Genomic DNA, 72,089 nt, shown 5'->3' with positions numbered 1-72,089 from the left:
ATGAATTGTGGTCTTCCACAATGCGTATTACAAGCCACTTTCTTTTACATACAACCATGCTTTGGAATCAACTTTCAGCTGCAGTATTCGCAAACCAAGATGACATCATAGCCTTCAAAAGAACATATTCGTTTTTTTTTGGCGGAAAAGGCCGCTAGTTTGTCTCTCGTATTTTATACACACGTGTAATTTCTCCTAGTTTTGCAAGGTTGATATAATTATCACTTCTCTTAATTAGTAAATACATCAAATTTCAAAGCAAGAGATTGCGCTGATCTAATGGAAAGAAGTAAGGAGTTTCAGAAACGGATAATTTGAATGATGAAGAAGTAGGAATAAGAAGAATGAATAAAGTTACTAAATTTAGGATTCTTGTTTTATGCAGTGTCCGTCCCTGAGAATCGACATGAAACTCAAGCACATCTCGAGGTAAACTGAAGGATGGAAAAGAATAGTGTAAAGAAGTTAGAGGATATACTAGTTTCTGCGAAGGTGAATTAGAAGCCACTAGAATTGATTACAGAAATCAGAGATATGTTTATTATGACCGTCTAAACAATTTTCTAATGCATTCATTATAATATATAGCATACAGTTTTCCATAACGCCATTCATACTATTACAATAGTACTTTTTGAAAAAAGTAATCAAGTGATACAAAAATACTCATCAAATTAAACTAGCAATAAATTGAAATAATCAATCAATTAATTTTTTTTTACTTCTTGTACTTCTACTGAAACAGACTATATCTTTTTTTTTTTTATTTTGAAACATATATGTATGTAAAGGAATTTTATAAACTTACGATATTTATTGTGTGTTTTAGACTATAATGCACACACACACACGCACGCACGCACTTACTCACGCAATCACGCACGCATGCACGCACGCACGTACGCGTGCACGCACGCAGACACGCACGGACGTATACACACACACAGACAGAGACTAATTACGATTTGCTACTTTAAAAAAATTAAACCTAAAAATGTATTGTGAGTATTAAAATAATTTATGAATACTTAAACTTAAACAAACCATTAATTATATTTAAACAAAAGAAAAACGACGACAATGAACATTACTGTCTAAAATTAAAACCAACTTAGAAAGTGTTTTGTGAATCTAATCTAATTTAGGCTAATTATTAATTTACACTCACAATAACATTCTCTAGTATTGAGATAGTTATGAAAATACAATTCTTTGAATTACAAGTTCAAAATGATATTTTTATGTAAACTAATATTATAAAGAGGAATGACTGTTTGTTTGTACTTAATGGACAAACTTAAAAAATAATTGACCAATTTTAAAAATTCTTTTTATATTTAAAAAGCTATTTTATCAAAAATCGAAGTTAAATTATTAAAATAGTCTATTATCTTATTAAAAACAAAACCGTTCGTAGTAAAGACGGGTAACTTGTTAACAAATAAAGTAAAAAAACAAATAAATAATTATTCATTCGTAATATATCTAGGAGGTTATATGTTTATTTTTACAAACTTGTTTTACTTAGCTTCCAATACTATAACTCAGGCTTGCATTCTACAAAAAAGAAAAAAAAAACGAATTTCAATTGTAGAAAACCAGTTATTTGATTTTAAAATTGTAGTACTTAACTGACTTTGATAAAATTTCGATGAAACCTATTTGTAAGTATATACTTTCAGATAAAAAAAGAACTTTTCAAATCTGATTATAACTGACGGAGTTGAGGCAACAAACATTAAAAAAATCAATAGATTTGAGTACCTCTTTTTTTAAGTCGGTTAAAAGAACCGAAGTGATGTCTTGTACTACAAAGCTTTATTATCTTGTAGACTAGGTCTCACCATCTAATCAATTCATCAATTGAATTGATTAGATTAACGCCATTGACAGACGGGCAGATAAATGAACCACAAAGCAATTTACTATACTACCAATAATAATATCTACCTACCTTTTGAGATACGGAATCTCAGAAATAGCTAGCGCCCTTTAAGAATGTCGGCATGGCAATGTCTAATATAGACAATTAGGTAATCCTATCTGTCATTTATTAAAAGTTATTAAACAATTATGATTATTAAATTAATAATGATAAAATTATGAATAATAATAAATTGTCAATCATGCACGGACCTGTTCATGTTATTTTTGAAATAGTACATTAAATAAATACGCATAATTTTGACAGAGATTTAAAATAGTAACTTTTGAATTTTCTGCCGGGTTTTTTAATAGATATTGGGGGGAGGGGAGGGGTTGCCAATAGTTGCTACGCTTGGCAGACAAATTGGCAACCGCAGTTAGGCTATGGTGATGTTTTAAAAGGGATGCTGCTGCCCACCCCTCGACCGTTAAGTTCCCTTAGTCGCCTGTTACGATATCCAAGGGAAAGGAAGGAGTGGCCCATTCATTGCCGGGACCACACGGCAATGTATATCTTAGTTTTTAGAAACGGCATCACATGAGAAGTACCATGGGCATAATAGTGTATTTTCTAACGATCGTTATACTGTTCATGACCGCCAGTTTGTTTGCCATTCTAAGTATCATAAAAAAAATCTTGTTAATATTATATCTTACATTATGTTTTTAATTTTTTTTAATATTATATATAATATTAAAAAATATATATATATATATATATATATATATATATATATATATATATATATATATATATATATATATATATATATATATATATATATATATATATATATATATATATATAATGTAAATCAATTACACGTATTATATATATAGTTACACTTTTAATGCGCTAATACAAACAAACCTCCAAGAAAAGTGCATATTCCTTTTTAAAAGCTCGGCAATGGCTTTGCTGTTGCGAGTAATCACAGGTGGCGGTAATCACTTACCATCAAGTGAGCCGCATACTCGTTTACTCCCTGTGTTATAAAAAAAAATACACACATTTTCATATTCATTATATTATATTTAAACGTTGCCACACTTTCGAAAAATTGATTTCCGCTCTGTATTAGTAGTGCTGATTATCTTAGGTACAAGGAATCTGCTAATACCAAGTATTTTGAGACTGGAATCTTTTATTGGACCCTCGCGGACCTTCATAAATACGACCCTCGTTTATTAAGTTTTAGATAAAATCATCATCCCTACCTTTTTCTCAACTTTGACGTTATCTTTCAATGCTGATGATAGGGGAAAAGATAATTCATATTTCTAATATCATATCAGAGAATGTTTTCTGCATCGTAATAAAATTAATTTACTTTGAAGTAAGTTTTAATACTATTTTTTTTTGTGTATCTTGCTTATTCTAAACCATAATTTATAATTATTTTTGATATTGATAGCGCCTAATTGTGATCCGAGATTTTTTATGCTACTTAGAAAGACAAACAAGCTGACGGCCCACCTGATCGAAAGTGGTAACCGTCGCCTACAGACCTTATCATCACAGAATATACTGTATGCCTATAGCATTTTCAATACGTTATCATTACTGAAGACTGGTGTTTTTTTTTTTATTTTAACGGATGATAATGGAGTGGCTGCCCCCAATTGTATGAAATGGCGGAGCATCAATGAGGAATGACAGGTGAGAATAAAAAGGCAGGTCAGTTAGCTCATCATGATGAATACTCTAGGGATTCAGACCAATGGTTTCTAGGGGGACCACGTGAAAGTTGACCATACAGGGTATATTGCCAGCAATGGGACTAGTAGTTCGCATTACTAACAATCCGTTTCTACCCGAAGACTTGTGTTAGGCCTCCGTACTCTGTAATTTCATTGACATACCTCGCACTTCAAACTGAACCACAGCCATGCAAGCACAGTTGTTTCACAACGGAAATACAAGTACGATAGAGGTACATATGTGGACGAATTTTGTACAGTCTCCCTCTGGTAAAGTATATTTACATATGACTGTGTTAGTTTGGCAATGTATTCTGGATTTCCAGTACTTTTTATGTAAATAGGCGACGGTTACCTCTATCCAGCAGTCAGCATTTTTTCCAAATTCAAATTTATTTAATATCAGATAACAATATATTTTTTGTTAATAATAGATTTAAAATTATGTTAATAAAGAGGATTAGGATTTAGTAGACTCGAGAAGCATTCGGTTAGGACGGCAACGAATCAGGGAATGATTATCGTGTGTTTTAGTCAGCGTCCTGACGAACTGACCTATCACGGGTGCATAGATATCTTCGTTTGCTATATAATTTACCAAAGGGAGACTTTGTACAAAAGTCGATTGCTTGAGTACCTCTGTCTCATTCGTATTTCAACCGTCAAGCAGTTGTATTTGCATGACTGTGTTTCGGTTTGAAGGATGGGATATGGCGTGAATTTACTGGGTACAGAGGAATAACACCTGAGTCCTCAGGAATGGCAACGCATGGGGGGTATCATGGGCGAAACAGTATATTCTGTTATGTCCATGGTACTGCTCATGTCTATAGGCGACGGTTACCATTTTCATCAGGTGGGCCGTCAGCTTGTTTGCCATTTTAAGTTGTATAAAAAAAAATGTTATCCGAAATATTATAAAAAAATCATATATCTGTCTATTGATTTTTAAATATATAAATAAAAGTAACCTTAATGTGCATATTCAAGCATGAGGGATCAATGGGGATAAAATGCACAAGTTCAATGTTCAACCGATACCTCGAGATCCTGGTTAGGTGAGACGGCAACGTTAAAATCGCACGCCTGAATGTATTCCGTGACATCGGTGCTTAGTATAGTCATATAGTCTAAGTTATATAGTTACTGGAAGTGATTTTATTTTCATGAACGATAAATGAATGGTAATTCTGTCTATGATTTATACTACTGGAATACTAGTAAGGGAAGTTTATTGATGTCTACATATATATGTATAACATAAATTTTATGAATCCTTTATAGTTAACTACAACGATACTAAACAGAACCACTAACTTCAAACACTACTATTGTCTTTGGCCACCTCTGTCTCCGCCTCCACTCTCACTCGCACCATCGTTTACACGAGATATCTGAGCTGCATCCTGCAGTACAAGACGAGTCACTGTAACGCAAAGCACCGTAGTCCCCCTGAAGAAGACTTCCGGATGAAGTCATAACTATTGTCTAAAACGATAATATTAGAATATTAGATTAGTAAGTTTATATAATTCTTGTCATATATATATATACGTCGTTAAAAAATGGAATATTAGTTTTAAAAATAATAACGGTTGTTGAAAATAAAATCGAATTGGGTAATTATTATTACAACAATAGGGTGACTAATTCCAATTACTAACAATTTCTTTTTACTCGTTAAGTATAATTTAGAATTTAGTTCATTACTCAACTACCTATAATATTTACAACCTAATTAGTTAGGAAAGAAGGAATTGTTAGTAATGTGGATTCATGATCGTATTGCTAGAAACATATCCAAGAGATCCTCTCTGGAAAACATCGTAGTTAATTTCTGGAGAATTGATCATGATAAGCTGACTGGCATGCTTTTATCCCCATATCAACCTTCACTGGTGCCCCGGTGGGGTTACCATACCATTTTAATTAAAAAAATACCCAATTCTTTAAAGATACAAGAACTATACGATATCTTATTCGAATTACCATTACTTATATCGGTTGTAGACGATAGTTCAATTTGGAGTTTAGTATTATTTGATTAAAAAGAACATTGCTCAAAGGTATAACGTGTAATACGTTTACGTAATAGAATATGCTCAGTCTTAAATTTTATAAAAAGATACAGATTATTTCGTAATACGATATAAATCGTTGAAATAAAGAGAAGAATTAGGTTTTTGTAAATGAAACTACAATACCCAAAATGAATTGGAAATGGGCAACTCGCATTATGCCAAGAGGATGACAATAGATTTAGAATAAATTGCAAAAATATGGGCATGAGTAGGCAACCGTGAAGAATAATTATTGACCTGTTAAATTGATAGATGGGTTCTATAATAATATGCCAAGAGTCCAAGATGAATATCGTATTGTAAGAGCTGATATGTAATAAGATAAAATCTGACGGTAATACAAAATCTAGTAAATTATAATTCTCTATTTGAATAGTAAGGCGGTTTTGTTTTCAAAATCATACAAGTATTATCTTGACATATTATGAGTTTTAATATTTATTTTACTTTTAATAATTAAAATACGTTGAAGATTGGCAATTCATTAAACCGCGATATTGTTGTGTAGTTGTAATTGGGGTAAGATATGAAGATAACAAAAATAGGCAATTCATTATTAATAACATGTTTGATACAAATTTCGAAATAATTGCTGTGTGGTCCCGACATAGAAAAGGCTACCCCTTCCTTTCCTTTAGGTGTGGCGCTTAAAGGAGCTTAATAGTCGAGAGATGGGCAGCAGTGTTCTTCTTAAAAACATCACAAAAGGCTAAATGCGGTTGATGATAATGTGTGTATTAGTATAAGGTATTTACAATAAAATTTCTTTAAAGAAAACTAATAAGAGTCAGCCAAAGCCAAAACTAAAAACACAATATTCAAAACGCAATCAGTTGAAATCAAGGAATCCCCAACAAAGGATTTTATAACTCAGTTCATATCTCGAATTGTAAAAAAAAAATTAATTAAAAAAATGGAAATTTCTAGTGTCAATGACATCTGTGTCTAGAGCATTTCATATCGGAGCGAAGCACGCGTTGGCATTTCCCGAACCTCCAGGGAGGTGGGCCTCCTACGTGACGAGCTTTCACTTCTGAAATATTTGTACTATTCATCGCCGGCAGCCGTATTAAAATGCGAGTAATGTGACCTCTTTTTATCACATTTTATATTTTTACGATAGCAAGTTGGTACCGGCTCGTAACGTCTTGGGCAATCATGGCTTGAGATAAGAAATTGTTTTGTTTATGTAGGTAAACACTCGAAAAATTTTATTGCGAGCTTTATTTGTTTCATAAATCAGAAATGCGCGGCCGCTGAAGTGTTCGGTTAGTTAAAATATTTATTTTTATACGCTTCTTATTTTCCGCGTAGTTTATGGAAAAAAGGGTACAGAATTCTTCTTTATAATAATAACATCATTTTCTATTATACACTCTGATTCAGTTATTTGATTACGGTATAAAATTATTGAAGAACTATTATTTAAATCACACTGTTAAACTATACGGAAAAAAGAACATCTGCGATTGAATTTTCGAAAATTAAAAAGGGGAGAATACAATAAATTTAAGGTATTTTCCTCGATGAACTATTGACACTTTATTCATACTTCTTCACAATTTATTTATATAATTACTCATGTAACATTTTTATTTATACAACTTAGAATGGCAAACAAGCTGACGGCCCACCTGATGGAAAGTGGTAACCCGTCGCCTATAGACAAGAGCAGTACCGTGAATATAACAGAGTATACTGTTTCGCCCATGATACCCCCTATGCGTTGCCATTCTTGAGGACTCAGGTGTTATTCCTCCGTACCCAGTAAATTCACGCCATATCCCATCCTTTAAACCGAAACACAGCCATGCAAACACAACTGTTTCACGGTTGAAACACGAATGGGTTGAAACATGAATAATTTGAATTAATTTATAAAATGAGAAAAATAGCATTATTTTTATATCTGTGACTACCTTGATACATTAAGGTGGGACCTATCACAAAAATTAATATCAAAGTTATGTATATAATTGTATTGTATTGTATTATATGTATATATAATACATAAATTATAAAGGCTAGATTATCTAGAAATAGAGTAGCTGTCCTTTATTAATATTAGTCAACGTTAACATAACAAGTGAAATGAAAATAACAAATTGTGTTAATAACCAGATGATAACAAACCCTCCCCCAAAGGAAGGAACAAACTACTGAATTATACAGTAATCTGGAGCGAGTGAACCTGAAATTTAATTTTGCTGTACAGACTTTATGCTAATTTTCTGGTCGATTATAAGATTAAGTTAAGTGTGAATTACTAGCGTCCATTATTAGGGGGGAGAATTCGTCTCGGTTGCGTAGCTTGTTGTTTATGATATTAGAACGTCCTTTTACTTATGCGAATGGCCAGATAATGTTAATGCTAGCTAATTAATCTTTTATATTTACGAAAATGATAAATTGTATGAATCTTGGTATATCGGTTAATATAGCATGTTTACGAATATATCAGATTTACTTAAACAAACATAAAACGAAAACATATTACGCCAACCCCAAATGATAGTTGGGATAAGGGTATAAAACTGTTACGCACATTAAAATAGGATATTAAACAAAAATAGTCTATTACAAATATTAATGTGAGCAATATTACTAAATCTAAATATTAAAATTTGGTAAAATTGCCCAGAAATCGTTTAATCTTAATTATTTCGTATCTATAAAAAGTATGTTGTGTGTTTTTTAATTAGAACTAAATTATATTTTTTTTATGGGTGAAAATGGCCTGGTAACCCCTGCCTGCGTATCGGTATACACTGGCGGGGCACCAGTGAAAGATGATAGGTGAGAATGAAAAAGCAGGTCAGTTAGGCCATCGTGACGAATTCAACGATTAATAAGTCACGATAGTTTCCAGGGGAAACCGCGTGGAGGTCGACCTGATACGGTATATTGATAATAATGAGGACTAACCTCCCTATTACTAACAATCCCTTCCCCCCACTAAATTATATTAAGAATCCAATGATTCATTAAATAATTATTTTGTTTGAATCCACTGTCTCTTCTCATGTATGTGTGTAGACAGAATAACGGTCAGAGATTGGTAACTAATTGGGAACTTACACTAGCAATAAAAGTTAATCCTCAAATGTTGGCAGTCGCACGCATATAAATGGTAGAATTAAACAAAATAATACTAACCAACTAACCAGTGATATGGATTTCCACAAAATTACATCTAAAATATACTTTATATACAAAAATATTGTATATATTAGTATTAAAGCCTCAAGCCATTAAGCTATAGTTTGTAGATGTAGTAAGCTTGTAATAGAGAATTATCTTTAAAGGGTAGGCGTAAATTATAGTAAGGCGCATTTGTTTTGCTCATCTATGCTTATTACTTCCGGTTCAACTATTTTTTTATATATCGTATCATAAATTTCATTTACGTCATCATTCAATACCTGTCTGTCAGTCTGTCAAAATCATCATTAGTCATTATGACAACTCGTAATTCATTATTTAATAGAATAATAAATAAAGAATATAATTTAAATAGTAAAATATATCTATTATCAATTTGGATATATCGGGTTTTGTCATGAATTTTCTTACGAGACATTTCATAAACTATAGGGTACGGAGGCATAAAATTATAACCCTTAGTGTATTGTAGTAACGTATGAAGGGTATCCTAAGTAACACAATGTACTCTATAACATCTATAGTACGGTATATATACAAGCGTTACTAATTTTTATTAGATAGGTTTTTAGTTTGTTTGTTGTTCTGTTACATAAAAATAATAGGTAGATAAAAGATTCTCTATTATTACATATTCTCTATTATTACATATTGTCTGTTTTTATTAGAATTAATTAAAAATGTAAAAATGCTACCCAACTGTAGATTGCTGTTGTCTAATATTAGGATAAATCAAAAACCAAATAATTTATTAAATGTTTTAACAATTTTCAATTTTTTGACGGCTGATTTTCTGATTTACCAAAAGTTGACTGGAAGAGAATACTATAAAGCACTGAGTCCCCTTTTGTATCAAACATTTTTTATAATGTGGTCAATAAAGAATAAATAAATGTGTAAATGTTTTTATTTATTATTAATTTCATTTAGAGAGCATTTCTATGATAATTTCAGCAAAACTTGTTTATCTTTCCATTAGGTTTTATTAACATAGATTAAAAATATTTTTCTTAAAATTTTTTCATCCAAATTTATGTGATTTCACATTTGAACACTAGTTTAGAAGACTCTCGAGTCAGATCATTTCATTTGTATTTTCTCCCTACATACAACCTTCAAACGATGGAGAAAGCAATTGTTAATAAGGGTCTTACTATCCATATTCATCAGGTCGACCTCCACGTAATTCCTCTTGGAAACCGTCGTAGTTAACAATTGTTGAACTCATGTCGAGGGACCAACTGATCTGCTTTATTCTCATCTTGTCCTTCAGCAAATGTATACCGATAGCGCAGACGGGTACATTTTATTTGTATCCATTAAAAAAAAACTTTCAAACGAACTTTCAAATCAAGACGATCTCATACTACAGTGTCAAGAATGTGGTTTGCCTGCTTTACTCTGCAATCCTCGAATTTTTATCGCATTTATTCTGCTTCTATCCTCTTACTTACATTATACACGCTTACCGTACTAGTCTTGTACTGCGACCTATGATACTTAGCAATGTTATATATGAATAATATATAGCCAGTTGCACTATTATTTGTTACTTACATATTTTACACTAGGTGTCTTTTGTTTATGTGGAATAAAATTAATAGAAAGTGAACAATGTTGCATATTTACTCTTTTTTATTTACTGTTTGAATTCATTCTTATTTTTAGAATTTCAAATGGACGCAGGTTCTAGGAGTTTACTGTGAAATCTAATTTAACGACGAAGAACATTCATTACTTGTCTTATTATCAATATCATCTCAGTCATTATTTGTCCACTGCTGGACATAGGGATTCCCCGTAGATTGCAATAAGGAACAATCCTAAGCCACCTGCATCCACTGACTCGCTGCAATGTATTTGAGGTCGTCCTACACTGAGTTTACCCATACGGTGTCGCTACTCAAGATCCTCTCTTCGCCATCGGTTGAAGATTCTTCGAACTATGTGACCCGTCCATTACCATTTTAGCTTATTTATCCTTCAGGATATGTCGGTTACTATGGTTTTTTTGTGGATATCCTTAGTTTCGAATTCTGTCACGCAAAGAAACTTCGAGTATAGCCTTCTCCATAGCCCGCTGAGTAATTTAAATCATTTGCATGCGGACTATCGTGTAGAACTATGTTTTGATAAGTCATTACTGGTAACTCTACTATATTCATTTCCTAAATTTAATTTCTTTTGTTATTAAAAAAACCGTTTAATCACTTTATTTCTATTGAATTCAAAAATTCATAAATTTCATTGCAGGCAATTTAGAATATACGCGTTTCTCTAATATTGTATCGTTTACCCCCAAATATTTACTAACAACTAATTTCCACTAGTTTATGTTAATTGCTAGGTCGATAATAAGATTAGGTTTGGCGAGAATTTCTACGTTCTTTATTAGGGTGAGAAAAAAGGCCGTCTCGTTATCCGGGCTTGTTGTTTGGGTGATTACATCGGCGGATCCCTTGGCGCGTTTTTCGTGCCTCCAACGGTTGGCGATCCGCAATTTGGGTTTGAAGCACACATCCCACGCCTTACATCACTATTAGGTGTAGATTAAAAACAGAAGATTGGTGGTTAGTACGGTTTTTTAAAGTTTTCTCCGTATTTCTGTACTATATAGCGTTTGATCTAATGTAGTTATAATTTTTATTTATATTTAACAGATTAAATGGATGATTTATAACAAGTACGACTATAAATCCTTTCAATTGTGCTTTCAACTTCTCTTAAAATCTTATAATAAATAATAAATAATCTTATAAATATTCTCCGGAGACATCAACTTTTCTGAAGACTTGAAACAAAAATATTTATCTGAATTTGAAAGAAAGAAAGAAATCTAACTTGTTGAAAATTACAAACAGAAAACCATAACATATACATATATATATACACACATATATATATATATACATATATATATATATATATATATATATATATATATATATATATATATATATATATATATATATATATCTATATCATTTCGGTATTGTTGTGTGGTCCCAGCATAGAATAGGCTACTTCTTTCCTGTGGGTATCATAAGAGGCGCCTAAGAGAATTTAATGGTCAAGGGATAGGCAGCAGCGCCTCTGTTAAAACATTTGCAAAGCTTAATTGCAGTTGCTAACTAGCCTACCAAGTGTGACAACTACTGGCAAAACCCCTCAAAGGGGAGGCTTATGTTTAGTAGTGGACAGTTAACGGCTTATATGATGGTGATGATGATGATGATGATGATATATACATATATTATGTAAATTTATTAAATATTTTATTATAATATATTTATAATATAAAATAAATTTGTAGAGAATATATGGCACTAAGCTCGCCACTTGTACAAAGTTTTATTGTTCAATATAGAATAAATAAATAAAATAAAAATCCCTAGAATCTGTTTCACTGTAATGAAAATCTTTGAACGTGTCGTGATGGAAAAACTCACAATGCAAATGTCTGCCGCTTGACATAACGTATTCAAGGAGTGAAAGTAGTGAATGAAAATAACGACAAGCACTAGACAAGATCGGCCGACTATTTTATCTGTTCATGCGCGTCCAGACTTGCAGAATTAAGCAGTTGTAGCGCTTGCGCGCAGCGCGACGCGGCCGCGGCGGGAGGCGCCGGGCGCCCGTTCCCCGCAGTCGACCGCGCTTGTCCCCGCGATTAGCCGCGCCACCGCGTCCCGGCACCCTCCCCGCGACCCACACGTCAAAATAACAAATTGATTTATACCCAAACACAAACGAACTTAACCGAAAACTTACATGATGTTCAGTGCCTCAACGAACTTCCCGTTCAAGTATCAAGATTAACGAGACGGAGTTTCAACAGTTTATGCATAAGTTGTTTACAACTTTTTAGTGATGTGAATAGATAGGTAGGTATTGTAATTAATTTTTTTTTTCTTTTAGTTAAATAAGTTTGTAAAGAAAAGGAAGACAAGAGGGAAATCTATAATAATTATATACATGTATACATACTAATAGTTTTGAACTTCATTACTTGGAGATGAGAATCTTGGTTCAGTGTGAATAGGATTTGAACGCAAATCTCCCGTTAATTACCACAAGAAATGATCATAAATAATATACTATACGTCATTGTATATCCCATTATAAAGAAAATGCCGAGGGCCATTTAATTCAGGCCAATATATGTGTGGTCTATTTAGGTACTTAGTCATTCCAATGTTTCCAACAAGGCTGTAATCTGTCATGGTAAAGTGACACAGGGATGAATGATCGCAAATATTTCCAGGCCTTTGTGCTAGTTCGGTGTAATTTGCTGAATCACCGTGACAAAAGTGAGTTAATGGATTTCCCTCTTATATCAGCGTAAATAAAATATGAATTTGGGGCTTGAAACAGATATACGACTAAGATGTACAAAATTATATGGTTCCATAAAAGTGAATATCACTACATTAACTATAATAATACAAAAGAAAACTTGACAAATTATTATTATTACTTATATATTCTGTCAAATTTTATAATAAAAAATTTTGCTTCAGAAAGAAAAATGAAAAACACCACAGCTCCATTACTTTGCCTGCCATTATCAATGGGGCTAATTATGAATTGTCGTCCTTCTCTTATTTTGAAGAAAGAATAGAATGACAATTACAGCTGTAACTTAATGATGGATTCCTTCGTTCTCTTATATTATTTCTAAAAAGGATTTCGCGAAACAATAGAGATTTATATTTTAAAATTACGAAAAAGTAATAAATATATATAATAGTTCATCACGATTCACCGTCAATTATATTTTCTGTTATCCTTGTCTACGGTCGACTGGTAGATAACACCATATGGTGTTAAGTTCATCATTTACACTTCCTAGATATATAAAAGTTTAATAACTAATTAAAAAAAATCGTAACTAATTTAGTGTGTATATATCTAGGTGTTACGACTACTTTAATGCGAATGTAATATAATTGGAGGATATGTGGATGATTTCGTTTAAGTAACTCAATGACACTTAAACACCTGAATTGATTTGATTAGAGTTATATTTGATTCTTTCTCCTTTGCCAAGATAAATACAACAGACACCTATATACCCAATTTTTTATCCCTCACCTTGAGTTAACTTCACCTTGACCAAGACTAATCACTTGAGATAATTTATAATCTCGCGCTAAGTATAATGACTTCATTTATCATTATTATCATAAAGTTTTGCGATTATTCAATAATTTTTGTAATGCAGTATTTCATTATGTGTTCAAAATTATCATTGTTATAACCATTACAAATATAACGTTTATTTTTAAAGCATCTACTCAAAACATTTGATATATCTACATACATTATATATATGTATGTAGAGGTAAATGAAAATAATATTAATGAAAAATAACAATGACAGGAAATTTTAAATTATGCGATAATTAAAAAGGTAGGTTTATAAGTTGTTTTTCAATTATAACATAATATTTATCTTGGTATTACTATCTCTGTATATATATATATGGATAGTAATACCAACAAATGCTACTACATAGATTCTTCGTAATAATTTTATTTCGCACCGTACCTTTTGTAGGGGCAATGGAATCTAATTACACTACCTTAACCGAACCGTCACCACTTTCTTCCATTACACAAATTAATTTACACTTGCTAAATATTAAACTCATTTGGGGTAGGTCTTAATTTGTCATTCTGTCTTCATTATAAACTTTACGCCAGTGCTGTGTTAAATTAATTACAATTTAATTAAACTGGTGGTTTTGATCAATGTTCGTTCTCGTGTGTTGTTTTAACTTTAGTTTCCTTTCCTTTAAAATACTCGTCAATACCTTAAAACGTTACACTTTATATTTATCTATGAATAATTCTTGTTTGTACAAGTTCAAAACTTAGTGATGTTTACTCTTATTTGTTGGAAACATCGAAGATAACAAAAAAGTACAATATTATTACATTCTGATATATTTTTCTTCGTATTCATCCGCGGGCTATTCTTTAAGAGAATTTTATATATTTTTATTCACAAAGAGCCGATTTTGATAAACCAACGCATCAATCAAATAATTCTTTGCGGTATAAAGTTATAAGGACGTAGGTATAAGCCGCGTGCTTATCTAAATTCAGAGGCGCGATGTTTGACTCAGAGTCTGCGATAAACATGTCAGCGTAGTCAGCGGTAATTGTGTTTCTATCTCTTTTATCTATAATCACACCAGGTTCTTTGGAGGGTAAGTAGAGGAAATCGAGTATCGAAGGTCTGTATCTATCTTTAACATACAGATCTTGCTTCATCCACTTTAACAACTTATCCCATGCATACATACTGGTTCCAGATACTCTTGACTATTCCAACAGATGGCTTATAAATCAGTTTAATCGCAAAAAGTTAGTATATAGCTTACAGTATACAAACATCCATTTACTTTTACATTAACTAATACGTCTGTTTCGTCAATATTTCTCTGTGAATCTTATTTCCGTAAACGCAAACCAATGTAGCATGCCCCTTCTCATTTTTATACGGACACTTTTGTTCTCGTATTTTGAATGCAATTTTCCTTACCTACTCCGCAAATTTTGCGCAATGTTTTTATTATGACCGCATTTATCCTACTTTAACATACTCAATTTTCGCTACCTTACAAAAATTTGGAGACAACTAAGGAATTGTATATATTACTATTTGCGCTTTCAGATTAAATTGTGGCTGCTAAACAGCTTCGCCATAATACTACTCATTCTATTTCCGTCATATATGTATATTTAGTTAAAAGTAGGTTAAGTACTTTATTAAATTTCCAATACTCTAATTAACACAATATGTCGCTAATTAAATCAATGTAGTATATTTATCAAAGAAATTTCCGACAATTTCAATATAATGAACTTTATAGTTCATATTGTTGATAAAATGTATTTACATTTCTATACGAGTTGTATGTACTTTATAAATTATAATTATTATGTAAGTATTATGATGGATTATATACAGATGTTACTCAGTATTTTAAATAATTTATATATATATATAAATTATGAGAAAGGGATGTAGTCTAAAATTATTTCTGTAGTACTCATTTCATAAGACCAAATATTTGTGTTTAGTTTAGATTTGTGTCACAGGAGTTGCACGAAAGTATTAATCCAAAATATTATCAATTCTTGAATAAAGTAGATATATAATATAGTTAAAAGGAACATGATTTAGGGATAGCAAAAGTTTGATGGATGTACAATCCTCATCCTAAAGTTTGTTTGATAGCGTACTAAGAAATTACTAGAATAATGCTAAATAAAAAGAAAAAAATATATTATAGACATGCAAGTAATAACATCTGCATGATAGGCAGTCAAATAAGAATATTCGAGAATAATAAGAAAAAAAAGATCCAAGCAATTAGCAAGTAGTATTCGTAAAACGCAGTGTTGGACAATCAACCATTATTGGAGCAACAACGTCAATTATGTCATAAGGAGTCCATGAAAGCAAGTAGCTCAGTAGTAGTACAAATGAGATATGCTTGCCATGCTTGCTATGTTTGCTAATGATCCATGTTTAGAACAATAATTTTACTGGTTATTTGATTACTGCCAACTCTCAAACATTTGTCACCATTATTACTATACATTACATTATCGGTAGTCACACACATATTTATTGTAACGGAATTAAATAAAATAATTCTAATCAAATAACCAGTCATATGGACTTTCGCAATGTAATACCCACTTCAGTAAGATATTTACAATATTTTTACCTATAGAGTTGTTTCATTCGACACCCGTCTTGAAATATCAAATTGTCAATATCGAAAAGCAGACAATACTAAGGCTTATTCATAGCTTATGTGATAAAACCCATAATCCATTATGGTACCACTATCAAAGCGTCGAAGTATAATACGAGTAAGATGATCGATGTCACCATTATAGGCCAAATGTTTGCCGGCACCAAACATGTGAGAGAAAAAGCGTCCTATAGGGTAATGAGTTATATGGGGGTACATGTCGAGATAATGATTTAGAGCAAATGGGATTTGTTACAGTTGTAAAAAGGATTCGATTTAGGATTTTGTTGCACAAATAAGATCTGTTTCAATCCGGACAAATATATATCGACAAAGTGAACGTTGATAAAAAAGATAAATATCAAAATTGGTGCAAAACTAGCGAAGATATCATGTAACAACTACTGGGTTCGTTGTCATAGCTACGCTAAGGTGAAACCTAATACTAGTCATATTCACCATCATCATATCAGCTTTTAATTGTCCACTGCCTCGCCCTTGAGGGGTTTTGTCAGTAGTTTCCACGCTTGGCAGGCGGGTTGGTAACCGCAGTTTAAGCTTTACAGATGTTTTAAGAGCGATGCTGCTGCCTATCTCTCGTCCTCGCTTCTTAAATATAAAACATTTAAATAAATGAAAAAAATACTATCAAAATAACTTCATATAAAGAAAATATTATATTACATAAAAAAATAGTGTAACAAAAAGGCGGTAGAATTTATTCAGAAGTTTCTATATAAAATGATAACGAACTAACCGTAAGCTGTTTACATTTTACCTTAATTTTAAATAATCACAGCAGTGGAATTTCGTTTATGAAAAACAGCTTAAAATTCAAGCAAAACCTACACTATAGAATAAACCAATAACAAAATTGCTGCGAGGTTTTATGAAACCTGAAACGAATATGAATTATAAATCTCCTTGGCGTACCCACTCTGTTATATTTTTCACTGTAGCTAAAACGTCTAGTTAAAGCAAACGCTTATGAAAAATATTACCTTTGGTTGATTTAGTTTTCAGTTATTTTTCTCTCTTTTGTTATTCTACGCAAGTTTACATTCTGTTATTTACGCATTACGCACTGGCGGTGCCTGCTAATAGCTATTTTATTAGGACAACAAGTAGTAAATTAAACATAAGAATATAACACAGAATACATTGTATATTTAGTATTAAAGTATTTAATAATTTGAATAATGGGGAAATTTTAACTATTGCTGAAAATTTATATGTTTTTTATTTTTTAATAGACGATACTAACTGTAGAGTACCAGTAAGGGCTAATAAGTGAGAACAGCAGGTGAATTAATTTTTATGCAGACTATGTACTAATTACTAAGTTACTATTACTACTGGCAAAACTCCCCTTATGGAGAAGGCTTACGTCTAGCAGCGAACAGTTAACGGCTGAAATAATAAAAATAATAAAAGTTACTATTCGCTGTTACGAAAAATCTTCATCTTCCAAAACTAAGCCAGGGTAGTTAGACTAAGTTAATGCTGATATAATAGAGTACGTAGTTCAGTGTAGTAAAATGACGGGTAATTTCACTGCCATTTTATATGGCCTTCAAATTGAAACAGTTATACAAGCACAGCTGCTTGGCAACAAAAACATAAGTGAGTTAGAGATATCTATTACTTTTATACATCCTTTGGTATGATTGATGAAATCATAATCTTTCTAATGTGAAATTCATAACTTTATCGATATTTAACAAAATATAATATAAAAAACTAAACTACATCAAAAAATGCGCTTAAAGTATTTTTCAGTGGAAAAGCAACCAACCACAAAATATCAAATCAGAATTTTTGCTGGTTTATTTACTGTAATGGTTTTCGGTTCTTTGAGTATGTATGCGCCCGTTTTATTGCTGTTTCAAATGATGAAAACTTTTGAGTTATCGGTTTGGTTTTTATTCTTTTTCTCTGCACTTTGTGGAACACTGTTATCTAATTCTGTTTCATGCTGGAGATTTTTGATACTTGCTAGAATTTGAAATTGGAATTTATCTATATTAGTATTTTTATTCAATTTCTATTAAAAAGGAGATTTCAATGTCATTTTTTCCCTAATGACACAATTCCATTAACGTGATATATCTACTTCATCAATAAGTTTTTTTTTATTATTGCCTTAATATAGATAAATTACAATCTTTAAAAATCGTAAAGACTAACGATACATATGATATAATAAGCTTTTGAGGGTATCTTCTATAGTGTCTCTCCATAGCACTTATAATTTCTATTAGTTGTTTTCTTTCTTCGTCTTCTAGTAGTAGTTTGGTGATGTAGATAGATAGATAAATAGATAGATGTTCTTTATTGTTTCCTCCAAAAGATTAAAGTAATAAGCTTATTATAAATAGATACAAATAATTTCAAGAAATGTTCACACTGAGAAAACAATGGCCGTTTTTATCGCTAAAAGCGATCTCTTCCAGACAACCTTTGGATGGAGAGGAGTAGTTTATAAACAGTTTGATCGGAATTTTTTTTTTATTTTAAATTTTATGTAATGTAAACACAAAATTTGTATAATATAAACTATTAAACTAAAACTATTTCTTTCTGTCATTAAATTAGTGTGAAAGGCAGGCAGTAAGGTATAAGAAAAAGAGAGGAATATTTAAAAAAAGTGTAAATATTTCAACAAAAAGCTTTAAATATTTTTTATTTATTTCACAATAAGAATCAACTACATTCTTAATCTTATAATCAACGTTGTTTGATTGATATTAGTGATAATACTTTTTAACGAAAAAGAAAATTGTGCTGCTGTCAAGTGTATGGTTATAAGTAGCAATTTAAGACGCTCTATATTGCGTGACAACATAATATTTTCCACTTTATTCAAGTTATGATGAACTAACAAAGTGTACTAATCAAACAACTGTGCGAAGAAAACAATATTTCTCCTATTAATTTTTGAAGTAAATGGCTTCGGCATTTTATAATTTTTTTTTGCATCACTGGGGGAAAACGAGGATGCGGGTTACCTGATGGTGAATGAATATCGCTGCCCATGATCACCCATAACACCAAAGGCATTGCAGGTATGCTACCGGCCTTTTACAAAGGAATATGATCTTTTCTTGAAGGTTATGTTATTTTATGTTATATTATATGTTATTTTTTTATTGTTATTATATTATATGGTAATTATGCCACGAAAATATTCTTTAGAATTTAAATTTGCGATTTTTTTTTATTTTTTTTATTTGTTTATTTTTATGCCTTGTAAGCATACCATTGCATCATGGAGATCGATAGTAATATAAATGTTATCTAAAGTATCAATTATTTTATGGTAAACTGCCATATTAAGTAACAACTGAATTAATTTATACCCTCCGTTATTTTCACATAGGAATTTTATTAGAGATAATCCTGTGATTATTGTAGCTGTGAACCATTTTTTCGTCTAACTTTCCCTATTACTACCAACATTCAACATTGATACATTTGAAGCTTCATTTCTCTACTTCACATAATGTTATTTGCATTTAGGTAGTTTTGATCGAAATTCTGTTAAGTTTAAAAAAGGTATTCCAAAGATATGAGAGACTATTTCAACTTAAAGCTTTGTACAGCATTTGCCTTAATTTTCCTTTAGTTTATTTGTTTATTAAAATAAAGTTTATTATTTCTAATAATTTCACCTTGTTAGTCTAAAGTCCTTTGTTAAGTATAAAATAACTTGTAGTAGAAGTACCCAAATTTGCTTCTTTGAAAACGTTATTCCAGTAACAAACTTACTGCGTTTCAATGTCTAAGATTCTAGTTAATAATATAAAAATCTTAAGTAAAATATATAACTAGGGGACTGAATTTTGGAAATACTGTATTTTTTTATTTGAAAATAAACAAAATGACATTAATAAAAATAACTAATATTCTTCCAAATCACGAGGCTTTCACACAATGGTAATGGTATAGTATAATACGTTATAGCAGGCTTCACAATAATCATGCTCTCTTTCTCAATTGGCTATTATCCAGATACACTCGTGCCAAGGGCCACCCATTGAAGACAATTCATCGCATGTCAAACCATCCCACAGAAGGGTGAATCTTATACGATAAAATACGGGAAATCTTATACTATAGAATTCTATGAAACCATTGATTTGAAAGTTATTTAAGAGTTTGCATAGGAATTAATAGACTTTACATAATATTATTTACACTGTAATTAAAAATTTTAACTTATTTTGTATCTTAGAATGACAAAATAGGCAAACAGCATAACAGATGGAAAGTGGTAATTGTTGCCTGTAGACATAAACTATACCATAGATATCGTAATATATATTGTGACAGCCATGGTAGCTTCCATGCGTTGCTATTTCTGAAGATTATAATGTATCTTATTTTTTGAAGTGAAACAGTTATGCAAAATCAGTTAGTTCACGACAGACACACGAGCAAGACTGGAGTGCTCAAAAGCCAAGTTTTGAATTCTGGTCACAAAATTTAATAATGCCTTTATAAACTGCCTTGTACATTTCAGTGCTATCAGACACCACATCACAATATTGTACCTGACTCAAAACTTCCCAAACAAAGTTGTTAACCTCTTGATCGCTGCAATATCGTAAACCCGTACATCGCCGAGACATGTAACTCTACATATGTCATTTTGCGATCTCGTCATTCTTGGAACGTCTTTTTTACGACCTTGCATCTTAACGTCACAAAAGGTAACAGAATGAGGCGATCAACAGAATGACAGGCCCCATTGTATTATTATTTCCCGTGTACCAAATTGAATAAAGGAGCAACTGTCGGACATTGGTTGTTAACCCGAACTCATCCTACAAATGACTGACAATGGCTTGGATTGCTACTGAGTGAGCCGATTTTATTGGGTGATTTATATGTCTTACATTGTCTTATTTAAAAGTCACGTAAATATTCTATTATGATTAGAACTTTTATATACGAATAGGTATTATTTGTAAAAACAATATTGACGAATACAGGAGTTTTATAGAATTCAATAAAATATAATTATTATAAGTGAAAGTTGAAATTAGCAAATGTTATTAGCAAATGTCAGGATACTTACTAGTTACTTGTTATTGTAAATCTCTATCTATATATTAGAAAAGAAGTAATGTGCAACAATGAGCCCAATCGTTGTTTCCTAACAAATTACAAATAATGCGAGGACTATAGCAGAAATAGAACAAAAGTATTTTAATTTGAATACATTTTAAGTTTTATAATAAATTTGGATATTTTTACGTTTGTTACAAATATTTGTACCTGTAACATACACTTATTATGTAATAAAGTCAACAATGAAACAAGTTTCTGATTCTGATCCTAATTTTATTTCTTTATACTTCTCATATAAGTTGTAAAGGAACTACAAAGTAAGAAGATACCTTTAAATTTGCTCAAAGCGTGAAACTTAATACTAAATGAAAACAACGTATACGAGAAATGTTTGACAGCTATTTGACGATCTTCATGTGTTATTATACCGACTAATGTAATGAAAATTACATTGCTGTTTCACTGTATTCAGCCTTGGTGATAATTAGAGGTTTTTCTAAGACACTACAACGTGTGATTCTTAAAAAAAGGATTAAAGATGAGCGTGTGATACTCCTGGTATTGGAGGCGGTATAGGCTACGGTTATCGCTTACTGTCAGACGGACTGCATGACTGTTTGCCACCTCAGTAGTATAAAAAAAATAGAATTCTGAATTTGGTCCAGAAAAAAATAGTTACAAATCTACTAATCAATAAAATTATACTCATTAAGTATATACATACATACATATATATATATATATATATATATATATATATATATATATATATATATATATATATATATATATATATATATATTAGCTTTTTTATAAATACGTAATGTAAAAAATATTTATAAAATTAACATTTAAAGCGTAGTACTATATGGGCGTAAAACATGGACAATGACGCAAAAGGAAATAAAGACGCTTAAGGCGTTTGAAATATGGACATGGAGGAGAATGGAATTGATAAACCGGACAGAAAAAGCAACGGATGAGGAAGTTTTGAAAAGGGTGAACAAGAAAAGAACAATAATAAAAACAATAAAGAATAGAAAAGGCAAAATGCTACGCCACCTTATTAAAACAGAGGGTAAAAGAGGAAGGGGAAGATTGAGAAATAACTATATGGACAGATAAAGAAAAAACTTTATGTCTGAAAAACTTCCTTTATCTAGCAATCGAGCTAGCTGGAGGGAAAAAAAGATATATATGTAATATGTCTGGGCAATTCATATACCTATTCCCAAAATATCACTTTAATCAAATATCAAAATAATTTAAATTTAAACAATTTAAATTAAAAAAAAAAATATTTAGACAATATTTAAATAGTTGATTGCTTTAACAGATTAAACTTAAAAGATTGCGACAGATGTGAAATAATAGATTGAAATTATATTTAAAGTAACTAATTCAAAATGTAGCGTTAATAATTTATAGTGTCCAAAAACAAAGCTTATTATATAACTGAAAAGGCTTTAAGTTCCATTGTTGGAAGATAGTATTGATGAATTACATTGAAAATTAAAATGTAACCAAGCGAAACAGTAGCTCCCGACAAGAAGTAATTAGAAGCAGATTAAGAAAAGCGTTCTATTCTAAAAGGCTTTACTCTAAAAGGCGGTGAGATCGTGGAATTAAGAAATATACCTGAATTCGTTAAGAACCTTTCTGCTTTTCAATTTATCGGATATTTTTTTAACATAAAATAATGTAATGTTTATCCATATAAAATTATTAACGTTAGGAAGCTTATTATGCAATAGTTCTTTTAATAGAAGCTATTTAGGAATAGAATGTAAATGAAACTTATATATTAAAAATTACGTAAATTCAAATAATATTTGATAATGACCAAAAACGAAAATAAAAACACGAGAAACTGTATTCGTTAAAGCAAAATTAAAATTGTGTTGCACAAAATAATCAGTTCTAAATTTTTATATGTAATTATTTGTATGTACAGACCTCTTTCTATGTCAGTGTATTATTTCAATATTGTGCATAATTGATACAAATACTATATTTCGTTTATTTATTTTATACTTTATTGTACACACTAGTGATACATAAAAAACATGATTGAAGTAAGTATATGTACGAAGGCGAGCTTAACTCTAAAGAGTTATCTGCCATTAAATCTTTTTAATGTATGTTGTCAATGTATGTATTTGTATTGTTAATACAAAAATATAAATAAATATACAAAGAAACAAACAAAAAAAAAACAAAATAAACTTTATTATGTTTTTTATTTAAAAATTAAACTCTGTTGAAATTTTGATGTAATTTCAATTTCAATATGTAAATATATACGTTCAAATATAAAAAGAACTTTCCAAATCTCTTTATAACTGACAAAGTTATAAAGTTACTTATTTTCTTAAAAAAATATAACGCTTGCAAAAGTATTTTTTTACAAAAAAATACAACCGATTTCAGAACCTCCTTTTTTAAGTTTGTTGAAAAGCTCGTCGATTCAAATAACTGAGAGGCGATCTAGTAGTGAATATCCTGACATCTGCATATTACCGTTCAACTAGAAGGGAATCAGATTGCAACTATCCACCGTCGAGACAGACAGGCCAAACTATAAAATGAAATAGAGATTTGCATCGAAATTCTTGTTACTTTCCATTATATAACGATAGCTATACAGACTTGCTTGGATAGTCAGTCGTATTTATGTAACATCTATTCATTTTCATAATATTGAATACAAAGGGTATCGAGTGAAGATTTAGTTCATATGCCTGGAAGTTGTATACAAACTGATGATGTATTTGATGGAAAATATATTGGCATTAATCAGTAGAGATATTACAGAAAATAAAGTATTGCCTTTAGCACTCCACTTGAGTCGATACTTCTTAGGACTATATATATATATATATAGTCCTAAGAAGTATCTCCACATATATCTCCACTACTGAATACAAGCTGGGAGATTTTGCCAGTAGTTGCCACATTTGACAGGCGGATTGGTAACCGCAATTAGGGTTTGGAGATGTTTTAAGAGGGACGCTGCTGCCCATCCCTCACCCTCCTTTAGTCATATCTTACAACATCTACGGGAAAGGAAGTGATGGTCTATTCTATACCGGGACAACACGGCAAGTACTTATAGATCTTAGGACAATATATGGAGAATGCATCGTATACTTTTATTTATTATTTAAAATAAAACAATAACACTAATGCATTTAAATTAGATAGGCAACTATATGCTATGTTAAATATTGGCTGAAAAGAGACTTTAAAAACATTTAGAGATATCATTATTTATAATTAAAATTGTTTTAAAAAATTACATGCATTAGTGTTGGCGTTTATTTAATTAAATTAAATTACATTTGTAATAACAGTTATCTGTATATAATATATCAGTTATCTGTAGATAATATTATATTATTGATATACATAGTTTCTTTATTAACTGAGATACTCTCATTGACAATTTTTATCAATGTCTATATTTGCATCGCAACTACATGGAGGAAATAGAGTTATAAATAATCACAGCATTCACGCTAGATATGTGATTTAAAGCTGGCCATGTTTTAAGGTTTTAACTTTGTTCTTTATATTTTTAGTGACTTTCAAAAGAGAAAGGTTTAGAATTGGTTTTTAGGATTATGTTACAAATCTGAACAAATTTCCACTATTTTTGTTAGTTTTTATGTAAGTACCAGCAGCCACAGCAATGGTCTGATCCTTGAGCTAGGATATCTTATATTATGAGAAATCAGGTAATAAATATTAAGACGCACAACTTAGAATATCCAGATGTCCAAATGAAGAAAATTTCGTATCCTAAATTGTGAAACGAATCTGGGACCTTATTATCGCACAGTGGTTTATTCCCACATTGGTTTTATGTTTATTTTTTTGCAGATCAACTATAGTTTTTTTTTATTTGTTACACATTAAAATTAAATTGTAGATCCGTTCCTTGCAATCTTCGAAACATTTCATCTTTATAAATAACTGCTTTGTATAAACTTATAGGTAAAGAGATATGTGTACTACTAGAAAACCTATTTTAATTTCTGTAAGCATGTATTTAGCAATACGATTCCCGTTCCCTACAGAACAGTTTCAGCCTAGTGTAGGAATCAATGCTAAACTTTATGCTTATAAAAAACATACTTTAATAATAAATACGTTTGTACTTTTAAATACATTTTTACCTTTTATTCAGCAATTTGTGTGTATTTCAGCAATGAAAATACATGGATCCTATTATCCCTTTATACGTAATCAACTTGTCTATCATTTTAATAATTAATTAGAGTTATTTAATAATAGAACAGTTGAATTACGTTTTGTTCAACCAAAATTCGAAGTATTGGTAATATTTGCAATTCCATAACATGTCACGATTGACATGTTATCGAGTTTATTTCCATACGTGCGTACGTGCTTTATTGAAGGTGAAAAGTAAAGGGTACTTATTTGTAGTGCGTGCAGTTCGTGCTGGTATTCGATTATGTACCGCGTTTTGAGGGTGAAAAATGAACCAATTTTTTTGTTTAAAAGTGTCATATATTATTTTTGTTTTCGCCTCCAAAAAACATTGCTGATTTTAATCATTTATTTGTTTAAGCAGTGTTTTAATCAAGCTATTTTAACTACATGATTCAATTTGATTTTTTTAAATATTTTATTATTAAAACTCATACATATAACAATTTACAAGTATGTATGTATATATAACTACAATATTTTTATTTACTTGATTTTAATAATATATAAAATAATAAATTCAAAACATTCGTACAACGATTACTTTTGTATTCGTTTTATATTATTATCAGAAACTTTTACATATGTATACATCACGCCTATCTTTCATTGACAGGTAAGCAGAAAAATACAACGCTTATTAAAACAAACTTTTTTATAAAATATTTGTTAACTCCTTATTTGAGAACAGTAGTAACAAGATCTAAAGTAAATAACATACAAACAAGACCTAAGACAGTTAACTACCAAATTACTTTAATAATTTTCAACACTTCGCAGAACAAAACCCCGCGTCGTACCTAACTAAGATCAACTCGGCAAATTGCAAATTTTGCAAAGTTCGTGATTGCTCATGCTCCTAATGTAATCAAATTAGGTATATACAGTTCAAGACATTGAACTCGTCGACTAGAAAAAACAAAAAGGGAAAGATTTCTTTTCTTCTTCACAAAGGAAAAAATATATTTAATAATCATCATCATCATCTTCATACCAGTCCTTTATTGACCACTGCTGAACATAAGCCTTCCCCGGAAGGGCAGTTTTGCCAGTAGTTGCCACGCTTGGCAGGCGGGTTGGCAACCGCAGGGATGCTGCTGCCTATCCCTCTAGTCGCCTTGTACGAAACCCATGGGATTATCTTTTTCGTAAAATATATTCCAATAAGGGTGCAGGTATGGGGGGTATCGTGGGCGAAACAATATACTGTGTTATGTCCATGGTACTGCTTATGTCTATAGGCGACGATTACCACTTTCCATCAGGTGGGCCGTCAGCTTACTTGCCATTCAAAGTTGTATAAAAAAAAAATTTAAAAAATGACGTCGTTGAATCGTTATTACATACTTTTTTGATTAAATTTTTACGAACATATATGTATATTTTCTTCATCCTGTAACCTCGGATACTTCAAACGTAACGTTAAAAACCACTTAGTGAGCCAACACAGTGCAGTCAATCGTTGATAGTAAATCATTCTCTTTTCAGTTGACAGTATTCATGGACTATGTTGTTTTGTTGGATGGATGGATCAGGCAGGTTGTTGATTACATCACATCATAAGCACCTCTATGCTTGCTCAGGACGGTGTGATCACATGTCGTGCTATAGTAAAAAAAAAGCAATTTTTAAACTCATTCTCATTCATTAGAACTCCTCACAACGTGTGGCACTTAAACCTTTTTTTTGTTACTATTTGATCAATTAGTAGTATTTTTATTCAATATCTAAGATTATTTACTAAATATAATAAAAATACCAAAGATAAATATTGACTTTAATATCTATCTAATCGAGTCTCTATTCATTCTTATATTTATTTATTTTTTCATCAAACGTACATATAATATCACTATAAATATTGTAATGATTTCCGATCGCTCCTGGAACCTTTATTTACTAATATATCATAATAATAAATATCACAAATTATGTTGATATCGAGTAACTGTTTCGGTAACAAAAATAAAGGTCATCGGCCCATTTTATGAGGATAAAACAATAATGGGGCATCATAAGCAATTATTGTGATATTACGCGTAAATACCTTTTAGGGTTATGTAGTTTATATTTTTTTTTTACTAAGATTTATCTGTTTTGTAATGAACGCATTTGTCTTTTACAAGTTTATTGGTAATTTACTTTATATGTTATGCATGTTTATCTCATATTTGTGAGTGTATTAGAGAAGTAAACCTATTCTTTTCGAGTTATTTCTTTTCATGCAATCGCTGTCAAATTTTGTACATTTTGTCTATTAATGAAAATCTGTAAGTGGATCTATTATTGTCATCTTGTTGTTATTTTTATGTAAACGAACTCCGGTTTTTCTATTAAAATAAATAAATAATTTATATATATATATATATATAGTCTTTGCTAGCATATGACTAATTTTTATTATCTACGAGAACATAATTGGTTAATCATAAGTAAAGATTATATCCTTCATGCTATCAAAATGTAATCATCATCATCATCATCATCATCATATCAGCCTTTAACAGCCAGCTGCTGAACATAAGCTTCTCCCTTGAGGGCTTTTATCAGTAATTACCATGCTTGGCAGGCGGATTGGCAGCCGCAATTAGGCTTTGGAAGGCTTCGCCCTTAGTTGCCTCTTACGACACTCACGAGAAAGGATAGGGTGGCCTATTCTATGCTGAAACCACACGGAAAATATATTTGATTTATAATATTTTTTTCGTTATAGGTAGATTGGTTTTCATATTTAAATTTTACAATGGATACGGTTTTTTTCTATATTGATCTCATATTAATGTTGTCACGATTAACTGTTTTTTTTTTTACAAAGCGAGCATTATATTGTTATTTAACTGTGCTTTTGATCTGTTACGAATCAAATTTAATTTAGAGTAAATTACTAGTTCTATATAGTAAACATAATTTATAATTTCTTTATTAGTAGTAAATTAAATATTATTTATAATTGAATATCAGATAAATATGTCTGTACCTATGTATAAATAAGAAAATAAATAAATACCGGAAATTCAGAAATCGGAAACAGAATGCCGATTAAATAGTCATAACTCTGCGCAGAGGATCATAAATATTGAGCGAAATAGTTCAAATATGACTGATTGGTAACAGTTTTCATTGTTATGGAAGTGACCTGAATCTATTCAATCATTTGTGAATGTTAAACATGACTATTATTTGATATTATAATTGAACTTGTAAAATGTTACGAAAATAGTTTTATATATATATATAATATATATATATATAAAACTATTTTCGTAATATATATATATATATATATATATATATATATATATATATATATATATATATATATATAAACATAAAAATAAATATTCGATACAAAAACTATTCCGTGATATTACAATTGAACAATTTTTGAACTAGTATCATACAAATATAAGGATATGAATGATTCGAACTACCGACTCTTTATGACATTGTGATAGTTTTTATTGGTAGAATCGATTTACTGGAAATTTATCGCTCATCCGCTCTCTATTTACGGAACTCCCAGTTCTCGACAGTGGTCGAAGTATGACGGCCTAAACCAAGGAGTCACTAGTGAATCCCATAAGTTAACTTCGTAGTAGTACTATCTATTAGGCAGAAATTAGTCTTAAGTCCCTCTATTTTCCACAAATTTCTTAGATCATTTGCAGGTTTATAATTATCTTCATACTCCTCCCTACACACCTTCAATAAACATATAAAAGCCATCTGCGACCAATAATGATTAAGGAAAGAAGAAGAAAAGTCCAAAAAGGTGTCTGAGTTAATTTGCTATTTTTCCTCCATATACACTTATATTAAACAATAATTTTTGTAACTAACAACAAAAAAGTTTAGCTGTCGTTTCTTATTTGCACTAAATTTGAAGAGTAGAAAATGGAGTGTCATCAAAACATTTTATTTCCTATTGGAGTGAATGCGTAAAATTATGTATTTCATTGAGTAAACAACATTTCTGACAGTTCATGTTATACGACCGTATTATAGTGTTTTTCTCATTGGAAAAACTTTTATTAAATACGTAAACATAGTAGAGACATGATTTTTTTTAATGAATATAGATAGAATGTGTTTTCATTCAAGAATTCAATAAGTGTTAACTATGGTAGTGTCCAGGAAAGGGCTGTAAAGAAGTCAACTTGACAAAATATAGCCTCTTTTCTCTAAATATTTAAATTAGGAATTATCAAAAGTATAGTAATAGTAAAGAAGTAGTTATAATATAATTTAAGAGAAGTAAGCACTAAATAATTATGCTGAAACTTTGTCATTTGGGAAGAAAATTTGATAGAATAATTAGGAGAGATACATCGAGCGAGAATGAGTAAAGATGTCGGTAAGAGATGCAGTAAACAATGTATGTCGAGTAGATAGGTAACTTACTAAAAAAGAACTTAAGAGAAGTAAAAGAGATTTGTGTGAATTGAAGTATTTGGGCTTTATTTTTGTTATTTTAATAGTAGATTGTAACATGCCATGCTTTTCTTAGGGGGTAAATTTATTTATTTATTAAAACTTTAACGCACATTAAAACTCTATGTACATTTGGTGAACTTAACACCGGACGGTGTTCCCTACCAGTCAACCATTGGGCAAACTGAGAAATACGTAGGCGGTAACATTTTTGAACAGAGAAAAAAAAAAGCTATATTTAAATTCTCAAAAATATATTAATAAAATGTTATAATTCCTCTATTCCTGGTCACTTAAATTTTTCATGCCCTCAGTTTCCTTCGACCCTAATAATATTTTTTGATGATTCAAGTTATTCTCTCTTCAACGATTTCCGTCAGCAATGTTTACTCGATTTTTTTTTTAATGACCTGGGAATATAAAAAAAAAATAATAATAAAAACTAAATCACCATCATTATTGTTATTTTAACAATTTTTGTCAACGGTTCAATATTGGGTCCTAGGTCTGGGCAAGTCGTAAAGTGGTCCTTTATTGGTATTCAATGTCCCACCTATTTGGTTATTATGTTATACTTTTATTACGCTTTTAATAATAAATTTAATATATTTAATATTTCTTGTGGAATTACTATTATAAAAAAAAAGTATATTTTACAAACAACGTGGTATAAAGGTTTATTTTGTACAACTAATCCTATTACATTTTAATAAAAATATATACAACTATTGATATCAAAGAGTGTTTATACAATTTTATTATTGCATACTGTTTTAATGTAGGTTTTTTTTAATGGGTGATAATGGAATGGTAACCCCGCATGCGCTATCGGTATACGCTGGCGGAGCACCGTTAAGGGATGATAGGTGATGATGAAAGCAGGTCAGTTAGCCTCTCGTGAGCAATTCCGCTAGAATTAACCACGATAGTTTCCTGGGGGAACCGTGTGGGGGTCGACCTGATATGGGTGTATTTCTGACAATGGGCTAATTAGACACCATTATTAACAATCCCTTTCCCCCAGGTACGATGGGTTTAACGGATGACAATGGAATGGTAACGCCGCTTACGCTAACGGTATATGCTGGCTGGGCACCAGTGAAGGATGATAGGTGAGATGAAAAGACAGATCAGTTAACCCATCGTGAAGAATACACCAAGAATTCAGCACGATGATTTCTTGGTTACTTTTCTTTTAAATTCAAGACCTTTAAATGACGACATATATGAGCCTATATGTTATTCTAAATATTATATCTATCGTACCGTGAGATATACGATAGGTGACTTAACGAGAAAGAACTTAATAAGAAAACAAATAAACGCCATCTAATAAATTCGGACAAACTGGAATGTTGACAGCCCTAAGGAAAAGTCTTAAAAGATTCCCTAGCTATATTATCGAAGTTTCGGTCTTTATTAGGAAAGTCCGGCGAGAGAATTGTACTAACACAAAAGTTTGTGTGTCCGTCATGTTCACACAATTACCTGGTCACAAATCCTTATAATATTATAAGGAAGATAAACGTGTCTGGTGTGCACCGTTAGTTTAATATTTTATTTGGGGCATTCTTTTTATTTTAAAACGAAAATTTAACAAGCCAATTGTTCATTATACTAATAATAAAAAAATGCATGTATGCGTGTGCGTGTGAGTGCGTGTGTACGTGCATGCGCGTGGGTGTTTGTATGTGTGTTTGACGACCTGATCGAAACGTCGAGATAATTCATAGTATCCCGTCTCTTATAAAAAATAAAGATGTAGTCTAGATATTTTGTAGAGAAAATATAAACCAAATGGTAAGTATTTTGTTCTACAATATATTTGTTCACTATTTTAAATACAAAATATAACTTCATAACTTTATTGCAAGCATTTAATTTCATACAAAGTACAAGGAAAAGTAGGAAATTGTATCACGATTTTACGACTCATAGTTCCAGTACTTTATTTTAGTTTCGTGATGTTTATTTAACACTAAATTTACGATCTCCTTTCGTTACCCTTACAGGGCAATTTTGTTTACAGCGGACGTGAAAGAATGTCTTTTGGGGTAACATGTATGTTACTTTTGGCGGTAACCCTATGTGTTATTATAGAAAATCTGTGTTACTTTGTATGTCAGTAAGTTTATGAGTTGTTTAGTTTGTAAGTTTTACGCTTTGAAGAACACTATTTAATTTTGTATTTTGTACGTTTTATTTGTGTAACATGCATCTTTGTCATATAATTTAGAATGGCAAACGTGTTACTTATGTACCTGATAAAAAATAGTAACCCTAGCCCAGTAATTATACCGTAACGCGTATAATATATTTTAATTGAGTTTAGAAAAGGAGTAGGTTTTCGTTTCAGTTGTATATATTTCTTTTAATTTTTGCCATCTCAGAACTCCGTCATTTATAAATCGATTAGATTTTTTTTATTTGAAAGGATATACGGTTGAGATTGGTCCCATATAAATTTCATCAAAATCGATTCAGTGGTTAAATTTATAAATCAAAATAACTGGTTTGACTACGATTGAAGTAGGTGTTTTTTTTTTTGTGAAACAAAATTTATTTGTTACAAATAGATAAAGCCATTGAGTTCTTTTACGCCTTTTGAGTAATATTTAATATATTCAAGATTCAATGAAGTGTCAGATTTGGTTATTTATATTCACTTTAAACCTTTCATACTGTAAGTACCAGACTTGACAGTGATTTTTACCTTTTTAATAATATCCCATTTTTCATAATAAAAATATCGATATCTAAGCACATAGCGAAACATGATAAGTACATTTCTTTTTTGTTGAGAAAACTTTAGATTTTCGATTTTTTGGAACTGAATGTTAGCAAATTGCAAGTCATTTAATACGACAAATAATTTAAAGCTGCTTTAGCATTCGGTTTTATCTGTCGCTTGGTGCATTATGTAAAAATAGAATGATATATTTTATTATTATTATAAAATGTAGACTGTGAATTTACTATAGGGATTATAGGACTGCCGTATAGTTTATTAATAAAAGAAGCGCTAAACCAAAAGAATGATTATTTGGTAACGTAAAACGTTACTGTGAATGTATGTACAAAGAAGTGAGCAAGACACGCTAGAACCATTATTACATAAAGAAAAGGAGCCACCTGTATTCATTGGCTGTCTTTAACATTCATGAATATTACACAGAGTCAATAAATACAGTTGAATTAGAATTATTTTTCGTACAACTCAGTTTACAAAGAAAGCAGTTTGTATTCCTGAAATATTAAATTACTTGTTTGAAAGAAAGTGTAAAGAAAAAAACGAGAAGGGGCACGCTACGTTGGTTTGAGTATGGGAAAAATTTTGACGACATATTGATAAAATGGATATACAATACGAAAATGGATAGACATATATACTGGGGAGAATTACACCAACGAATTATTCATAAAAAAGATCCGTGTTCTATCTAAGAGTGGAGTCAAGTCACCGGATTTGTTTGAGGAAGAAGTCAAAGATCTTCAGAATGGTCATGTGTTCATGAAACAAATTACGAAAATGTACGAAGCAAGAGATGCATTTAAGGATAGAGATCTTACCATACACCTGATTCTTTTTGTCTACTCTATACGAAACTAAACGTAAAGTTAGATCTAATAGAGACAATATCAAAGATAGAGGCAGTTAGAGTGACAAAAAGCCAGCTTATAAATTTATAAAGTTAAAGTTTCTAACTCCCAAAATTAAAACGAATCTAACGTTCATTTAATAAAACCCGCCAAGCCGGTTAAGCCAAACGTTGTGCTAAAGATCCGAACATATTCCGTGTGTACGTATGCATGCAGCCGGAAAACATTATCCCCTTTATTTGACAGTTGGATACTAACAGATAACAATTTTACCATTCGTAGAATTCGAACAGCTTCACAGTCTCATTCATTATACATACATTGTGTCGATTTACACGTCTGACTAATTAAGAGTAGGTTAAGCTTATATTAAGTTTTGTTATATTAGTACATTAAGTATCGAGCTATCGACAAATTGAAACAATATTATTTTTCAATTTTTTATGCAACTTAGAATGGCAAATAACGTGACGGCCCACCTGATGGAAAGCGATAATCGTCGCCTATAGACATGAACAGTACCATGGATATAACACTAATTATACCCCTCAAGCGTTTCCATTCCTAAAGACTTAGGTGTTATTCCTCTGTACCCCGTAAATTCACTGCCATATTCCACCCTTCAAACCGAAATACAGCCATGCAAACACAATTGCTTCACGGTAGAAATACGAATGGGACAGAGGTGCCCAAGCAAATGACTTTTGCACAAAGTCTCCATCTGACAAAATTTATTATACGTGTAAGTTTATTTATTTATAGGAACACCAACAGCATATTGCATTATAACATATATAACAAACATTAAATACAATACAATATTAATGCACATGCCTATTAAAGGTATTCACAGCATTTAAATTAACATAATTATACACTATGAAATGAAATAAACAATTTTAAGGAATTAGGTAATAATAGACCACAAATATTTTATAATTTACATTAGTTTTGGAAATATGCATATAATATAACCGGAGTTGTGAATAATATCAATAAATACGATCATCAGTGAATTGCACCATCATTGTTTGCATTTGTCAATAGCTCGAGTTATCTGCTCAAAGTACCATCTATTTTTATAACATGCATATAATAATAACATACAATAAATACGATATTTTGTTTATTAGAGGAGGCACTGACTTGTGCCGAGATTTTAGCTACTTGACTAGTGAAATACTATTGTCTTATAAATAATTAGAGACCCCATACACATTGTCAACCTTCTTTTACGGTAATATATTATGATTTGTCACATCTTGGGGATGAAAATAAGGATATATTTTATTTATTTCATACGCAACCAATATTAATAACTTTATAACATTGATTTTACAATGGATAAGGTGATTAGAACTTAATAACTTTAGTCACTGTAGAATCAATGTTGTTGTAGTTGTTTGGTTAGGTAATGGATAAGTTAAAAAAAATTTTAATACATAAACCGATTTTAATAATTATTTTAACTACAGAAACGTATGTATATTAATAGGAAGTAACATGAGATTTATTTTATTAAAATAAAAGTCATGCAAAATCGGTTTGCCACTGGTATATTATATTATTGAATGTTATCCATCAATGCTCACGTTAAATTCCGTGTGGATTAAGCAGAGGATCCAAAAATCAAAGGTCTCTATCCTTATATCTCTTCATCTACTTTTATAACTCATAAATATGCGTAGATTTATTTTTTTCTATGTTTGGATGAGTATACACGATTTCTGGTCTATTAAATTTCTATATATTTTTTTATTTACTTTTAAACCGTTTTATTATGACAGCTGCCAACGTCTGATCGAGTTATGTTGATTCGAATCGTTTGAACTTTTACTATATTATACAAACTACTCGAGTTATCCTTACATTGCTTGCTTTAGATTATTCAAGCCTCGAGAGACATCAACGTATGTAAATATTGAATCGCTCCTAAAGACATCTGGAGCTATGATCGCATTAACCTATTTTTGAAATGGAAATAAATTTCTACATTGCAAAATTTGCAGAAATTTTATAGCATATATTGCTGATGTGCAAAGTAAGTATAAAGGAGCTGCATAAAATGGTGATTGGGCTAACTAACAGCTCTGTTAGAAAATGGTAAACATTGTTACTACATTAATCTTAATAATATCTATTAAAATAAAAGAATCGATATAATAATACACGCTTTGACCCGCGACTTCGTTCACGTAACAGAGATATGTTTAATGATCGAGATAAATATAGTCTATGTCCTTCTCCATCCCATATTTTACGTGTAAATCCTTCATAGTGATTGGTTAAAATATTCAAGCGCTATGAAGTAATAAACAATCAAACTCACTTTCACATTTATTGTAATATTACTAAGGTATATAATTATTTTTTTTTTTTACAAAGTACATACAACACTTCTTTATTCTGGTGATATATTCAATTATCAATTTAATTTCAATGTTACAATGATTTAATTTATTTAAATAATTGTAAAAGAAAATATATTTTTTTTTTATAAAAATAATAATAGTCGTGGTATTTATTTACAATTTTAATTTAAATTAAAATAAAATGAAATAATTTTCTAAACATATATTTAACATTAATTTTAAATTTAGTTAAATCTTTATATGTATATGTAATACTTTTATATGTGTGTATGTTACTAAGGATCTCCTAAACCGCTGAACCGATTTTGATGAAATATTTATGTGTTTGAATAGGTTTCAGGACAGTTTAGATTTACAATTGGACCCGATAAGTAGCTCCGCGAATGGGTACCGAGCAACGTATTTAGCGTTCTTTTAAAAAATAAGTAATAATCTTGGCAGCATTTAGCTACTAGCTAAAGTCACATCGCAATCGAATTCAATTCTAAATACCTTTAAGTTAGTGCAAACATACTTATATATAAACTAATACTAGTATGTAAATATAAGTATGTATATATATGTATGCATATAAGGAAGCGGTCGCGTAAGGAATGACAAGAATTTCACATATCTTACGCCACATTTCTCACGCAAAATAAAGGGCTCATAATCATATATTGCTTATATTTTATATATATATATACTATAAATAGAATATTGATAATAATACTTACAAATAATATTATTATTATTTTCAGATAAATGTATAATATAATTCTAATTTTTTTTATCTTTTTACTCAAATTCATATTACATTTATTCTTCTCGATTAATAAACTCCAAAGTACTTTTTTTAAATTTTTTTCATATGTCATGAAAAAAACTTTATACAACATAGAATAGTAAATAATCTGACGTACCACCTGATGGAAAGTCCAACCATCGCCTATAAACATAAACCAGTACCATGGACAGTGTCGCCCCCCATGGTACACTTCATGTGTTGCCATTCCTGAGAACTTAGGTATTACGCTTCTGTACTCTGGAATTTCATTGTCATATCTCATCTTTCAAACCGGAACATAGTCAAACAAACACAACTGCTTCATGGCAATATAATGAATATAAAGATAAATAAAATATTTCATATATAGTTATTTTTTTATACCATTGAAGTGGCAAACAAGTATATGGCCCTCACGATGGTTAGCCGTTACTATAGTCTACGCCTGTAACCTCTCTTACCCCCTTTTGAACAACCCCATTCTCTGAAAAAACTCTCGACAGGCAGCTCATTAACTGCAAACATAATAATTTAACAGAAAATAAAACGTTATAATTTAGCTATTTTATTTTATTATACAAGAAATTACTGTTCAACTTTTATGAAGCAAAGATATTTTGACAAGACAGTGTGACACATAAGTGAAAATTGTGAACATGCTCCCATGTTCTGGAGCAACAGACGAGACAAATCAAATTAACTTTTAATTCCCCAAATTGGAATTCCTCGGGATGCCCTTGTCATGGTGACATCCCTTCCCATCTCGTTTGTATCCATTTTAATGTGATTTAGGAACCTTATGATTTATTTTCGTTTGTAATATAATCGTTTATAGGTATTAATTCATTAAAGAATTACGTAACACCGCCTTTTAATCAAATAAAGGGAGACTTTATGCAAAAGTCGATTGCTTGGGTACCTCTCTCCCATTCGTGTTTTTACCGTGAAGTAGTTAATTAAGCATGGCTGTATTTCGATTTGAAGGGTGGGATATGGCGTGAATTTATAGGGTACAGAGGAATAACACCTGAGTCCTCAGGAATTGCAACGCATGGGGGGTATCATGGGCGAAACAGGTACACTCTGTTATGTCCATGTCTATAGGCATAGGTGACGGTTACCACTTTCCATCAACTGGGCAGTCAGCTTGTTTGCCATTCTAAGTTGTATAAAAAAAAAGGAATTGAATTTTAATAATTTAATAATTTTGTACTAATTTAATATTGTAACAATTGAATATATAGTTTAAATATAAATATACTATACATACATATATATTAAGTATATTTATATGATTTTGTATATTCACAGATAATATAGATATTAGGTTACAAATATTTCAAACACACAATCGAGACTTAACGCGATGTATCTTACGGCACTTTTTTTATTTATTTTTTTAATGGAATGCCATTCCCGCCTGTGCTTATAGTATACACTGGCAGAGCACTAGTTAGGAATGACAGGTGAGTCAGAAAAGGCAGGCAGTTAGCCTATCGTGATATACTTGGAATTCAGCACGATGGTTTCCAAGAGGAACCACGTGGAGCTCGATCTGACAGAGTATATTGCTAGCAATACGACTGGTATTCCGCATTACTAACAATCCTTTCCCCCATCATTTATCGTTACTTCGTTAACATAGTCTCTGTTTTACATCTTATTACTGTTCTGTTCTTGTAATAAAAATGTTCCTTTATCAATATTTTTAAATCATTTTATTTTTTCAGTGGTTCAAAGGTGAGGATGGGGCAAGCAGTTGGCGGTGTCAAGTCCGCATTATTGATATCTCTTCTACATGGATTCCTTTTTCTTATAGGTGAGTATATTTATAGATTATTTTAAGAGCGTATCTAAACATTTTCCCATAAAACTGATGATATATGGAATGATCGATATCGTACACAGTCAAGCATCTGTGCTCACTTGGCTGTGGTAAATACTTTTGGATTAAAGTGAAATGTAAAATATCTTACTCCTTAAGAATTTTAACACTATGGTACCATAGTGTCTCAGTTTTTTCTATATGGTTCATGTATATAACCGATAGTTACTACTTACCACCAGCAAGTCTAAAATTATGGATGTCATTGCATTATATTACCAAGGATAATTTTGTTCTGCCCTCATCATCATCATCATCATATCAGCCTTTTATTGTCCACTGCTGAACATAAGCCTTCCCCTTGGGGTGTTACTAGTTACCATGCTTGGCAGGCAGATTGGCTACTCATATACTAATACGCTGCTACCCATCCTTCACCCTCCCTTAGTCGGCTCTTACGACACTCACGAGAAAAGAAGGGGTGGCCTGTACTGCCCTCAAGAGACAATAAATAGGAATTGGGTTAAAATTGGGATCGATTTGCAACAGCTTGCATTGGCAAGTTACACTAATATGTATATATCAATACAATACAAAACCATTACCACGCTAGTATTTTAACTTGAGTGTATGAAACGTCTCAATTCCAATATCAATCTATTGGAATTTATTCCAAGAGTAAATCTATTGAAGGACCATCAACTTGTTTTTCATTCTAAATAGCATAAAAAATATACTGTTGTACCATATTTTGTATCTGTGTAGATGCCAGTTTAAATCTTAGCGTAGATCTATTTTCAGAAGACAATCATAATAAGAGACGTAATATTGTAATACTGTAATGTTGAAATGTACGCGTAATCTATTTATAACATTTCCTATCAAGATAAATGCAATATAAGATAAAATCGGAGACAAGGAAAACTGTAGATACAAGAATAATATTTCCAATATTCAGGTGGAAGTTTTATTAGCTTCGCCCTTGACCTTGTTCGCATATCTGTAATGAAAAGTTGTCTATGTTTTTATTTACGTCAATATGATGTGAATCACAATTTTTTAATGATTTATCGCAGTCACTAACACCAATTGAGTTAAGAAATAAACAAGAAATCCATACCCTTTTATACTTATAACGTTAAGTAAGAAATACAGATATATAATCAAATAGAAATTATGTAAATAACGGATAATTTTACTTTGATATCCATATGTATTAGAACAGAAAAAAACCAACTAAATTATATCGCTGGTATTCATTGATATCTGTAGATAGTTCCTTTTGTCATCATCATCTATCATCACTATCCATTGATGAACATAGGCCTCCCCCTATCGAGAGGTTATACCAGTAGTCGCCATGCTTGATAGGCGGGTTGGCAACCGCAATTAGATTTTGATGATGTATTAAGAGGGACGTAAGATAGTTTTTTGGCTAGCATTAGTCAATCTGGAGATGAGGGACGTATTCGATATACAAATAGTTTTCTTTGTTAAATTACATTAAACCATAGGAAGGGAGACTGTACAAAAGTTGTTGGTGTTTCTACCGTGAAGCAATTGTGTTTGCATGACTGTGTTTCAGTTTGAAAGGCGGGATATGGCAGTGAATTTACAGGGTACAGAGGAATAATACCTCAGTCCTCAGGAATGGCAACGCATGAGGAGGTGTATCATGGGCAAAACAGTATACTCTGTTATGTCCATGGTACTGCTCATGTCTATAAACGACGGTTACCACTTTCTATCAGGTGGGCCGTCAGCTCATTTGCCATTCTAAGTTGCATAAAAAAATACATTAAAATCACAGTACAAAATCAATTGTAGCAAAAAAAAATCTTGGTATTGTTACTGCTAGATTTTATAAACCTAATGAAGTATTATTATTAGGCAACACAATCGTAACATATAAGGCTTCAGTTGGGTAACTTTAAAATTAAATAAGATTGATACATTAAAATTTTAGGTCCTATGATAATATGATAATATTGTAGTTTATAAGAGATATTTATTTATTTATTTATTACATCCACTGGGTGAGCCTCACAGTCTTCCAATACGCCCACCCAGGAAAGCATGAGTACAATAACATATAAAAAACGAATATTACACATATATAACAAGAATAATATAAAAAAGACTTAAAAACATCTGAACACAAATACTCTGTGGTCACTCGACGAAACTCCAGCAAGTTAGAGGCAAATACATCGAATTGCGGATACTGGCTCAAAATATCATTGAGTAGTATCAATGCAAGAGATAGGGGAGCCTGCTTAGCGAACTCTGTTCTTCAAAATGGAATGTATATTCTTTATTGCACTTGTAAATTACATTTTTAAGGCATTTATAAATATTGTAAGCAAGGGTACACTTTTCTCTAACAGAGATCTCTTTTAGTGAACCCAATATAGTTGGAAAGCATGTAGTTAGTGGGCAGCTAAAGTGAACGAACAACTATTAATAGTTCGAATATGAATAACTGTTAACACTAATCAATTCAAAAACAAATAAATAGTTAAATAAAATATTAATATATATTAGAATATTACTTAAATACTTGTACTATAAATATAATACCTACTTATTTATAATTCAAATTCAAATTCAAAAATCATTTATTCATGTAGGACATTTTAGCCGCTTATGAACGTCAAATTTGTACATTATAATTTTATATTTACCCTACCGTCCAGTTCGGTATATTGATCCAATTGAGAAGAACTGGCAAGAAACTCAATTGAATTACTTTTTTTTTAAAGCCAGTTTATTTACAAAATATAATAAGTGTTAAAATAAAGGAAAGATAGGATATGCATATCACGTCGAAGTCGAAGCCACTTTAAGTGGCTACGAAAGACAGATACGTGATCGTATTTACGAAGATCAATTAAATTATTTTTTTATTAATTCAGCCGTTAACTGTCCACTGTTGGACATAAGCCTTCCTTATAAAGGGAGTTCTGTCAGTAGTTACCGAGCTAGGTGGGTTGGTAACCGCGGTTAGATTTTAGAGATTTTTAAACCGAAACATCGTGAAAATTTAGAAAACTTATTATAGTTTATCTAAATGATCACGTGAATTCTTGTCTCTTATAAATCATAAATCATGCGGCTCAAAAGTCTAAAAGGGATTATTTTATATTAGAATTTATTACATTTTAAAAAAATAACGGAAGAGAAAAAAAGTACTAACATAATACAAAGAAAACATAACAATAAAAACCTACCTTTGCTAAAAAGCTTTGAACATTCACAGAGGAAAAAATATGAAATCAATGCAAAAAGACAGCCCGATTTCCGGGAGATCTGTTCTGTTTTACGCTTTGTAACATAACTTTAAGCGAAAGGTCTGAATAAAAATGTCACAGATGTGAACTATATAAAGGGTAAAGGAGGCATGTATAGAGAAATGCTATTATATGCTCATGATATCCTAGGTCAATGAACTGCTTAATATACTCGTATAGGTATATCGCTTACTACGTGTTAAATTTTTTTTTAAATATATCCATGTATCTAAGGAAAGGAACATTGGATACGTTAAACCCTTACCCACTAGAAACCACTCAATATACCTCAAGACGCCATTATTACGTTGGTGTTATAGGATATGTTTTGTTATTGTAATAATTAATAATTCTCGAGAGCATTCATTTATTTTAGTATATATAATAAATTTGCAGTCCACAAAAAAACCATCTTCAGTTTTGGCTAATACAGTTATTTTGATTTGGAAACTAAACTACTGAACTAATTTTGAAAAATAAGCAACCAATCTATTTTTTTTTCAGATAAAAAAAATCCAAATCATTTTATTACTGATATAGTTATAAGATAACAAACATAAAATAAAAACAAAATGCAACTATATAGTAAAGTTACTTGAAAAGACACGATATACAATATAGTAATGATGACAATACTATATAGTACAAAAGCTCTTACTTATGTTACATTGCTAAAGAAATGGTTCGTAGAACAATTCACAATTATTACGACAGAGTTGTAGACTCGCGTTAGCATTTGACAACGATTTCAACAGCGATGGACTCTCTATTAATATTATATTGCAGGCGACCTCTCTTTGTTATTATTTATTCCAACCTATCTACTTAGGAAGCACATGTGTATATACACATTTTCTAAGGCCATAGTACAAATATTATGGATAAAAAAAATCACAAACAATGACACCAAGTATCAATAACCTAAAGATTTGGAAGGAAAATATTTTTTATGAGCTAGTCTTTGTTTTTCAACTTAATCATGACAATGAAGATTCTTTTTTTTTTTTGTTATACCTATTAGTCCAATTTGAAATAAACACTGAACAGACAAAAGAACATGTGTGTCAAACACGTTTTAGTTTAATAAATGTATTATTGAACGACATAGATTTAATAGGTAATTGAGTGCGCCGTGTCGTGGCTTAGTATTTTACGACCCCGACTTATAAGATCTTGAAGGTCGACTCACCCACTCCTACATTGGATTCAGATTTGTTCCAAGAAATGTAAGTACAACGGTAAAAGGCGTCTAATTCCTCTAACTAACCTATTTAGGGTTATGACAGTATTATATTTTATTTATTATGCAATATAGGCCGGGTCGTTAAGCCCACAAACATATGGTTGTAGGCAAGTTGGCTCATTTATCATACTCAAGAACTGATGTTAGTGCTACTACTATTTGTAAAGAATAGTTTTATTCTTTACACTAAGTAATATTTACTCGTATTGTCTTAGTTTTTATATTAATATTCTAAATTGGCAATTTATAGTTAAACAAAATTAGAAACAGGTAAATTCAATTTATGTTCAAAAAGAAAAACAACTGAGTTTCTGGTCTATTTCTTTTAGCTGAAGCTGCATTATATATCGAGAGGTAAATTAAAAATGTAATATAAGAGTTTGTAAATAATTATATGAATAAATGAAGTAAATCTTAACACGAAACCATAAAAGGCACACTGTGTATAACGTAATAAAAAAATATACTAGATTTTTTGCCAAGCGCAATTTTCTACAGCAAAATGACATCTCATAAATCATAGAATTGGTACATTCATTGCTTTCTTGTTGCGAAAATATTTATTCTCATTCGGTCGGCTGACTCCGAATGAATGGGCCCTGGATCTTGTAAGATGTATGAATGAAGAATAACCGAGAGAAATCTTTTGCGCTTTGTCTCTTAAAAAGTGGGGTCCCTCAAGGATATTAATTCTAAAAGATCGTGCCGAAGTATGAATACGGGTTTCGCGAACATTAATTTCGAGAAGAAATGAATATTCCGATTTGAAATCAGACTTCAATTTAAAATATGTTTTTCCACACTTAAGATGCAAATATTCACCATTCATTCAGTTATGAAAGGAATGTTTTTATTTCCTCGGTCGCTTTGGTTTCAATAGGCTGATCCTTATACCCCTAATACATTGGCATTTTTTTACATAAAAATTAAGCAGTAAGGACCACGAATTGTAAGGAGATATTTATTAAATATGATATTATTTAAATTTACTGTAAGACAAAAAAAAATAGTTATGGGCAACGCTACTATTATTTGAAATTAACAGGTATCTATTTTTAGTCATAATGAGTAAATTGAACACTTTACGTCATTACGTTTCTGTTTATCTTGTTGGAAATTCGAAATTTTTAATAAGTGTATATATACCTATCTAATTATTTTTGTATTAATAGTAGATACCTTTTTCATAAATGTTACACACGATTAGAAGAAAAAATTAGAAGATTACAGAGGCATTAAGTATAATGAATACAAACACATTAGGAATATCATGAGTGTCACAGCATATTTTGCAAAATTCATGGTATTCGTGTCTATAGGCGATGGTTACTATTTTTCATCATGTAAATCTTTAACTTGTTTCCCATTTAAGTCTCAAAAAAAAAATAGATCAAATGATATAACCTATTTCTTTGCCTGTGATCCTAGTATAGAATGGGTCTTCCTTTCCTGTGGGTATCATAAGAGGCGACTAAGGGAACTTAATGGTCGAAGAATGGGCAGCAGCGTCCCTCTTAAAGCATCACCAAGGCCTAAATGCGGTTTCCAACCCACCTGCTAAACATGGCAACTACTGACAAAACCCCTTAAGGGGGAGGCTTATTTAGCAGTGGATAGTTAAGGGCAGATATATTATATACCATACTAACTTAATTCTAATTGCAAATCAGTTAAGATTTGTTACTAAACGCTTCAATGAGTATCAAAAATCGTCTACCTTTGTAAGATCATTGCTTATAAATACGAATTTAATGGAAGCGAGACTTTAAATCCTTTTACTTGTTTAGAAAGGAATTGAAGCGAATTGTTTTGTCTATTATAGCGTAAAAGTATAAGGTAATTTATTTTGCTTTATATTCTGCTTATCTACCGATTGTTTCTAAGAAAACAAGAAATCTTGTTTAATATTTCTAGAATAAATGTAATGTCTAAGTTCCATTTATAAAATGTTAGGCGTTTCTGATGAAGTTCAAATAAAGTTGTTTGCTATTTTCTGTGTAGTTTAATAATTGCTGTAGCGATTTTATTTACACCCTCACCGTATAACAGTTGTGTGTTCGATTCTTATCTTCATATATTCATTCTTATTTCAGAGCTAAGCTCTTGTCGATGAAGCTCTTGCTTACTTTACTCAGCATGATATTTAGCGACTCTTTTTACCTCTTATACTACACGATACTAATTTTTTCCTTTATTCGTCTGATTCTCGAATGACAAATATTTTTAAAATGTGTATATTTGTTTTTTTTTTAATTTTATCAATTTAAATTTGTTAATTTACATATGTTTCCTTTTTATTTTATTCATTTTTGTTTTTATTAATTTATATTTTCTGAGTTTGTTATGTATGTATTTAGAAAAAATAAATTGTGTATTACTTGAAACCCTATTGCAGTTTTTAAGAACAATAAATGAGTTTTAGATACGACAATAATATCGACTTAACTTTACAAGCTAAGTCGATATTATTAAATAATTAAGCATAAAAATATAATTATAAGAAATAAATCTTCGGTAATGAAATAATCTAGATTTTTTTTATTTATTTTTCTAACAGCTGGCTCCGGCACCGAATCGCCACTTGACAGTACGACTGTGGACATGTCATCGCGTCGGTTTAGAGCAGAATTCCTTCAAGAATGGCAAGGGTCAGCTGACGCGCCGTACTTCGATTCCACCACACCAAAAAACATAACAGGCCTAGTGGGCCATCCCGTTAGATTATTGTGTAGAGTCAAGAATCTTCAAAATAGGACGGTAAGAATCAATTTACATTATTGCTCCACTAAGTAAGTGACAAATGGCAAATAAATTTATCAAAAGATTTCCTTTCAACACAATACGCATGATACTCGTAGAACGTAATAACAAGCTGGCATTTTCTTTTTTATGTGCATAAGATCGAAAACTTATCTACCATTAAATTTATGTGCCACTTGTCTAAGGAGTTTGTTTCCGATATCATAAACTTTTTACACGTTTAATTAAAAATATATATATTTTTTCTTTGTGAATCATCTAACATACAAATGTAAAATTAAATAAATTAGAAAACATTTTTAACACGACTTTATACCATATCTCGTAATATTAATACCCTCAATTCACCTTCGTCAGCTAACTATTTATAGAAACCAAACTAATTCTAATGGGTCGCAATAGTCTGATTATGTATTTAGTTATTTATTCTTTATTGACCACACTACAAAAAATGTTTGGTACAAAAGTCGTATTTAATACCAGATATATAGCATTCTCTCCCAGTCAATCTTTGGCAAAATATAAATGTATTTATGCGATGAAAAAATTTTTACATTATTATAGATAAAGAGGTCATAAGAATTTATTTATTTTAAATGAATTAATTTTATATTAACTGTAACAAAAGTTATATGAAAATTATTAAAATATAATATCGACTCCAATGATCAAAACTGCTTTTACGTATCATAAATAATAAATAAAAAGATAATACAAAATAGCATTTTATATCAAATTCCTATAACAAAAATATTATTACATTCATAAATAAAGTTAAAAATCTTGGTTTTTAACCATTATTTTGTATTACAACTTGAAAATATAGTTAAAATACGTTCGTTTGGTATAACAATAAAATTTCTAATATTCTATTTAAATATAACCTATTATTTAAAATTGCTAGGTCTTTTTTAAAATAAAATAGACATTTTTACATTTAAATACACATTTCAGAGAGAATTTCATTCAACGTTCTATATCGCGAGCTCAGAAAGCAGTTCTAAGGCTGCAATCCTGTGAATAAAAGTCCATGGATTTGACATAAATCTTGCGCCTTTATAACGGGTTAGGGATGGTATTATGTGAATTTTATTTGCTTAGTATTATACTGATTCGGGATAGATTGAAGACATAAATTTAAACAAATTTAATCTATATTAAATTCAGACAGGGCTTTTTTTAAATAGATGAATATGGAATAACTACTTCGCCGACGCTATCGGTATACGCTGTCGAGACACCAGTGAGTGATGATAGATGAGGATGAAAGTAGGTCAGTTAGTCCATCGTGACAAATTTGACAAGAATTAACCACGATAGTTTCCAAGGGGAACCGCGTGATATTCAGATGAGATTCAGACTGGGTTATGATTAGGTAGAAAATTAAGTCAATCGTCGATCTCTTGTATATAGTCTGTATTGACGCTGTTTTGTTGGTGTTTTGTTGTGAAGCTGTCTTGTGCATCTAATAAACAAATAAATATCTAGTCATAATTCATCATCAATCTAATCTAATTATTGACAATATTTTTTTTCACTTTCGTAATGTGAAATTATTAATCTATATACAGTTGTAAACGGGGATCTTGTTTTATCATTACTAAACAACCCCAAAAAATCGGTAGTTTATAAAGTAAAAGAATTAGAAAGATGATCATTAGTGTGAGTTTGTTACCGAGTCCAAAAATTTCCTATTTTGGGCTACAAATCAATCTAACTTCACAAATTAATTCCTCGATTGTAACTATTATACTTATGAAAACAAATTATATTTTTATTTTGTATCAAGATTGTAATCTAACTTAACAAAATATAAAGCAAACTTATTTTGGAGTTCATTTATTTTTATTGTTCATCTATATATATATAATTACCGATATATGATTCTGGATTCAGCAGTTTGTGTGTTGACTATGTATCGATATATGGGTCATCTACATATATATATATATATATATATATATATATATATATATATATATATATATATATATATATATATATATATATATATATATATATATATATACATTATTATCTACTGTTGTAGCTGAAAAATGGAAATCTCAGAAAAAAAAACTCGAGTCTTCTAAAATTTACTCGTGGTGCAATCCCGTATTGTCCAATAAACAGTACCCATGTTTATTCAAGACGAACATAAAATACAGTGTTATGGGCACTGGAGAGTCTATATTTATGATTAGCTTCCCTGATAGCGATCGTTACACCACCAAAGTGGGCACTTAAGGGTTTCCATTGATAACACAAGCCCGGTAATATAGGGCGCGATTCGTTATTGAGAAACCGAACCGAGGTAGGCGCTGGATCTATGTACTTAATATTAAGTAGGTATATTTACTTGAATTCAGTTAATGGTAACGTTTTTGCTATTCATCCATTACATATTTATTTATTAAAATGATTATCATTATGTAATAGGATAACGCTTAACGCTCATAAAATATCCATGGAACAGTTACATAATATGGGTTATGTAATACCTCTCTGTCTGTAAATATCTCAATTGTATCTTACTTATATAATAAAAATGTAATTAGAAGATATCTATACGTAGGAGATGTTTAAGAAAAATTAATATAAAGTAAATGAATATTATAGGAAAATTTATTTATTTATTAATAAGGCCTTCATGAGATAAATAGATGCTAACACAAATATTTTAGGAATTATATCAATCTGTCTGTATGTTTCAAAGTACTGCACCAAAATGGATGCAATTTTCACAGTGACCCATTTTATTAGTTTTTCTACTTTCGAAATCTACTACCTACGAAGTAGCGGGCAAATAACTAGCAAATATATATATATACATTTTTTCGTCTTTATACTATTAATGGTGTTAATTAATAGCATTTTCTCTAATTTAAAATTTATTATTACTAAAATAATATTATTATATCAATCTTTAATATATATACACTGACATAGGTTTCCTCCATAAAGCTTCTCGTATTATTTTTTCTTATATACTATATCCCTTTTACAGACAATTATGTCTAGTTAGCATTTTTTTTTTACAAATGATTATATTAATATTATACGAGTAGTCATCTCAATAGTCTTTCGACCTCCTCATTTTTTATCATTGATGATTATAGCAGATAGAATAAAGAGATAATGATCTAACTGATCTTTAAACTTACAGCAAAAAATAAATGATTTGGAAACATAAAATCCTACATATATTTCCCTTATGTGACCCAAGAGAGTAATAAAATTTTTTTTTTTTTAAATAAGTGCTAAGGAATGATTTTCATTTTCATTGCGTAAATGTATATAAATCCAAGTTACATTTTGATCATGCCTTATCAGTCCAGATCTTTCACTGTATGACAGTCTATCTAAATATTTATAATAATTTTTAATAATATATTGAATAATAATCTGTTTGTGACGTCTATTTATATTTTTTTGTCTTTACTTACTAATGATAATGCAAAAGTCTTCTGAATGACATTACAAATTTCATATATATATATATTTATTTTATTATATAAAAGATATAAAATATTATCATAAGATTATCGTGAGTTACGTAATGTTTTAGAAATCTAACAACGTAGATTAATTTTCAAATAAAGTGGTTATTTGAATAATGGAACTTCTGTAATAACGTCTTACAATTTTAGGCTTAATTTAGGTTCGTAATTATAAGTTTGAGGCACTTAACAATAGCATGATAATAATAAATTTAGGCAAATTTAAAACAACGTTTGATCTACTGTCTTATAAGTACCAACTGTTGTGCATTTAAGTGATTTTGAAATTAAATATTATATGTCAAAAGATTTAAAATTGCCCTTAATGATTTTCTATACAGGAGTACAAACAAAAAATGAGCATTATTGTTATCCAAAAATAAATCAAATAAAATTATTTGTGATTATTTATAGATGAATTATTTTTTTTATATTTAGGAATATTATAATGTTAAGGACATTATAATTTTCCTAAATATAAAAGTTAGGACTTTTAAAACACTGTAATACAACACAATAAACTTCTTAATGGTTAATATATTTGCCATACTATTCTCATCGTGATGTGGACTCTCTAGATATTATACTATTTAGGATGGCCATAAATTGCTCTTTATCCTGATTAATTAATATCCTTTCCAGCCAAAGGTTGCCTAAGAGAGAGGAATTTAGTGACACGGCCGTGTAAAATTTTTTTAGTGTCATCATTTCTTGTAATTATTTCTGTAATAAGTTTACTATTATAAGATTTTGGAGGAAACAAGAAAGAGTATCTACCTATCTATCTATGTCCTTGTTATGCAAAGTCAAGACTAAAAAATACTGTTTTATACAGTCTCTAATTTTCCAAATAAATATGTTAGTATTTCAAAGCTATTTTATAGCCATAATTATTTAATAAATATTGACATTTTTTACAGAATTAGTACGAGTATGTAGCCTATAATTAATTAGCTACAAGAAGTGACGATCTCAAATGAATTGCAGAAATTCAGTGGATGCAGGTAGCTCGGGACCGTTACTTATGGCAGTCTATGAGCGAGGCCTATGTTCAGCAGTGGACAGAAAACGTTTTATATAATAATAATGAATTTATTAAGCTTACAATGTTTGCCATTCAACAAATTCTTACCAAGTTTGCGAGTAGCCTTGAAAAATTCCTCTCAGAGATAAGTATGAAAAGTTCCCTTGAATAAATTCCTTTTGAACCGACAAGTTCGCCGTTCTACTAAATGCTATGCAATCTATAACATTATTCTATTTAAAAGTAGTTTTAAACAGCGACTTCGTCGGTGCAATCGAGGTGTATTGACTGGCGGGATAAAAAGTATCGTATGCCACTCTTCAGTCTAAATACTACGTTACGTTGAACGGTAATAAACAAACAAACACACTTTCATATTTATATTATTTGCTGTATTTCGCGGAACCCGCGTGTGAAATATTATATAAAGTATTCTATGTTTTAAGTTATGATATTACCAATCTGTGTACGTTTCATTCGATTCTATTCCATAGTTTTTGCGTGACAGTAACAAATACCAAATTTTACACGTTACTTTCTTTTATTTTGAATACCTAGAATCGTAATAAGTTTTAGACGTTTTACTTTATCCGATGCTGGTATTTTTTCATAGTAGTAGTTCCCTTGTAGTTTTTCGTCTATCATTTATTAATTATATAATATACGAGTATGTAATGTAGATGACAAAAGTCGATTGCTTGGGTACCTCTGTCCCATTCGTGTTTCTACCGTGAAGCAGTTGTGTTTGCATGGTTGTGTTTCGGTTTGAAGGGTGGGATTAATTTATAATATATGTATGGGCGAAACAGTATGTGTGTGTACTGTTATGTCCATGGTACTGCTCATGTCTATAGTATTCCATCATGGGCCGTTAGCTTGTTATTCTTCGTAAATTTTTAAATTTCTGTTTTAATTCAATATTCATCACGTTGCATCGTCATTAATATTTTCTGTTATTCCTGTCTACGGCCGAGTAGTAAATAACGCCATATCATGTTAAGTCCTCCATTTACACTGTCTAGGTGTATTAAAGTTTAATAAATTAATATATATTCTCACTAACTGTTACATTTATAATAGAAGTATATATAGAGTAATCCACTCCAATAATAAGTCGATGGTGAATATGTGTATCTTCTTCTTGGTAAGTGCGCTCCATCCTAGATCATACTATTACTTACCATCGGGTGAGGTAAGATAGAGCAAACTCATGTTGAAATAAAAAAAATCAAATGCTGATAACATCCATCAACGAAAAATGGATGTAATAATTGTGACTTTATCCTTAACAACGATTAAAATCTCAACAAAAAGGAACGAATTAAAAAAAATATAATTTGATTGCCTATTAACGAGAGGCTATTCCGTTCTTTCCGTCTTATTGCAAATAAGAGAAAACGACAAAGACAAAATCATAAAACAGAATTTCCATAGTTAATGAACAACTTTTTAATAAAACAGTTGGTCGGAGAGATTCCATTGGGAGTTTTCTATATAAAATACAAAACGAAGACCGTGCAGATAAGAGCACTGACGAGTCTGTATGTAAAACGTTTTAAAGCACTAGGAATTGGATTTAAACTTTAAAGCTAAATTCATTAGAATAATAAGTTGAACTAGCGGTGTCCTATATATAGGTTAGTCTGCGTCATTTTAGATAAAAATTATGCAGGATATACACACTCCATCTGAATTTCTAATACTGTACATTTTTATCATTTAAACGTAATTGAGTAAAGGATATTCAACCTATTACTTTGGCGTGAATTTACAGGGTACAGAGGAATAACATCTGAGTCCACAGAAATGGCAACGCATGGGGGGTATCATGGGCGAAACAATATACTCTGTTATGTCCATGGTACTGCTCATGTCTATAGGCGACGGTTACCACTTTCCATCAGGTGGGCCGTCAGCTTGTTTGCCATTCTAAGTTGTATAAAAAAAAAAAAAACTTAGAGTATTATTATCAACTTTCTCTATTATTAAAACTATGTACATATATAATAATAATAATCATCATCATCATCATATCAGCCGTTATTTGTTCACTGTTGAACACAGGCTTCCCATAAAGACTACTATAATGAATGGTCCCAAGCCAAAGGACTGGAGACCATTTCCTTCTGACATTTGCCATTGTGGGGTTTTGCTCGTAGTTACTACGCTTGGCTACCTTGGTCGCCTCTTACGATACCTATGGGAAAGAAAGGGGTGACTCATTATATATATATATATATATATATTTATTTATATATATATATATATATATATAATAGAACAGTATAAATAGAACGCATTATTTGAAGATTCGTACCTATAGATGTTCTTATTAATTTGTCTAATTACCGTGTAGGCGTTCGATAATTAAATATTAAGCTAAAGCGTCGCAGTCAAAACAATGCCAAACTTAACAACAAAAATACGTATATTACGTTGTAGTGTTTATGATTAAAACAAAAATTAAATATTACTCTACGAACTCGATTTCGGCATGAACATTGTACGTAAGAAAATTGGGTTGAAATTTTGGAATTTACATTTCGTGGTAACACCCGATAGCTTCTAACTACATTTTATCAGATTACAGTAAATATAATGGATTTGTTAAAAACAAGCGCCTAAAAATACCTTTGATTTTGTATCAAATTAAATATAAAACCACCCACAATGTACACAAAAGACTTCTTTGAAGAACAACCTACAATAGGTAAGAGTTTACCCTCCGTTGCATGTTAGGCGTTGCTGTTAAATATATTTTTTTAATCTTTTGTTACTCCATCCGTTTTTGTAGCACGATAATTTAATGATAATAATTCTTTATTTTAAACAACTGGTATTTACTAGAATACACAGTTTCATAGTAAAATACCTTAACTTAAATAAATATATTTATATATAAGAAACATTTTATGCCATACAATTTTTTATGAATATTTTATGTCGTATCTTAGGAATACTTATCCTCGGGGGGAAAGTGGTTATTAGTGATGGAGTCTAAAAGCCTTACTACTAGCAATATATCCTATCAGGTCCATATTCATGCCGTTCTTCCTGGAAATAGTCGTAATTAATTCTAGTTGATTTCATCAAGATGGGCTAGTGAACCTTATTTCATCCTCATTTATTACCTTACTGGTGCCCCACCAGCGTATACCGATAACGCAGGCGAGATTACCATTCCATCATCATTCATTAAAAAAATACTAGCCTCTCTGTTCAAGAGGTCACATGTCTTGTGAAGACATGTTCAAGTCACATGTCTTCACAAGACATGTGACTTGAAATTTGTAATCCTTTTCAATCTCTCGTACATACCATTGCTCTCTCATCTATATCATCCCGACCGAGAATATGAGACTGGAACTTCTTTTTGATTCGTTTCCTGATATTTTATTTAGTAATTTTTTTTAATTTGTGATGAGTTTGCTATATGGTTTCGGCATAGAATGTGCCACCGCTTCCTTTCACGTGGGTGTAGCAAGAGGCGACTAAAGGAACTTGATGGACGAAGGATGGGTAGCAGCATCCTTTTTAAAATATCTCCAAAAGCTTAACTGCGGTTGGCAACTTGCTTGGTAAATGTGACAAGTACTAGCAAAGCCTCCAATGAGTAGTCTATTATAGAGGAGGCCTATGTTCAGCAATGGACAGTTAACAGCTGATATGGTGATTACAATTTTCGAGAGATTTAAAAATTAAAAAACCTTCACAGACAAACTTAGTTACACGATTCGGTTTTAAACTACAATTTTGGCATAAAATAAAAAAATATATATATAAATTGAAATAATAAAAATAACAAGAAACACAATAACACACATTTTTACATAACTTCATTCAACACATACATTTATACGTCAGAGCAAGCGAAGAGGCGAGGAAATACAGCGTTACAATATTATAAAAACGTACAGAATTAATGTTAGTGTTTCCAACAGCTATAAAATATTACGTCAATGTATCATATAGGTAGATAACAGGACCAGTGGAAATATGTGGAACTGCAAAATCACGTAAAAATTGCAAAGAATGTACGCGCAATAAATAATATCGACGCAATGCATATAGAATGATATTTCATATGAACTTTTAATGCATCTTTTATTATTAACAACGTATGTGACACACAGATATTATAAATGCGAATGCTTGTAAGGATGTATGTTTATATAGATTGATGGATGAATTTGTTTGCTATTATTTTATGCCATACCTACTGAATAAAATTAAATCCTAATTTAGCACATGACCCAGTGTTATTATTTCGCTGACCAAATGGTTTCATACAAGGTTTTATTTCAAAATTATTACTATATTGTGCTGAATTACATTCTATCCACTTTTTAAAAAATCGAGTTGTAACTTATCAAAAATATTAAAAAATGGTTAGATTAAAATAAATCTGTTTCATTGTAATATATGACATATGTTAACATATTAGTTGGTTGAACTCCATCTATCATTTCTAGCTGTATAATACAAGTATCTTTATCCCAACTTGTATTTTAGAAATTGGTATATTAAGAAACTCTCAAATATTTTCAAAAACTAATAATATTTGTTTTTTGAAAGATATAAGAAGTTTTTAATGTACCTATTTGATGTACAAAACTTTCTTTATACTCGTACTACAAAATATACTCTCGAGGATTTCGAAAAAAAAAATTATATATTGTACTAAAAATAGAAACAAGAATAAAGATATAGCTATAAATACTATTAATATTTTTATTTCTTTTACTTTTATTAAACACTAGCATTTATCTATAATTTTCTTTGTATTAGCAGAATATTTTGATTTAATAGTAGCCTACGTGCTGGTCCATACCATACAGCACTTGTACAAGTCTATTATTGATTGATTGGTTCAGACACTAAGAGGTAACTAGCAATCAAATAACATCACTTTCCCGTTAATATTATTAGTAAATAATGTTAATTCCAGAATTTTGTAGTCAAATATTTTAACAAATTTTAAAAATATACGACTAACAACAAAAGTTATTCAGCTTCGATTAACTAACATGTAGGTAGACATAATGAAACCCATCAGAAAACAGTGCTGAATTGTAGTTAAATTTTCCAATTAACTTATGTTATACATCGATTTAATTAAATATCTTGAAACAAAGCCTTATACTTGTTTTGCTTTGTTTATTGCCCTAAATTATCTGTCAAGTTTTATCTTTTTGTGGTTCATTAGTAATTATTCAGTTATCATTAAAACAAAATATTTTAATTTAATGAAAAAATACAAGTGATTGTATTGTTAAAATTTTAGTAAGTACACATTACATTTTATAGTAAGAACAACTGGTTTTTTACGTAACTTATGTGTATTTTTAGTGTTCTTGATTAAAATACATATAAGTTAATTCAGTTATTCTTATATTAAAGCATAAGTGATTTTGTTCTTTCTTTATTTACTAAGTCAATATCATTTAATTTTAATTTTTTTTAATAACTATATTTTTATTAGGTATCATGGGTGAGACATCGCGACATCCACTTACTGACTGTCGGTCGGTATACATACACCTCAGACCAGCGCTTCGAGGCGCAGCACAAGCCTCGCTCTGAGGAGTGGGCGCTGCGGATACGCAGTCCGCAGCGCCGGGACTCTGGCCAGTACGAGTGCCAGATCTCCACCACTCCACCCATTGGACATGCTGTGTTCCTTAATATCGTAGGTGAGTTATATAAAGTACTAGCGACCCGCTAACAGAAAATATTTGATTGTCTGTTTGTAAATTCTAAAATTAATTAAACGAGTTCAAAAATTATTTTACCTTTAGAAATTTACATTACCAGCGAGTAACATAGAATATTTGAAAATAATATATAACCTATCTACTCGTGCGAAGACGGGTCGGATTGCTAATATGTAAATATATACAATATAAATCTGAGAAAAAACAATATAGATTATTTTAAAATTATTCGATATAGCAAAACAATATAAAGAAAACATTTCACCTTTTTTAGATGGACGTTAACTGTATTGATTTTTTTACAGTTATATTTATTTGCTTTTCATATATGTGTAGAAAAGATTGATGACTGTACAGGCACGAAGGACATTTGTCAAGATAGAGATAAATGGCTGGCCATTCAATAAGACTGCCCGCTAAAGTACACTGTCCAGTTGATATCAAGATAGGTCCTTTAGGTTATAACGAAAACAAACAAAAAAGAGCAAATAGCTTAGATAGCTTATAGAGGTCAACGTTGTATCGTATTATTTCTGATAAACTTGAAAGTACATATATATATATATGTGTATATATATAATTTAGAAATAAAATAGAAAATGTCCACCAAAATTTCAATTCACATTTAAAAGTGTTTATAACAAAGTGACTAAAAATTTGATAAATTTCGAAAGTTGTCTGTTATTATCTAGCCTTATAATATTGCTTATAATTAAGACGAATCTAATGAGATTATGTTACTTAAAAAAACCCTGGATAAACAATATAATAAACAAAACAAGGTCAAAGGTCCAGATAAATATAATCGAATGAACTACACTTTTAAATATTTTTGGTATTATATGGTCTTATGTATTTTTCTATTTTCATGCTAAGTCCCTTGCGGGATATGCAGAGAGAACAGAGTGCCAGACTTCTTTTTATACACATCTCTTGCTTCCTGTACTTTCATAATTCTTTCCATGCATGTACAGCCTTATAGCAAGAAAAAAAAAGGGATTTTGCTAATTGCAGTGGCTTATTTTAATATTTCGTTTTTAGAACCAGAAACGGTGATATCAAGTGGTTCAGAACTATTCATCCAAGCTGGATCAACTATTAACTTGACGTGTACAGTTCGACATACACCGGAACCACCCACATCAATTACTTGGACCCATGGAGATCAGGTAAAACTAAGATAAATATCCCTTCTCAATCGATTTCAGATAATTAAATTAATTAAAATGTTTATAATAAAATTTATTTCAATACAAATTATTTCAATTTAAAATATAGAATAGAAAAGAAAAAACATATTGAGAATATTTTTTTTTAAGTTGATTGAAAATGGCGTTATTATTTGGACTATAATAAGTTTATTCACCTTTTCATTATTAATAGTTTAATTATATATGAAATGAAATAGAATAATTGATTCAATTTCTTGTCAGTCTTAATACTAAATCTTTTTCTTGGCTTAAGGAGGCTTAAGAAGGCTTTATCTTGTTGAATTTATCAAATTAGTTGATACTTTTAAGGGTATTCAATAATACTATTCAATATAAAATAATATGTAAACACAAATAGTTTACAGAAAGTACACGAGATTATAATTGTTACATTATTAATGTGAACATTGTAATTTCTGGAAGCCAACCATAACTTACAGAAATCACCTAATCGTGAATGGTTACAAATCCGGAAATACCCGGATTAAGGCGGATTAAATCCTTAAAGGTGTACGAGAGCGGCAATTCGTTGGATTCAATCGATTAAGCGGTCTGAGCGTGATTTACGTAACAAATGACTTGGACAGACAATTTCATTTTAATTATCCAAGAGCAGTCAGATTTGTAACTTCCGATTCGAAATATTAGGATTTCCCAATCTAATTTACTTATTTATTAACTGGTTATTTGATTAGAATTATTTTGTATAAATCCGTTACCATTAGTATGTTTCGCAAAACGTGCGTGAGCAAAATGGAGGTTGGTGGCTGATATGAAAGATTGTGGATCTTGTGGTAGTAATAGTGATGGTTAAGTTACAAGTGTTGGGAGTCACACACATACTAATGGCAGCGAAACAATCATTAATATAGACTTCAGTAAGATAACACCTAGTTCAGTAATAGACGATGTAGTGACAAAAGTCGAAAAAGGAATGTTGCGTTGGTTTGGTCATTTGGAGAGGATGGATGAAAGAAGAATTACGAAAGAGATTTATCTAGCAAGAATGAATAGAGATGTCGGTAGGGGCCGCCCTAGACGAAAGTATGTTGACCAAATAGGTGACTTGCTGAAGAAGGGCCAAATTAAAAGTACCCGTAACCGGCAAGCGTGTATGTATGCGCGAAAGAGGTTTGTTTGAATCGAAGCATTTGGCGTTCTATCGTTTCTGTCTACCCTAATGGGAGACAGGCGTGACAGATATGTATGTATGTAACTATATATAACTTCCAATTAGAGTATATAAAGTGTAAATATTATACATAACTATTATAAATATATCACAGATAGATAAATATATATGGAGGTTTTGCCTGGACATTTCAGCGTGTAGTTCTACAAAAAGGTTACAATAATATTTTTTTCATTATGGACAGTAACGTAAATGTAATAGCTCTACTATTACAGACTTTTATAGTTGCATTTAAACAACATTTTGTTATGCACCATCATTATTAAAATCACAAAATAACATCGTCTATTACACCTTAGAATCTTAATGTTTTCTATAATCGGTATGAATTTTAACATATCTGTATTATTGGGAAAAAGAAAATAGACTGCATTTAATTCCGGACAAATTTATTTTGTAGCGAACACAAACTAGTTTTGTAGATAAAAAAATAAAAACAAATTACAATATTATATACAATGTACAATTCAATCTAAATATGAATGTTTTACTATCCATTGAATTATACTCGAGAGAAATGTATCTACAAGGTACAAATTTTGTATTTCTCTCCACAAGGTAATAAACTTCGATTCGGCTCGCGGCGGAATATCACTCGTGACAGAAAAAGGTCTCAAAAGTACCAGTAGACTGCTTGTGCAGCGAGCGACGGGTTTGGACGCCGGTGTGTACACTTGCGGCCCCAATAACGCACCATCTGCCTCAACTAGAGTGCACGTTTTATCTGGTAAGGTTACAAGTATATTGAATTTTTTAAAATACTACAGATGGTAATATGTTTGTTTGAACAATATATTAAGCACTATATATGGAAAAAATATCAGTGCTATAGGAAAAACAATCATGATCATCATATTTTTTTTCTTGTACAACTTAGAATGGCAAAGCTGACGGCCCACCTGATGGAAAGTGGTAACCGTCACCTATAGACATGAGCAGTACCATGGGCATAACAGAGTATACTCTTTTTCCCATGATACCCTCAATGCGTTGCCATTCCTGGGGACTCAGGTGTTATTCCTCTGTAGCCTGTAAATTCACGCCATATCCTATCTTTTAAACCGAAACACAACCATGCAAACACAACTTCTTCACGGTAGAAACACAAATGGGACAGAGGTACCCAAGCAATCGATTTGTACAAAGTTTCCCTCTGGTAACTTAATCTTTCACTGCTGAATATAGGCCTCCCCCATAAAGGAGAGACTTTGTTAGTAGTAGCCACGTTTCACAGGCGGGTTGGCAACCGCAGTTAGGCTTTTAGTGATATTTTAAGAGGGGCGCTGCTGCCCATCCTTCGACTATAAGTTTCCTTAGTCACTTCTTACAACACTCACAGGAAAGGAAGCGGTGGTCTATTCTATTCCGGGACCACACGGTAAAAAGAAAAATAATGTAACCTGGTTAAGATTTATTTGGCTTAATAAGTGGAAAGATCAGAGTACAAGATGATATTCTTTTTAACCGACTTAAAAAGAAGTAGGTTCTCAATTCGATTATATCTATTTTATGTTTGTTAATTTATAACTCCGTCAGCTGTATAACGATTTGAAATTTTTTTTCTCATTTGTAAGGACAGTATATCCTAGCGTTGCCAGACGTCCCAATTTTTAAATCAAAACTAAATGTCCCGCGCGGGACAGGCTCAGTCCCGCTTTTCAGGGATAACTCGACCATGCATGCAGTATGCTGAGTTTCACTCTTTTCTTATTTTAATTTGTTTTCAAAAATAAATATTTATAAACTTCTGATTATATACGTTTTTCCACTGTGTCCTGCTTTCGACAAAAGAATCTGTTGGAGTTTTAATACTGGCTGTTGACACTGAGGTTTTTTAGAACAATGTATAATTTTTAAGTTTGTTCTGTGTTAGATTTTTTATAAGACATGTCTCGTATTTTATTTCACTAAACTTAATATTTTATATCACAAATACATATATGTTTTATTACTGCATCCTGCTATTTACAAAAAAATCCCGCTTTTTGCATTAAAAAAGTTTTCAAAATCCCGACTTCCTAAATTAAAATCTGGCAACGCTGGTCTATTCTATATATATACAGATCCATCCCACAGATATTTTATCAAAATTGGTTCAGTAGTTTAGTTTTTAAATCAAAATAACTATTTTTGTCACAATTGACTCTGTTTTTTTTTTTTTGTGGGACACAATCTTAATTATTTTTATTAATAAAAATACAAAGTAGTGTAGTTATTATGTCTCTAAATGTGATATTTTTCCTTTTGAAATTCTACTCCATGATTTAGTACCATTATTACTAACAATTACAATACAAAATTACTTTTAATGTTGGGTTACAATTTACGACAGCCAGTTCTGGATTATGTAGTCCTTGATAATTTTATAGCTTACTCACTAATAATAGCTTGTATGTTTCGTCTACGTACAAACGGAGGGCTCGTAATAGCCAAATTGTGTTTAATTATACTTTTGTGTCATTATATTATTATTCAATAATTCGATAATGGTACAGTAAAAATATTACATATTTTAGTTTTAGTTATTTAAATTTGAATATTTATTAAATAGATCTTTATTGTAATTATTGTAATATCTGCAATACGACTAATGGAGTTATGACATAAAAAACATAAAAAAAATACAACTGAATCGAGAACCTCATTCTTTTTAAAATCGGTTAAAAAATTTCCATTCCCATATTAAGATGGCGTATCTAGCTGTTAAGTTAATATATAATAGAAGGTTTAACGTTTTAGTCGCTCTTGAATTTTTCATACGAGAAATTTTGATCTTAATATACTCAAATTCTAAAATATGTATAGATTCTTACCTTTACGTATAGTTAAATACTTCAATCTCACCTGTATAAATACAGCATAGAAATTAAAATTGTAACATATATTAATCTAATTATTCTTAAAAATTCGAACCTACAAATTCACTTTAACAGTTACACTGTGACGATTCACTTTCTTTCTAATTGGGAATTTAATGCAAAACAAAGAGACAATAGTATGGTACAGTAATAGTTCTATACCTGAAATAAGTTTATGAATAAGGAGGTAAATGTTTATGTATACAAGGTTGATGATGATTTTATTTAAATGTTAATTTTTACCAGAGGGAGACTTCGTACAAAAGTATACCTGAAATAGGTGTTATGAATAAGGAGGTAAATGTTTTTGTATACAAGGCTGATGATGATTTTATTTAAATGTTATATTAATATAAAAAAAAAATATTATTCACATACAGCGAGCTAAGATGAACTAGTCTGTTGCAATAGTATAAACTATTCAGTTGTCGCAAATGATCTAAATTTTAAATATTAAATTACAATAACTTTTTAGTTCTCTCATTCACTTAAATTATTATATTTTGATTCCAAAATTAATGTAAAATACAGTCAATATCTTTTAGTTTATAAATTTCATAATATAATAGGCAATGTACTTTATTAAATTCACAACGACGCAATGTGCAATGAACACAATTTATCGCAACGGGTTTTAATAAACTTTTCTTATTTCTAGGTGAACATCCAGCGGCGATGCAGCAGGGTTGTGCAAAATCATCATTAGACAAAGCCTCTGTATTATTTTCTATATTCACTTTTTATATTTTTAGTAAACCTACATACAATGACTTAGAATTTGGTACCTGAATATAATTTATAAAAAATATACTATCGGTAAAATTAAATAGCAACGATGTCAATATTGAATATAAATATATGTAGATCGAATTTTATTCAAATTTATACATGAAATTAAAGAAATGATCGTAAAGTTCGTTAATTTATGTAATAAATTAATTAATAATATTGACATTTGTGTAAATAATGAGTGTAATATAAATAATTAAGAATTAAATTTATTTAGTTAGATAAACTTTATTGTATAGTTTTAATATAATTAGATATCATATAAGATCTGTTTCTAATCCAGAGATAACATAATAGGGAACTTTATTCAAATAAGTAGACGTAATAATAAATATTACAGGTCTAATGCTACACCAGTTAGTTTTTTTTTATTATTTTATTACTCAGTTTGTAATGTCCATCACCAAAACAAATAAATTAATAAAGAAAATATAACTAATTTCAAGAATGTTTTGAATAAAATGTAGCATGTCTTAGACATATAAGTGTAACAAAAATACCATTATACATATTTATTATACTTTAAAAATGTAAAATCAATGTACAAAATCTTAATATACATATTAAGAATTGTGTTCTATATTGTAAAGTGTTACAAGTACAGTTGTATAATATACTAAAATAAGATAAAAATAGCACAAATATTAATAACCACAAATTAAATATAAATAATTAAATATATACATTATCGTTTTTCTTAAAATTTATAAAAATGTTTTATTCTTTTTATATTTAAATATTTAAAAACAGTCACAAAAGTGATAATATGTACCTTTGTAAGAAATATATTATTAAATCTTTACCAGTTGGTTATTTTTTGTCTGTGTAATTTTTTTTAAACAATGATAATTCTTAATATTAATATTTTTTCACTACTCTGTACAGCATTTATTTTTTCAAGTTAAATATATAAATAAAACTTATACATAGAGGTAAATTAATCTAATTTAATATGAAATTTGACACTTTCCGTCTTTTAGCTAAATAGATATCCTTGAAAAAATATAGATGCCTGAAGTTCTAATCTCATAATCACATCTGTAACAGACAGGTCTGTACCTAAAACTTTATTAGTGTCTATTTTAACACATATCTAGTACACTTAAAATTAATTTATCTGTTGTTATATTTCAATAAATTCTAGATAATAATAATAATGTTATTTATACATGGTGTTCCATTCCGTATTATTGGATAACAGCTGTAACAGTGCGAGAGAGAATACGTGCAAAGGCCTAGAAATGGGATGACATAAATATTCAGGGTTTCATTAATGAAAATTATGCGGTTGTTGAATGAATGAATAATTTCATTTCTTGTTACAACCTCATATAGCGCGTTCCAGATTTAACTTTTTTAATTTTTCATGTAATTATCGTCTGTTTATACAGCGGATATTTTTATAATAGTGCCTAATATATATATATATATATATATATTTAGCCACTTCAGAAAGAAGAAAAATTTCCAATTCCTCTGTTTTATATGATCCTTCCTATGGGAGAGCTCTAAGTTCAGCAGTGGACAATAAACGGTTGATTTGACGTTAATGATATGACTATTTCACGGAATAACATCCTTAATTTACTATTGACGACTTTATTCCCTCTAACAATTAATAAAGTTTCTTTTTATTAGGGTTTCAACTCGAAAGCATGCCCTTTGTCCATACTCTTAACTTGTTCCCATATTAAGTTTGTTCTTTTGTGACAAAGCTGCCGTTTTTCTTTAATAAAAAACAACACAATTTCGCTTTCTTAATTAAAATATTTTATATATTCACTACTTCGTACGTGTAAATTTCAGATGTAAGAAAACCAATGAAATACTATACCTCTAGAAGGCATATTAAAATAAAACATACACCATTTTTTTTTAGTTAGACCTATCTAAACAACATCCAATTTAGAGCAGTAGTTTTTTGGGTGATGCCGTAATAAATTTACAAACAGTTAGATAGACAGACAAAATCTCTAAAAACTATTAATTTGACACCTTTTTATTAAGACATTGTCCCATTACATTGTTGATTACCGATTATTTCCAGTCGCTATTTTTTCGCGAAATTAAATACCGTTCTTAATTTATATAATAGTTAAAAACATAATAACTTCCAGATTGTGATAATGTCCGTTTTATTATGAAGGCATCGACCATCCCTACAAAGTTAGACCGACATTCATAGTCGCTTTACATCGCTTGACTGACCACTGATCGCAACACTGTAGCTTTATAGAAAGAGTTCAGTTACTGTATTTTTAGCGACTTAATAAAATAGGAATTACTCAATTCGCCTTTATTTTTTACATGTTATATTATATGTTTACTAATTCAAATTTCGATTTTATATATCTTTTTTTTTCAATAAGAATAGTGTAGTCGTTGTCAAAGGTATAAAGTTGGTACTTATATCAATTAAATCTATGAATTGGTTTTACACTAAAATTAATTAGATATGTCATTATAATAATAATAATAATTTTATCATGAATTCACATATAGCTGTTTTTGTATGAAATAATAAAGTAATAAAATTAAAAAAAAAGGTCCAGATCTAAAATAGAATTTCGAAATTCTCAAGAACTATAAAAATGAAGCTGTCATTATAGTACAACTACGATTTGCATAAAAAATTGCCGTTAAACTGTAAAAAGAAAGTAAACACTTAGAAAAAAGAATAAAAATCACTATAGAACTGGCGATGTAATTGCGTAACATACATACGAAAATTTCAGACGAATTAAGAATCTTCTTCTTTTGACATCGCTTAAAAATTGGTCCAGAATTAGAGGAAATATTATTGAACCTTCTTTATGGCCATGATGTAAATTTAAGTCTTGCCATATATATATATTGATATTATTTTTCTACACGTGTTTTGTTTATATTAAAATGGTTGTCTCGTCTTATATCTATAATTATTATATATATTGTTGTTCTAAAGAATATTATTTTTCACTGTAACCCTCTACAAATAGAAAATAGTCCCTCCTTTTAAGTTGTCGCTTGATAAATAAATATTATAAATGGGAAAAGATTGTTTTATCAATATACATGTATATAATTATAACCAAACCAAATTGTATTATTAATTCATGGAAATATTAAGGGTCTAATCGAAATACTGATATTTATTATATATTAATTCATAACCGAGTAAATTAGACTCGGTTAAATTTACTTAACTGACCCTATTTACTTGCGTCATCTTTATCGAACCATGTAATAGGTTTAACCAAATTGTATTAGATTAATAGAGAATTAATCTTTCAAAATTATATTCTAAATTATTCGTCGAATTCTAAATATCATAAATTCACTGGTTGAAAATAAATTGAAGAATTTATTCAAAAGGTTCGCCAAATTACCAATTAAAATAGTGTTACAATTAAGAAAATTTATGTAAATATGACAGTCAACGAAATAAAAATTTGTTATAAAATTATAATGGTTTTTTTTTTCCTGATATACCTAACTTTATGTGGTGATCCTCGTGTCTAAAAAGTAAGAGGGACCAAGTGTATCCTTTACTGGTGTATTATCCTTCTTTGTTCTCTATTATAGTGAAAAAGTACCCTTACTTCCTTATTAAAATCCTTTTAGTAAGATGCGTGTGATGAAATATAAAATGTGTCACCGCTGATCATTTCTAGGATATCATAAAAGAGGCTTATAAAGGGAAAAGTACGATACATCAGTACAAGGAAAGAAAAACTTAAAACAACATCTCCTGAAGGATGCTCCAAACATTTTCACGTAGTTAAAAAGCATTGTGAGCTGGCACACTGTGAGTAACGTTTGAGGACATTATATTCTTGTGTTCACTCAGGATAGTGTGGTCATTTGTCGTGCAATTATAAAAAAATACAGTTTTTGTTTTTAAATTTTCCCTTTCACCATCCTTCTTTATGTTATAATGTATAGAATATAATAATTTTTTAATTTTATGTTCAGAACCTATAATTTTGTTTCTTAATTTTAATCTTATGCCATATTATTTCTTCCTTATAGCTATAAATATTTTAAATTTCAGAGTTTTTATTTCATATTGTAATATTTACAAGTACTCTCAGATAAATACTTTGAAAAGTTTTCGAATAATTAAAGTTCTTGAGTCGACTAGATATTCTGAAACAATTCTCGTTTAATTTATATGAGAAATAATGGCCACTTGACCAAAAAGTCGACACAATTCACCAAGACACACATTTAATCACCTTGAAATACGAGTATTTTAAAAAATATACATAATGTAAATTGAAACGTTATATTTCAATTAAGCTTTCTTCAGTTATTCAATTAAATTATTTATTTTATGAATATAGTTCATAGCTGTATATTTCTTTTTATTATTATTTTTAATAAGGAATTTCGCGACTGACTCTTGGCCATAACAGAAAATCAGTGTTTTGCTCTTTTGAGGGCAAAGCAATAAACTGAGTTGTGACCATTTTGTGTTACTATGGAACACGCATGAAGGAAAGGAAAGAAAGGAAATTGTTGGTTTATATATTTTGCATTTTGATTTTTTTTTATTTTGTTGATTTTTTTATATTCATTTTTTTATCTCTTTTACTGTATATTAAGTGTACGTTTGTATTGTAATTTGTGTGCTGTAAGTAATGTAAATAAATTATCTATCTATCTATCTGTATCTAACGTGACAGATTTATTTATAAATCAGGTATTGGCTTATATAACATGCTCAAAAAAATATATAAATAAATAAAAATCAAAAGAATGACTTAATTTGTTTTAAGTCTAATATTTTCAAGTAAATTTTGCATCGCCTTAATCAGTTCTTTCCGCCAACGATCCATTCCAGTCACGATTTATTATGGAACCCATTTATTGAATAAGCATTATCAGAATCAGACAGTCGTGAAAATGTACAGATTTCCTCATTTTCAAAGAGTCATCTTAAAATAGACTTCCATTGTGACATACGTACGTATTAGTGTGGGAACAATAACTAGAGATTTCTCTATCAAATGTCCAGAGGAATAATTCAAATTAAACGGCTACTGAATTTTATTACCATACAACCCGCCACAAGCTAAAGTTTCATGCTAACCAGATAAGTGGCGGTCCTCCATCGTGGAAATTTGTAGAAATTTTTTTTCTCGCACAACCAAAGTATGTAACCAACTCCTAGTAATAGTATTTCTGAATAGATACCATATTGTAAGCTTCAAAATATATATAAAGTATATTTCTTCTTAAAAGGCTGACAATATACATGTGGTTGGTTGCAGGTGTTTATTGGCAACGATAATCAGTTACCATCAGACGAGCCGTATGCTTATTTGCCCTCTATATTACAAAAGAACCTTGTCTATGATAACATTATCACAAAGGAAAAAACTATTTATTCATAACAAATTATCGAAAAAATAAGTTGTATATTACAAATAATGTTTGTTTGTATTAATTTAGCGGAATTTAGTAAGGTCGACTAAATATACGAGTTACAATGTTTACTAAATAACCATTAATTAGTGCCTATTTAAATTAAACAGACAAGTTGGTAGGTAATAAATAAACTGCTTCATTTAATAAAATGTTCAAACAAACACGACTGATTTACTATATTTAGTTAATTCACGAATTCTCCTGAAAGCGAACACAAATCACTTAATAAAAGGCTTTAATATATTTCCTTTAAAGAATAACTTTTATAAATAGTTTAAGAGAAAAATAACTAAATAAATTTTAATAAAAAAAAAGTAATAATAGAACAATTATTAAGAATGGAAAGAAAAAATCCATAAATACTGTCGTGTAATAATTTTGTACCGTTTACACATCTCCCGTGTAAGCTAAATGAGCTGTACGCACTTGCGGATTACCGAAAAACCAATGCCTCGTGTAGGTCAACGTCCTTTGTTTTCGAGTAATAAATATTTGTTAGTAGGTACAGGCTGCAGAAAATAATATAATAAATATTTTTTTTTTGTTTTATTTTTCAGTTTTAGTTATAGATCAGTTGTTCTATACCTAAATACTAAGCAAATCCACAATCTTTAAGAATACGATCTAATAAAAAAGATGTAATCTGATTAGATATTCTGAAACTTATCCATAGTATATACTAGGGTGTCTTGGACGACAAAATATATTCTGTTATGTCTATGGTATTGTACATATCTATAGGCGACGGTTACTACTTTCCAACAGTTGAGTTATAAGTTGCATAAAAAAATAATAGCTATATCCAATGACTTTGCACATATGAATCAAGTTTCTTATCATAGTACGAGTACAATGAAAATAACATTATCTGATTCCATATTCTAAAATTCATCAATAGTATATCCCGCAATTTTATTCATGTAATTCATAATAAAAGGTGTACTTGTACTATATATTTTTTTATATTGAATGATAATGGAAGGGTAACCCCGCTAATTAGACTCGTTTACTAATAATCCCTTTTCTCCTAATAACATATATTTATGTAGGTCATATAATGATTTAAGCGTAACTGATTGCTGAATAGTATGAATAATATATGGAGATAAACAACGATAGTAATCTCAATTAATTAATCAAACCATTTAATATAATAATTAACAGGTATCAATAATACATACCATTAATTTACTAAGACTTAACAAAATCATATTCTGTTCGTGAACAAAAGTCAACACTCATTAGTCAAAGCTGTGTCTGAAATGTTTTCACATAAGTACTAAATATAATTATATGTATTATATAATTAGTGGAACATTAGATAAGGTTATAGAGCAGATAACGCTATTTTAAAAGCTTGCAAGAAATTGTTTAAACATTGGTCAGTATGTGATAAAAGATATTTATTAATTTAAATAAAAAATCTAACAGAAAGATTAATTATATTAATTTAATGACTAAACTATAATTATCTATGAACTTAAACCTTTATACATAACTGAAAAGGAGGAAAAGTGAAGCAGAAGAAAAGAAGAATAAATAAAAATTGAGAAAAGGGGTTCATGGGCGCAAAGAATCTTTTTAAAAATGGAATTTGGTTATTTATGAATAAATTTATCCACATCCAAACAAAATGTTGGACTTAGTATCATATTCTCTACGAACTAAGGTTTGAAATAGCTTAAATATAATACACATTAATATAAATTATCAACGAAAATTAAGTATAAATAAGAAAATCGAGGGATTGTCCAAAAACGATACGGCTACAGTCGAGAGGTCATTTGTTCCGGCCTGACAAAAAGTAATCTGAAAATCCTCAACTAAAATGCAGGACGGGCTTTACTTACATTTTCAAATGTAATTAATTACATAATGTAAGCACCGAACGGGCCCGTTAATGAGTCTACTTTAATTTATTTTACAGCGCAATTTGTGTGTATTGCCCCGTTGTTTATACAGGAATGACGGCTATTCTTCTACCCTCCTTTATGGTATTTCTTCTGCTATAAAACGTCTAACTAAAGGCGTTAATAGCTGCTAATAAATTATTGAGCATATTTAATGCTTGATTGTTGATTATTTGGATAATGGTAGGCAATTTGGTGGAGAATGCTCCACTTAACTTTATTTTTGAGGTTATGAATGAGAAAATTTGAAATGGAGAGAATTGACTGAATATTGTCTATATAGATAAGAATATAAGAAAGATGTAGGTATGTATAAGTAAAAAGTATGAAGTATCAATATTATAGAGAGAATAGTATCCCATGGACAAACAAAATAAATATATGCTTATGGTGGCAAAAAACCAAAAGAAATTCGTAAAGTGGCTGTATCAAAAACAATATGGTCTTAAGGATTCTTATCCTTATATACGAGTATATCCGAATGTATTTTTATTAGATATCACTTGAAGTGAGACGGAAATTTAATTAATTATATACCAGAGGGAGACTTTGTACAAAAGTCGATTGCTTGGGACCTCTGTCCCATTCGTGTTTCAACCGTGAAGCAGTTGTGTTTGCAGGCTGTGTTTCGGTTTGAAGGGTGGGATATGGCGTGAATTTACTGGGTACAGAGGAATAACATCTGAGTCCTCAGGAATGGCAACGCATGGGGGGTATCATGGGCGAAACAGTATACTCTGTTATGTCCATGGTACTGCTCATGTCTATAGGCGACGGTTACCACTTTCCATCAGAAGGGCCGGCAGCTTGTTTGCCATTCTAAGTTGTATAAATAAAAAAAAAAAAATTAATACGAGGGTAAAATGTAAACAAACTTTATGTGTGTGTGTAGTTAATTCAGTTAAAATTATTATAAAATGATTCTTTACTCCTGTTTCCTTAGATCAAAATATATTTACATAGGTTATTAGGCATGAATTTGTAGGAAAACTGTTTATGTTTACTACAGGTTTTATATGATATATTACGTATATTTGTAGTATAATTTATGCATTGTTTACTTAACATTATGTCGATGATATGATGTTGAATAAAGATTTGTTTCGAGTTTACCAAAATATTTTCTATTTACGTAAATATTGAAGTATGAGATACTTAGTTGAAATAATATAACGAATGTGTTTTTGGTATAAACATTTTTTAAAACCTTATTTATTTATACATATAGTTTATTACAACACAACATTTAATATAAATATGATAAAATATATACAGCATTGGCTATATAATAATCATAAAATGTGGAAATAGCACTTAAATCATTTGTATTTATTGCAAAAGTACTACAAAAAAAGAAAATAAGATATTTAGATTGTTTGAGGGTTTTTAATGTGATTTAATAGTTTATACTTGAAAGTATGCTATGGATCATGGAAAATATCGAAGCCCTTTACTATTGTATTAACCTCGTTATAAAGGGAGCATATTCTAGCAATAGGCTGATGTAATCCAAATTGGTTTTATATTGTCCAAGACTGAATATTTTGTTGATGTATTTAATTATATTTTTATAGAGACTTCTGAAATGACGTCTGATTTTTTTTGTAGATATATTACACGATTACGTTGTCGGCTGGACCGATTTCCATGATTCTTTTTATAATCGATACAACTGACTCCCGTGATGTTGATGTCATTTTGATTTTGTGACGAATGAAGTGGAACAAAATTAGTATAAAACAAGATCTATTTCTAACACACGACTGAATGTTTTGTTGATGGGGTGGCAAGAGATATTACTATACTCGTAGAACGAACATTGAGTTTTATTTTATTAAGAAGATTATCGCATTTAACTTTATTGTAATTTTTTTTTTTCTACAAGAACACCAAATCGCCGACTGTCCGTCGGTTTCATAATGTTAATTTAAAAAAATAATATTGTAGTAACACAATCTATGAATTTTAATTATTAAATTTATTAAAATTCATCAAATATTGAATTTTAAATTCAGATTTACTAAAGCAAAATTTTGGCGTGGTACTAACGCCACAGAAATTGCATCTGATATCAACGGCGCTTACAAGGCCTCGACCACAAAGGATTGGACGTTGTATTTTGTGGTTTCAGAAGTTTCGTAGCGGAAATTTAGCCTTAATAATGAACCCAGAAAGGCTCAATCACAAGTGGAATCACTTTACGTAAAATAATTATTAATAGCTACCGATATTTCGATTAAT

The 72,089-nt window shown here is 30.2% G+C and overlaps 1 protein-coding gene across 1 annotated transcript; it reads left to right on the top strand.

Moving 5' to 3' along the window:
* Nucleotides 1-12,523: 12,523 nt before the first annotated feature.
* On the top strand, nt 12,524-65,954 carry LOC113515294 (igLON family member 5-like). The gene is made up of 7 exons (XM_052900216.1): nt 12,524-12,754; nt 38,851-38,939; nt 46,036-46,235; nt 56,245-56,455; nt 57,518-57,645; nt 59,438-59,606; nt 62,396-65,954. Exons 2-7 carry the CDS (start codon nt 38,867-38,869, stop codon nt 62,524-62,526), a joined length of 912 nt encoding a protein of 303 aa, XP_052756176.1. The 5' UTR covers nt 12,524-12,754; nt 38,851-38,866; the 3' UTR covers nt 62,527-65,954.
* Nucleotides 65,955-72,089: the final 6,135 nt, after the last annotated feature.

Source organism: Galleria mellonella, unplaced genomic scaffold (assembly GCF_026898425.1).
Source record: "Galleria mellonella isolate WM207_F2 unplaced genomic scaffold, CSIRO_AGI_GalMel_v1 utg64, whole genome shotgun sequence".
Classification (NCBI taxonomy): Eukaryota; Metazoa; Arthropoda; class Insecta; order Lepidoptera; family Pyralidae; genus Galleria; species Galleria mellonella.
Note: the sequence above shows the minus strand (reverse complement) of the source record. Positions and strands in the feature narration are given on the sequence as shown.

Excerpts from the sequence above, each read along its gene's own strand:
- LOC113515294 (XM_052900216.1), top strand. The coding sequence starts at position 38,867 with ATGGGGCAAGCAGTTGGCGGTGTCAAGTCCGCATTATTGATATCTCTT. Across the intron at positions 38,940-46,035 it reads TGGATTCCTTTTTCTTATAG|CTGGCTCCGGCACCGAATCG; the intron begins GTGAGTATATTT and ends TTTTTCTAACAG. Across the intron at positions 57,646-59,437 it reads CTTGGACCCATGGAGATCAG|GTAATAAACTTCGATTCGGC; the intron begins GTAAAACTAAGA and ends TCTCTCCACAAG.